The sequence below is a fragment of the Manacus candei genome, unplaced genomic scaffold, assembly GCF_025592945.1.
Source record: "Manacus candei isolate 608988 ecotype Guabito, Panama unplaced genomic scaffold, ASM2559294v1 h1tg000150l, whole genome shotgun sequence".
In the NCBI taxonomy this organism is placed as follows: domain Eukaryota; kingdom Metazoa; phylum Chordata; class Aves; order Passeriformes; family Pipridae; genus Manacus; species Manacus candei.
In genome coordinates, this window is record NW_026138198.1 from 1,198,034 (window position 1) to 1,249,629 (window position 51,596).

The 51,596-nt window shown below is 59.6% G+C and overlaps 3 protein-coding genes and 1 long non-coding RNA gene across 4 annotated transcripts; all 4 read left to right on the forward strand.

Annotated features, from left to right (window-relative positions):
- The first annotated feature begins 2,829 nt into the window (after positions 1 to 2,829).
- On the forward strand, positions 2,830 to 35,802 carry LOC127463147 (uncharacterized). The gene is made up of 24 exons (XM_051772221.1): positions 2,830 to 3,074; positions 3,315 to 3,379; positions 3,494 to 3,880; positions 4,064 to 4,212; positions 4,476 to 4,623; positions 4,835 to 5,022; positions 5,111 to 5,248; positions 5,423 to 5,537; positions 5,709 to 5,846; positions 6,101 to 6,280; positions 6,391 to 6,546; positions 6,704 to 6,805; positions 6,926 to 7,028; positions 7,228 to 7,284; positions 7,585 to 7,737; positions 11,625 to 11,735; positions 12,552 to 12,616; positions 12,731 to 13,612; positions 13,867 to 14,046; positions 14,157 to 14,312; positions 14,470 to 14,571; positions 14,699 to 14,801; positions 22,534 to 22,590; positions 35,480 to 35,802. The coding sequence occupies exons 1-24, from the start codon at positions 2,948 to 2,950 to the stop codon at positions 35,674 to 35,676; spliced, it is 4,059 nt and encodes a 1,352-aa protein (XP_051628181.1). The 5' UTR covers positions 2,830 to 2,947; the 3' UTR covers positions 35,677 to 35,802.
- Positions 26,172 to 28,195, forward strand: LOC127463128 (uncharacterized). Its single transcript, XR_007900660.1, has 4 exons — positions 26,172 to 26,274; positions 26,352 to 26,395; positions 26,491 to 26,570; positions 27,189 to 28,195. It is a non-coding gene; the product is annotated as an uncharacterized LOC127463128 (long non-coding RNA).
- A 4,106-nt stretch (positions 35,803 to 39,908) lies between the features above and the next one.
- Positions 39,909 to 43,579, forward strand: LOC127463149 (uncharacterized). Its single transcript, XM_051772222.1, has 9 exons — positions 39,909 to 40,235; positions 40,476 to 40,540; positions 40,655 to 41,470; positions 41,725 to 41,904; positions 42,015 to 42,170; positions 42,328 to 42,429; positions 42,557 to 42,659; positions 42,859 to 42,915; positions 43,215 to 43,579. Exons 1-9 carry the CDS (start codon positions 40,109 to 40,111, stop codon positions 43,409 to 43,411), a joined length of 1,803 nt encoding a protein of 600 aa, XP_051628182.1. The 5' UTR covers positions 39,909 to 40,108; the 3' UTR covers positions 43,412 to 43,579.
- A 3,238-nt stretch (positions 43,580 to 46,817) lies between these two features.
- LOC127463150 (uncharacterized) lies at positions 46,818 to 51,117 on the forward strand. Its single transcript, XM_051772223.1, has 9 exons — positions 46,818 to 47,940; positions 48,181 to 48,245; positions 48,360 to 49,175; positions 49,430 to 49,609; positions 49,720 to 49,875; positions 50,033 to 50,134; positions 50,262 to 50,364; positions 50,564 to 50,620; positions 50,921 to 51,117. Exons 1-9 carry the CDS (start codon positions 47,814 to 47,816, stop codon positions 51,115 to 51,117), a joined length of 1,803 nt encoding a protein of 600 aa, XP_051628183.1. The 5' UTR covers positions 46,818 to 47,813.
- Positions 51,118 to 51,596: the final 479 nt, after the last annotated feature.

Here is a 51,596-nt window from a genome sequence, read left to right on the forward strand (position 1 = left end):
GGCAGCAGCCCGGCTGTGCCATCCAGGCTTTTGAACTCCACGCTGGAGACAATGGCAAACAGACTCCACCTGGCAATCAGACTCCACCTTCTAATCAGTCCACTCCATGGGTGTGGAGGGGAAGGGATGGGTGGAACCTCCCGGAGGGGGGGTGGCCTCGTGTCCCTCAGGGCAGCCCCAGGAGCTCACCTGGGCAAGCCCCGCAGTAGCTGTCAGTCCCAAGCAGCCTGGGAAAACTGGAACAGCCACAGCTCCGGCAGCCCCACACCCAGCTCCCACTGGCAGGGACAGGGAGAACCCGACCCCTCAGCCCGGCAGGGAAGCCCCAGAGTGGCTGCTGGGTCACAGACCCCACCTGGGGGTTGGCCAGAGGGACCGGAGCAAAGAAAACCAGGGGCACGTGTTGGCCTGGTGTGCTGGCCCTGCCACGGGACTGGGGAGAGCTGATCCTCTCCAGGGCTGCGGTGGTAGCTCCAGCATCTGTCTCTCCCTCTTTCTCCTTCTCTCTTCTTGCTGCCTCTGCTTCTCTTTCTCTGCTCCTTTCCTGATGCTTGGGGTGGTTTGGAGCTGGAGGGATCAGATCTTGATTGAAGTGTGGGGGAATTGGTTGGATGTTGCCTTAAGTGTTGTTGGTTTAGTGGATCTTGATTCAGTGTTGTTGGTTTACTGGACTTTGACTGAGGTGTTGTGAGTTCCTAGGATCTGCTGAGTGAGGATTGTGGTGGAACATCTTTGTCCCACTTTGTGGTGTCCTTTTGAACTTTGGCCAAGTGCCCTTATTTGCTCCCCTAAAGTAAAAAAGAAATTCCTCGGGAACAAGCCCATGGCTTATTCTCTTGGCACTATCTCGAGGTGTTAAAGAACCCTGCATCAATATATTAAAGTAAAATTCCCAGCAAACTCCCATGAGCTGGCAGCTCCAAGGGCTTGGAGTCTTACATGACTCCGCCACTGCCCTGCCCAGCCTGTGCCAGGGCTGGACAACCCTTTCCATGAACAATTTTCCCTAATTTTAGCCAACCTGAACCTCCCCTGGTGTAACTTGAGGCTGTTTCCTCTCTTTCTGCCCCTTGATCCCTGGGAGCAGAGCCCAACCCTGCTTTGGCTCTATCCTCCTGTCAGGGAGCTGCAGAGCCAGAAGGTCTCCCCTGAGCCTCCTTTTCTCCAGGCTGAGCCCCCACAGCTCCCTCACAAAAGCCACTCCTCAGAAAAGCTTCCTGAAAACATCTCTCTTCCAGCCTTCTGCTCTGCAGATCCATGGGGATCCCTCCAGCCACACCTCACCATCCACCCAGCCTTTCCCAAGTGCATCCAGCTTGCTCCCAGCCAGCTGGTCAGGAGAAGGAAGCTGTCCCAACACCTCTACTGCCCACAAACCTCTGTTCTCCTGAAGAAATGAGAAATGGGCTCTCTGGGGACAAAGCCAGCATCCTTGGCATCCCACTGAAGCACACCTGGAGGGCACCGACCCTGCGGTGACAACCCCCTGGTGACACTGTCCCCCTGCAGCCACTTGGCTGCCTGGGAGGGACAGGTTTGTCCGGAAAGTTCTCAACTCATTGCAAGCCCAACCAGCCCCAAGTGCATCCCTGACAATTCCTCCCGGGTACTGCTGACAGCTGCTGCAATATTGCTCCTGTCAAGCAGCATTTAAGTCCCCTTTTCTCCCCAGCTCAGGTTCTCTGTTAGTTCTGGGCAATCCTGTCACTGCCAAGCAAAGCCCTCCCTTCCTCTACTCCTAGAGATTGGATGAAATTCCTGACTGGGAAGGTGCTGAGGGGGGTGTGTGGGGTGTGGGTGTTGATGTTCCTTCTGAAATGCATTTTAGCTTCAGCTGTGATCATTCTGAGTAGTTTTATTTTTCCCTGCTTTTAAGAGTCCTGTTATTATCCCCTCCTAGAAAAGCGTTTGCAAACCAATCAATGCCCAGATTTTTTGCCTCTGTTCGTGTTTGGAAGTTGACACTCAACAGACCACATGAAGGCAAATGAGCTGCAGGTTTGAGATGGGAAGCAAACTTCCAAATAGTTTTTGGGTCCTCCCAATTCAGTGACATTGGGAAATTTGCGACTCCTTTCAGCTCCTTGTGTTGAGGAATGGGAAGTCAGGCTTTCCTGAATGTTGCATTACTCAATGCCAGATTGTTCTGGGCCTTGCCAGCCCAGGTGTTTTTGTGCTGCAGGTCATGACTTCCATGAAGAAATGATGGCAGGAAGGAGCCACAGCTTCTGCCTTGGCACAGATGCCAAGCCTTGCCCCCAGTGGCTGCAGCTGCTTTTGGGAATGGATTCCTTCCGAGCTGGGTCAGGTTGGCCGGGCTGGGGGAGGCCCCAGGGCCCATGGCAGTGTGTCACAGGGCCCTTTGTGACACGGTGTCCGTCGCCCAGGGGATGGGCCGGTGTCCTTTGTGACCCGTGGGGATAAAGGTGTCGGCGGCAACGCGGCCACGCCACCGTGCTCGGAGCGGGCGACTGGGCAGGACGGGACAGAGCGGTGCTGTGAGGAGCCTCCTCGCAGCCAACTCCTTTCTCGTCGACCAGGAGCGTTTCTGAGAGTTCTTTTGTGATCAACTTCCCTCGAGGCCACAGCACAGGAGTTGGGGACCCGGAGCGTTTCTGAGGTGACCCCACTCCCTGTGGGAGTGGCCCTCGAGGCCAGGCCACGGGCCTTGGTGTCCCGGAGCTTTTCCGAGGAGTCACCAGTGGCTGTGGCAGCGGCCCTTGAGGCCATTTTGTGAGAGCTTGCCACCAGGGGCTGTTCCAAGCCATCAGCAGCCCCTGTGGCAGTGGCCCTCGAGGCCATTTTGTGAGACTTTGCCGCCAGGGGCTGTTCCAAGCCATCCCCAGTCCCTGTGGCAGGAGCCCCGCAGGCCATTGAGTCACACTTGGCCGCCAGGGGTTTTTCCCAGGTTTCTCCCCCGCAGGTGCCCTCCAGACCAGACTGTGCCATGGCGGGGGGATGCTTCGGCCTGTGCCGGCTGCTCCGGAGGAAGAGGAAGAACAGGAGAGGCCCTGGAGCTGGCCCAGCACAGGAAGAGGAGGAGGAGGTGCAGCACTTCCAGCCACTGCAGCAGGGTGAGTGCTGGAGCTGGGCCCCAGGGATGGTGGCTGCAGCCAGCTGGGCCCCTTGCCGTCCCCTCTGGACATGGCCAGGGAAAGGGAGGGGAAAGGGGGTCCAAGGCTGATCCCCCCGGCATCCGTGCTCCATTCCCTGGGCATCCCAGGGCCGGCCCTGCCTGTGGAGCACAGGGCTGGGCTGTGTTCTCTGGCCTCTCCCATGGCCCCTCAGCTCTGACTGCGCTCGCTCTTTGCCAGATCCAGGCCGGGACCGCCCAGAAGAGCAGGACCGCGCCCGTGGCCGCTTGCGCAGGGCAGTTCAGGTACCTGCAGCCATCCCGCCCTGGGCTGGGCCTGCTGCCCCTGCTCCGCCTGGCACCGCTGTCAGAGCACTCCATGCCAATTCCCTCTCTTCCCTGCCCTTTCTTCTCCTGCAGAGGTTGCTGAAATTCATGAGAGTTCGGCGCAGAACAGCCACGACCGCACCGCCCGAGCTCCCGGCACAGCCTGACACCAGCGCAGCCGAGCTCGAGGCGGAGCCGGATGTCAGCACTGCACCGAGGGACTGTGCAGCCAGCGGTGACAGGGCACCAACTCACGTCAAAGCAACCTTGGACACGGCACTGACAGATGGCACAGCCACTTTTGACACGGCACTGACCGACGCCGAGACAAGCTCTGACGCGGCACCAACTGATGTCGGGGCCAAGGCTGACGCCACAACTGAGAGCATCGCAGACACCGACTGCCTGCCCATGGACAGTGTCACTGATGCTCCCAGTCTGGACATTTGGGAGGAGAAAACTGTCTCCAATGTGAATGAAGTAAGCAGCCTGTGGCCAGGGCTCGAGCTCCCCAGGGGTCTTGTGGACCCTCAAGCCGGCTCTGCTGGGCCCCCAGAGCCTTTGAGGCCAGCACAGTGTGGTGGGAAGGGAAGCCCTTCCTGCGGCAAGCTGGGCAACCTACTGGCTCTGGCAGCTCTCCAAGTGTCTCCCACTCCCCTCCAGGTGCCGGCCATTGTCAGATCCATCCACCAGTGGCTCACGTGCCGGGTGTCTCCAGAGGTCAGGCCGCCCATTGCCATCCGCAGGCTGGCCCACGCACACCCTGGGCACGTGGTGACGACTCTCCTGCACTGTGCCCCAGCGTGTGACAGGTACAGGGCCCAACTGCTTTGCTGCCTCAGGGCTCACCAGCCTTTACAACCCAGCACCCCATCCAGCCTGTCCCTCCTGCTCTGACAGACAGGTGGACAGTTTCAGCACCCTCTGGCCCCTCCACTTCCCAGCCCTGGCATGTCAGCCCCTGATCCTGCTGCCGTGTGCCCTCCCTACCCCTCAATGCACCATGGCTCTGTCACCTGGGCCCCCACAGCTCCCAAGGCCCAGACCCCCCTGACCCAGAGCTCTGGCTCCACAGAGCTGCTGCAATCCTGTGGAGGACCATCGCCTCCTCGGCCACCACAGCGCACGAGGTGCTGCCAACGCTGCTCGGGGTGATGGAGGACTGGCCACTGCACAGCGTGTGCACCTCCAACGGGGACCACGTGGACGTCTTTGCCCTGGCTGTGAGTTTCTAGAAGTGGCCTTTGCTCCTCCCCACGTCGCCTCTCCAGCGACTCTCCATCTTCCCCCACCCTTGCATCTCCCTCAGGCCTTGGGCTGCAAATGGGGCTGAGGGGCAGGTTCAGGGGCAGCAGGCCGGCTGCTCCCCCTGGCTCTCCCTGGCCTCTCCCTCCCTCTGGGCACTGAGGGTGTCTCCGTGTGGCTTTCTTGCAGGCAACCCTGGCCCTGTGGCTGATGGTCCAGGAGCTCCAGTGCCAAGATGCACTGTTTGTTTATGCCCCTCGTCTCCTCCTGGCTCTGCTCTGCCAAGTTTCTATGAGCACTGAGCAGATGCCACAGGAGGTCAGCACCTTCTGGAGGGGATGCCAGGAGCTACACGGCCTTCCCACCCACCCCAACAGGTGCTCCATGCCTGTCCCCTCTCCCTGCCGTGCCCTCGGGGCTGGGGCCAGGGCTCCCAGCCTGACATGGCCTTTGCTCTGCACACAGCTTTGTGGTGCAGACCATCCGGGCCCTGCTCTGCCGGCTGCAGTGGGACCAGGAGCTGGTGTCAGTGGAGCGCAAGCGTGGCTGGGACGCGCTCCTCTCTGCTGACACCCACCACTACGCGGTGGGGCTGCTGGCCAGGTGAGACAGCCTTGTCCCCGCTGCCCCCAGCACCTCTGCCCTGGGCACGGGGCAGCCCACACAGCCCCCATGGGCGTGGGACAGAGGGCCTTGGCCCCAAGGGATGGCCCAGCCAGTGCTGGCAGAGCTTTGCCCACCCGACTCAGGGCCGAGGGTTCCTTTTTGCCCTGACAGGGAGATGCGCCACGTGTTGGTCCCCTCCTATGGCCCGCTGGCAAGGCACCTGCTGGGGCTGCTCAGCACGGAGGGGCCCCGCTGGGAGCTGCCTGCCCTGGCCTTCCTTGTCGAGGTGAGCCCGATGGCCAGCGCTGCCTGGCCCCGCTGCCTCCCCCTCTCTGCCCTCTGGCAGCCGCAGCTGCCCGGGACGGTGCCTGCGCCCTGTGCTGCTGCCTGGGCCCAGCCCTGGCCGGCTCCGCGCTCCTGCCGCCCGCCCACCCCGGCACTGCTCTCTGCCTTCCAGGTCCTCAACTATTTGGACGTGAGCGAAGGTGATGACAATGTCCTGCAGATCCTGGCAAGGCACCTGCAGAGCCAGTGCCCAGAGAGGCGGTGCCTGGCTCTGCGACGGCTCCTGGTGCTCAGCGGGGATCCCTCCATGGTGAGAAGGGGGCAGGGGATGAAGCCACACGGGCAGCCTGGGGCTGGGGAGGGCAGTGGCTTGGCCTTGGCTGGGCTTGGGGAGCTGTGGCAGCTGCTGCCAGCTCTCCTGCCTCCCTCTCCAGCTGCCCAGGCCCCGTGGGACAGGCCTTTGGCCTCTGGGCCCCAGGGCAGCAGCGTGGGTTTGCAGTGGCAGAGTGGGGTTGGTGGGGCAGCTGTTCAGGGCTTCCCAGCACAGCCTTGTGTTCCATCCAGGCCAAAAGCATCTGCAGCCTGTCTGAGCCCCTCCTGGAGCTGCTGCGGGATGGAGATGGAGAGCTGGTCAGGATGACCCTCTCCGTGTTCCGGAATGTGCTCCAGGATGAGGAAGACAGGAAGGGACTCAGCTCCACTGCCCCGAGGCTGACTGAGGCGCTGCGGCCAGTCTTTGACAACGTAAGGCTCTGTGCCCCCAGCCACAGGCACTGGGTGCTGCCAGGAAACTTGTGGAGTTTCAGGGCCTGGAGCAGGCAGTGCTGAGGTCTTTGTGTGTTCTTTGGCCCCAGGACAACAGCCACGTGCAGCTGCTGTCCATTCGCCTCTTCCGAGAGGTGATGGAGGTGCTGGCGGAAGAGGGAACAGAGCCCTGGGAGATGCAGGTGCGCCAGAGCCTGGTCCCACTGTTCTTCCGCTGGCACGACGAGAACCAGCGCGTGGCAGAGGTGAGCACTGCTGGGCTCTGGTGTCCCCGGGGCAGGGGCTGGGCTGCCTCCTGCCCTGGGGCCTCAAGGGCTCAGGCCTCCTGCTGCCCTTGGAGCAGGGACACAGGGGCTGTGCCCTGGGCTGCGCTGCCATGTCCCGCTCTCTGCTGCTCTGCAGGCCGCTCGGGAAGCACTGCTCTGGGCTGCAAGCTTCCTCAAGAGGAAGGACCTGGAGCAGCTGCTGGAGACAGAGCAGCCCTTCAGATTCTGTGACTACCTGGTAAGGATGAGTGCAAAGGCCCAGCCCCAGGCTGGAGAAGCCCCCAGTGCCCAGTATGCCGGGTTGGCCCTGTGCCCCTGCCCACTGCTGCAACCACAGACACCCCCCTACTCTCTGCAGATGGAAAAGGACAGGAGCCGAAGGGGCGAGCACCTGCAGCAGGCCCTGCCCTACCTGCAGAGCCCACAGGAGCCCCTGCGAGAGGCGGCCGTCAGGTTCATGGGTGAGCCCCAAGGCCGCGGTCCCTCCCCGCCCCGCTGCAGCTCGGCCCCAGCCCCGGCTGCTGCAGCGGCAGCAGGATGGGCCCAGGGATGTGCTGGGGAGCCCCGAGTGCCCTGGCGGCTGCTGCCGCCCTCTGCCAGCCCAGCCCCGGGGCCTCCCCATGCGGAGCCCCTGGGCCCTGACAGCCTCTGTGTTCCCAGGGGTCGCCGGCTGGCACATGAGGGAGTGGCAGCAAGACCTGTGGCCCATCCTCAAGGGTGAGTGAGGGCAGAGGGGCCTCCCTGGGGGCTGCCGGGGACCAGCACAGACCCTGGGCAGGGAGCTGCAATCCCTGCCCTGCCTGCACAGGGCTCTGCTCCCTGCACACCGTGGCCAGAGCACACACACATGGCAGGGGCAGGGTGCCCATTGGTGCCCAGCACCTTCCCGCTCATCCCCTTGGCCCCTGCTCCCTCCTGGCTGTGCCAAGAGCTGCCTGGCATGGCCCCGGCAGGAGGGGCTCCTGGGGTCCCTGCACAGCCACGCTCTGACCCCAGCTCCCTTCCTCTCTCTTCCAGGCCTTACAGCCATGAGTGAGGACGACTGCCCCTCTGTCTCCAACATCAGAACTGCACTCATGGACACTTACAGCCGTGCCATGAGACGACCAATGTCCCTGCAACAGCCCCGCAACAGCCCAGGGACCACTTCTCGGCGCGGCTGCACCATCAGCTGATGCTGGATCCAACTGAGCCAGCCTGCAAGGCCAGGCAGCTCCTGGCCTCTTCAGCCCCAGGGACGGCTCCCTCCCTTGCATTCCCTTCTCCTGACCCCACTTCATCCCTCTCCTTGCCCTCACAATAATAAACATTTGTTTTCTCCCCCTTATCTGCATCTTGGTGCAACTGAAAGGGCACAAACCCTCAGCTCTGCAGCTCACGGGCCCGCTCCTGCCTCTCTTTCGTCCCCTGCACCGTGGGCACACACCCCCAGGGACACGGGCATTTCAGGCTGCAAAGGGGCCTGTCCTGAAGGGCCACTTGCACAGCTTTGTGCACTTGAAGATCTTGCTGATCTTCAGTGCTGGTTGTGCTGAGCTTCCCCAAGAAAGCTGCAGACTTGGCTCATCCCTGGGGAGGCAAGGGGCTTGCTTCCCAAGGAAAGTGCTTCCCAAAGAAGCACTGTCTCCATTGGCAGTGGGTCTGATTTCTTGGACCCAACAGAGACTTTCAGGACCTCCTAGAGGGTCTGCCAAAGGCTTAAAAGTCCTGGGGCCTCCTTGTCTTTTTTAAGAGCTTTGTCCCGAAGACAGGCTCTGACTTTGTCCCATCGTTCCACCTCACAAACAGTGTATGGATTTATGTTAGGACAATTGTCACAAGCCCATGCTAACAGCCACTTTAAGTCCATAGCTGATAGCTCTCGCTGTTGCTTCCACAAATTATGTTAAATACTTGGATTACATTCTTATACTCTCTGGGTAGAGAGTTCCCCATCACGTCCTCGGCTGCTTCCCTGCTGTCCAGCAGGAAGGTAACTGCAGTGCACCTGGGCTTCCTTTCAGCCCATCGTCCAGCCCAGCTACGCCGCGGGTAAGATGTCCTCCCTCCGGCGTTTTATTAAGGTCCCTGTTCGGGTGCCATTTGTGGCGTGTTAAATCATGGACTGAGCTCTTTGGGGATACTGAGACCTTTCTTTGTTACAGTTGCTGCCTTTTATACCATGTTAATGTTACTATTTCTCTCATGCTTCTGCCCCCTAGTTCCCTAAGGCAGCTTTCCACAGTCTCTGCTACTTCCCACAACCAGTCAAGGCCAAAACACTCCTGGTTGATCCTAATTCACTGAATGCAGCTGCTGCTGGCTTAACTTGTTCCCACAGAAGCCCAACTGGCAGGGGAACAGAGAGGCAGCAGCTCCCTCAGCAGTGCTCCAACAGCCCCCACAGTCCCTGGGCATGGCCCGAAATCCCCTCGCCGTGGGACCCCCAGATGCTCCATGGCCAGGTCACCAGGATCCCAGCCGAGGTCTCCTGGCACCAAGATGGGCCCTGAGTGTCCCCGGGCTGCTTCCCCAGTCTCCAAGCAAGATCTGCCTGGCACCCCTGATTTGGGAGAGCAAGTCCGTGCTGTGCTTTTGGGTTGGAAGAACTGTTTCTCTTCTTTGCTGCTCTGCCTGCCTCTGCTGGCTTGCTGGGTGCCTCCTGCAGCTTTGGCAAGGAGCTCAGCTCCGGCAGCAGCCCGGCTGTGCCATCCAGGCTTTTGAACTCCACGCTGGAGACAATGGCAAACAGACTCCACCTGGCAATCAGACTCCACCTTCTAATCAGTCCACTCCATGGGTGGGGAGGGGGAAGGGATGGGTGGAACCTCCCGGGGGGGGGGTGGCCTCGTGTCCCTCAGGGCAGCCCCAGGAGCTCACCTGGGCAAGCCCCGCAGTAGCTGTCAGTCCCAAGCAGCCTGGGAAAACTGGAACAGCCACAGCTCCGGCAGCCCCACACCCAGCTCCCACTGGCAGGGACAGGGAGAACCCGGCCCCTCAGCCCGGCAGGGAAGCCCCAGAGTGGCTGCTGGGTCACAGACCCCACCTGGGGGTTGGCCAGAGGGACCAGAGCAAAGAAAACCAGGGGCACTTGTTGGCCTGGTGTGCTGGCCCTGCCACGGGACTGGGGAGAGCTGATCCTCTCCAGGGCTACGGTGGTAGCTCCAGCATCTGTCTCTCCCTCTTTCTCCTTCTCTCTTCTTGCTGCCTCTGCTTCTCTTTCTCTGCTCCTTTCCTGATGCTTGGGGTGGTTTGGAGCTGGAGGGATCAGATCTTGATCGAAGTGTGGGGGAATTGGTTGGATGTTGCCTTAAGTGTTGTTGGTTTAGTGGATCTTGATTCAGTGTTGTTGGTTTACTGGACTTTGACTGAGGTGTTGTGATTCCTAGGATGTGTTGAGTGAGGATTGTGGTGGAACATCTTTGTCCCACTTTGTGGTGTCCTTTTGAACTTTGGCCAAGTGCCCTTATTTGCTCCCCTAAAGTAAAAAAGAAATTCCTCGGGAACAAGCCCATGGCTTATTCTCTTGGCACTATCTCGAGGTGTTAAAGAACCCTGCATCAATATACGAAAGTAAAATTCCCAGCAAACTCCCATGAGCTGGCAGCTCCAAGGGCTTGGAGTCTTACAGGACTCCACCACTGCCCTGCCCAGCCTGTGCCAGGGCTGGACAACCCTTTCCATGAACAATTTTCCCTAATTTTAGCCAACCTGAACCTCCCCTGGTGTAACTTGAGGCTGTTTCCTCTCTTTCTGCCCCCTTGATCCCTGCGAGCAGAGCCCAACCCTGCTTTGGCTCTATCCTCCTGTCAGGGAGCTGCAGAGCCAGAAGGTCCCCCCTGAGCCTCCTTTTCTCCAGGCTGAACCCCCACAGCTCTCTCAGAAAAGCCACTCCTCAGAAAAGCTTCCTGAAAACATCTCTCTTCCAGCCTTCTGCTCTGCAGATCCATGGGGATCCCTCCAGCCACACCTCACCATCCACCCAGCCTTTCCCAAGTGCATCCAGCTTGCTCCCAGCCAGCTGGTTGGGAAAAGGAAGCTGTCCCAACACCTCTACTGCCCACAAACCTCTGTTCTCCTGAAGAAATGAGAAATGGGCTCTCTGGGGACAAAGCCAGCATCCTTGGCATCCCACTGAAGCACACCTGGAGGGCACCGACCCTGCGGTGACAACCCCCTGGTGACACTGTCCCCCTGCAGCCACTTGGCTGCCTGGGAGGGACAGGTTTGTCCGGAAAGTTCTCAACTCATTGCAAGCCCAACCAGCCCCAAGTGCATCCCTGACAATTCCTCCCGGGTACTGCTGACAGCTGCTGCAATATTGCTCCTGTCAAGCAGCATTTAAGTCCCCTTTTCTCCCCAGCTCAGGTTCTCTGTTAGTTCTGGGCAATCCTATCACTGCCAAACAAAGCCCTCCCTTCCTCTACTCCTAGAGATTGGATGAAATTCCTGACTGGGAAGGTGCTGAGGGGGGTGTGTGGGGTGTGGGTGTTGATGTTCCTTCTGAAATGCATTTTAGCTTCAGCCGTGATCATTCTGAGTAGTTTTATTTTTCCCTGCTTTTAAGAGTCCTGTTATTATCCCCTCCTACAAAAGCATTTGCAAACCAATCAATGCCCAGATTTTTTGCTTCTGTTCGTGTTTGGAAGTTGACACTCAACAGACCACATGAAGGCAAATGAGCTGCAGGTTTGAGATGGGAAGCAAACTTCCAAATAGTTTTTGGGTCCTCCCAATTCAGTGACATTGGGAAATTTGCGACTCCTTTCAGCTCCTTGTGTTGAGGAATGGGAAGTCAGGCTTTCCTGAATGTTGCATTACTCAATGCCAGATTGTTCTGGGCCTTGCCAGCCCAGGTGTTTTTGTGCTGCAGGTCATGACTTCCATGAAGAAATTCTTCCAGGAAGGAGCCACAGCTTCTGCTTTGGCACAGATGCCAAGCCTTGCCCCCAGTGGCTGCAGTTGCTTTTGGGAATGGATTCCTTGGGAGCTGGGTCAGGTTGGCCGGGCTGGGGGAGGCCCCAGGGCCCATGGCAGTGTGTCACAGGGCCCTTTGTGACACGGTGTCCGTCGCCCAGGGGATGGGCCGGTGTCCTTTGTGACCCGTGGGGATAAAGGTGTCGGCGGCAACGCGGCCACGCCACCGTGCTCGGAGCGGGCGACTGGGCAGGACGGGACAGAGCGGTGCTGTGAGGAGCCTCCTCGCAGCCAACTCCTTTCTCGTCGACCAGGAGCGTTTCTGAGAGTTCTTTTGTGATCAACTTCCCTCGAGGCCACAGCACAGGAGTTGGGGACCCGGAGCGTTTCTGAGGTGACCCCACTCCCTGTGGGAGTGGCCCTCGAGGCCAGGCCACGGGCCTTGGTGTCCCGGAGCTTTTCCGAGGAGTCACCAGTGGCTGTGGCAGCGGCCCTTGAGGCCATTTTGTGAGAGCTTGCCACCAGGGGCTGTTCCAAGCCATCAGCAGCCCCTGTGGCAGTGGCCCTCGAGGCCATTTTGTGAGACTTTGCCGCCAGGGGCTGTTCCAAGCCATCCCCAGTCCCTGTGGCAGGAGCCCCGCAGGCCATTGAGTCACACTTGGCCGCCAGGGGTTTTTCCCAGGTTTCTCCCCCGCAGGTGCCCTCCAGACCAGACTGTGCCATGGCGGGGGGATGCTTCGGCCTGTGCCGGCTGCTCCGGAGGAAGAGGAAGAACAGGAGAGGCCCTGGAGCTGGCCCAGCACAGGAAGAGGAGGAGGAGGTGCAGCACTTCCAGCCACTGCAGCAGGGTGAGTGCTGGAGCTGGGCCCCAGGGATGGTGGCTGCAGCCAGCTGGGCCCCTTGCCGTCCCCTCTGGACATGGCCAGGGAAAGGGAGGGGAAAAGGGGTCCAAGGCTGATCCCCCCGGAATCCGTGCTCCCTCCCCTGGGCATCCCAGGGCTGGCCCTGCCTGTGGAGCACAGGGCTGGGCTGTGTTCTCTGGCCTCTCCCATGGCCCCTCAGCTCTGACTGCGCTCGCTCTTTGCCAGATCCAGGCCGGGACCGCCCAGAAGAGCAGGACCGCGCCCGTGGCCGCTTGCGCAGGGCAGTTCAGGTACCTGCAGCCATCCCCCCCTGGGCTGGGCCTGCTGTCCCTGCTCCGCCTGGCACCGCTGTCAGAGCACTCCATGCCACTTCCCTCTCTTCCCTGCCCTTTCTTCTCCTGCAGAGGTTGCTGAAATTCGTGGGAGTTCGGCGCAGAACAGCCACGACCGCACCGCCCGAGCCCCCGGCACAGCCTGACACCAGCGCAGCCGAGCTCGAGGCGGAGCCGGATGTCAGCACTGCACCGAGGGACTGTGCAGCCAGCGGTGACATGGCACTGACTCATGTCACAGCAACCTTGGACACGGCAGCAATTGATGGCACAGAAACCACCGACATGGCAGCCATTGATTGCGCAGCCACCGGTGACACGGCACCGGTTATTGGCACAGACAGCGCCGAGATGGCACAGCTCGAGGGCACAGCAACCACTGACACGGCAGCGCAGCCCGCGGTGGAGCCTGATGGCAGCACTGCACCCAGTGACTGTGCAGCCAGCGGTGACGTGGCACCCCTGGATTGTGCTGCCAGCGGTGACATGGCTCTGACTGATGGCACAGCAACCTTGGACATGGCAGCCAGTGATTGCACAGCCACCTGTGCCATGGCACCAACTGATGGCACAGACACCGCTGAGATGGCACAGCTTGAAGACAGAGCAACCACTGACACGGCACCGGTTAATGGCATGGGCATCTCTGACATGGCACCGATGGATGGCACAGTCACCTGTGACACCGCGCTGGCCGACACCGACACAACCTCTGATACGGCACCAGCTGATGTCGGGGCCAAATCTGAGGACACGACTGAGGGCATTGCAAGCACTGGCTGCACATCCACGCCGGCACTGCTCTCTGCCTTCCAGGTCCTCGACTATCTGGACGTGAACACCTCTCCCGACAGTGTCCTGCAGATCCTGGCAAGGCACCTGCAGAGCCAGTGCCCAGAGAGGCGGCGCCTGGCTCTGCGACGGCTCCTGGTGCTGAGCGTGGATCCCTCCATGGTGAGAAGGGGGCAGGGGATGAAGCCACACGGGCAGCCTGGGGCTGGGGAGGGCAGTGGCTTGGCCTTGGCTGGGCTTGGGGAGCTGTGGCAGCTGCTGCCAGCTCTCCTGCCTCCCTCTCCAACTACCCAGGCCCTGTGGGACAGGCCTTTGGCCTCTGGGCCCCGGGGCAGCAGTGTGGGCTTGCAGTGGCAGAGTGGGGTTGGTGGGGCAGCTCTTCAGGGCTTCCCAGCACAGCCTTGTGTTCCACCCAGGCCAAAGACATCTGCAGCCTGTCTGAGCCCCTCCTGGAGCTGCTGCGGGATGGAGATGGAGAGCTGGTGGCCATGACCCTCTCCGTGTTCCGGAATGTGCTCCGGGATGGAGACAACAGCGATGAGTTCAGCTCCACTGCCCCGAGGCTGACTGAGGCGCTCCGGCCAGTCTTTGACCATGTAAGGCTCTGTGCCCCCAGCCACAGGCACTGGGTGCTGCCAGGAAACTTGTGGAGTTTCAGGGCCTGGAGCAGGCAGTGCTGAGGTCTTTGTGTGTTCTTTGGCCCCAGGACAACAGCCACGTGCAGCTGCTGTCCATTCGCCTCTTCCGAGAGGTGATGGAGGTGCTGGCGGAAGAGGGAACAGAGCCCTGGGAGATGCAGGTGCGCCAGAGCCTGGTCCCACTGTTCTTCCGCTGGCACGACGAGAACCAGCGCGTGGCAGAGGTGAGCACTGCTGGGCTCTGGTGTCCCCGGGGCAGGGGCTGGGCTGCCTCCTGCCCTGGGGCCTCAAGGGCTCAGGCCTCCTGCTGCCCTTGGAGCAGGGACACAGGGGCTGTGCCCTGGGCTGCGCTGCCATGTCCCGCTCTCTGCTGCTCTGCAGGCCGCTCGGGAAGCGCTGCTCTGGGCTGCAAGCTTCCTCCACAGGAAGGACCTGGAGCAGCTGCTGGAGACAGAGCAGCCCTTCAGGTTCTGTGACTGCCTGGTAAGGACGAGCATGGAGGCCCAGCCCCAGGCTGGAGAAGCCCCCAGCCCCCAATGCCCAGTGTGTGGGGTTGGCCCTGTGCCCCTGCCCACTGCTGCAACCACAGACACCCCCCTGCTCTCTGCAGATGGAAAAGGACATCAGCCACAGGGGCGAGCACCTGCAGCAGGCCCTGCCCTACCTGCAGAGCCCACAGGAGCCCCTGCGAGAGGCGGCCGTCAGGTTCATGGGTGAGCCCCAAGGCCGCGGTCCCTCCCCGCCCCGCTGCAGCTCGGCCCCAGCCCCGGCTGCTGCAGCGGCAGCAGGATGGGCCCAGGGATGTACTGGGGAGCCCCGAGTGCCCTGGCGGCTGCTGCCGCCCTCTGCCAGCCCAGCCCCGGGGCCTCCCCATGCGGAGCCCCTGGGCCCTGACAGCCTCTGTGTTCCCAGGGGTCGCCGGCTGGCACATGAGGGAGTGGCAGCAAGACCTGTGGCCCATCCTCAAGGGTGAGTGAGGGCAGAGGGGCCTCCCTGGGGGCTGCCGGGGACCAGCACAGACCCTGGGCAGGGAGCTGCAATCCCTACCCTGCCTGCACAGGGCTCTGCTCCCTGCACACAGTGGCCAGAGCACACACACATGGCAGGGGCAGGGTGCCCATTGGTGCCCAGCACCTTCCCGCTCATCCCCTTGGCCCCTGCTCCCTCCTGGCCGTGTCAAGAGCTGCCTGGCATGGCCCTGGCAGGAGGGGCTCCTGGGTCCCTGCACAGCCACGCTCTGACCCCAGCTCCCTTCCTCTCTCTCCCAGGCCTTACAGCCATGAGCGAGGATGACTGCCCCTCCGTCTCCAACATGAGAGCTGCACTCGTGGCCACTTACAGCCGTGCCATGAGAACTCCACCTGCTCCGCTGAGACGACCAATGTCCCTGCAACAGCCCCCCACCACAGCCCAGGGACCACTTCTCAGCGCGGCTGCAGCTCCAGCTGATGCTGGGCCCAACTGAGCCAGCCCGCAAGGCCAGGCAGCTCCTGGCCTCTGCAGCCCCAGGGACGGCTCCCTCCTTCCATTCCCTTCTCCTGACCCCACTTCATCCTTCCCCTTGCCCTGATGTTAATAAACCCTGGCTTTCTCCCCTTATCTGCGTCTTTATCTGTGTCTTAGTGCAACTGAAAGGGCACAAACCCTCAGCCCTGCAGCTCACGGGCCCGCTCCTGCCTCTCTTTTGCCCCCTGCACTGTGGGCAAACACCCTGGGACACGGGCACTTCAGGCTGCAAAGGGGCCTGTCCTGAAGGGCCACTTGCACAGCTTTGTGCACTTCAAGATCTTGCTGATCTGCAGTGCTGGGTGTGCTGGGCTTCCCCAAGAAAGCTGCAGACTTGGGTCATCCCTGGGGAGGCAAGGGGCTTGCTTCCCAAGGAAAGTGCTTCCAAAAGAAGCACTCAACAGAGACTTTCAGGGCCTCCTAGAGGGTCTGCCAAAGACTTACAAGTCCTGCGGCCTCCTTGTCTTTTTTAAGAGCTTTGTCCCAAAGACAGGCTCCGACTTTGTCCCATCGTTCCACCTCACAAACAGTGTATGGATTTATGTTAGGACAATTGTCACAAGCCCATGCTAACAGCCACTTTAAGTCCATAGCTGATAGCTCTCGCTGTTGCTTCCACAAATTATGTTAAATACTTGGATTACATTCTTATACTCTCTGGGTAGAGAGTTCCCCATCACGTCCTCGGCTGCTTCCCTGCTGTCCAGCAGGAAGGTAACTGCAGTGCACCTGGGCTTCCTTTCAGCCCATCGTCCAGCCCAGCTACGCCGCGGGTAAGACGTCCTCCCTCTGGGATTTTATTAAGGTCCCTGTTCGGGCGCCATTTGTGGCGTGTTAAATCATGGACTGAGCTCTTTGGGGATACTGAGACCTTTCTTTGTTACAGTTGCTACCTTTTATACCATGTTAATGTTACTATTTCTCTCATGCTTCTGCCCCCTAGTTCCCTAAGGCAGCTTTCCACAGTCTCTGCTACTTCCCACAACCAGTCAAGGCCAAAACACTCCTGGTTGATCCTAATTCACTGAATGCAGCTGCTGCTGGCTTAACTTGTTCCCACAGAAGCCCAACTGGCAGGGGAACAGAGAGGCAGCAGCTCCCTCAGCAGTGCTCCAACAGCCCCCACAGTCCCTGGGCACGGCCCGAAATCCCCTCGCCGTGGGACCCCCAGATGCTCCATGGCCAGGTCACCAGGATCCCAGCTGAGGTCTCCTGGCACCAAGATGGGCCCTGAGTGTCCCTGGGCTGCTTCCCCAGTCTCCAAGCAAGATCTGCCTGGCACCCCTGATTTGGGAGAGCAAGTCCTTGCTGTGCTTTTGGGTTGGAAGAACTGTTTCTCTTCTTTGCTGCTCTGCCTGCCTCTGCTGGCTTGCTGGGTGCCTCCTGCAGCTTTGGCAAGGAGCTCGGCTCCGGCAGCAGCCCGGCTGTGCCATCCAGGCTTTTGAACTCCACGCTGGAGACAATGGCAAACAGACTCCACCTGGCAATCAGACTCCACCTTCTAATCAGTCCACTCCATGGGTGTGGAGGGGAAGGGATGGGTGGAACCTCCCGGAGGGGGGGTGGCCTCGTGTCCCTCAGGGCAGCCCCAGGAGCTCACCTGGGCAAGCCCCGCAGTAGCTGGCAGTCCCAAGCAGCCCGGGAAAACTGGAACAGCCACAGCTCCGGCAGCCCCACACCCAGCTCCCACTGGCAGGGACAGGGAGAACCCGACCCCTCAGCCCGGCAGGGAAGCCCCAGAGTGGCTGCTGGGTCACAGACCCCACCTGGGGGTTGGCCAGAGGGACCGGAGCAAAGAAAACCAGGGGCACGTGTTGGCCTGGTGTGCTGGCCCTGCCACGGGACTGGGGAGAGCTGTTCCTCTCCAGGGCTGCGGTGGTAGCTCCAGCATCTGTCTCTCCCTCTTTCTCCTCCTCTCTTCTTGCTGCCTCTGCTTCTCTTTCTCTGCTCCTTTCCTGATGCTTGGGGTGGTTTGGAGCTGGAGGGATCAGATCTTGATTGAAGTGTGGGGAGGTTGGTGGGATGTTGCCTTAAGTGTTGTTGGTTTAGTGGATCTTGATTCAGTGTTGTTGGTTTACTGGACTTTGACTGAGGTGTTGTGATTCCTAGGATGTGTTGAGTGAGGATTGTGGTGGAACATCTTTGTCCCACTTTGTGGTGTCCTTTTGAACTTTGGCCAAGTGCCCTTATTTGCTCCCCTAAAGTAAAAAAGAAATTCCTCGGGAACAAGCCCATGGCTTATCCTCTTGGCACTATCTCGAACTATTAAAGAACCCTGCATCAATATATGAAAGTAAAATTCCCAGCAAACTCCCATGAGCTGGCAGCTCCAAGGGCTTGGAGTCTTACAGGACTCCACCACTGCCCTGCCCAGCCTGTGCCAGGGCTGGACAACCCTTTCCATGAACAATTTTCCCTAATTTTAGCCAACCTGAACCTCCCCTGGTGTAACTTGAGGCTGTTTCCTCTCTTTCTGCCCCTTGATCCCTGTGAGCAGAGCCCAACCCTGCTTTGGCTCCATCCTTCTGTCACGGAGTGGCAGAGCCAGAAGGTCCCCCCTGAGCCTCCTTTTCTCCAGGCTGAGCCCCCACAGCTCTCTCAGAAAAGCCACTCCTCAGAAAAGCTCCCTGAAAACATCTCTCTTCCAGCCTTCTGCTCTGCAGATCCATGGGGATCCCTCCAGCCACACCTCACCATCCACCCAGCCTTTCCCAAGTGCATCCAGCTTGCTCCCAGCCAGCTGGTCGGAAGAAGGAAGCTGTCCCAACACCTCTACTGCCCACAAACCTCTGTTCTCCTGAAGAAATGAGAAATGGGCTCTCTGGGGACAAAGCCAGCATCCTTGGCATCCCACTGAAGCACACCTGGAGGGCACCGACCCTGCGGTGACAACCCCCTGGTGACACTGTCCCCCTGCAGCCACTTGGCTGCCTGGGAGGGACAGGTTTGTCCGGAAAGTTCTCAACTCATTGCAAGCCCAAGCAGCCCCAAGTGCATCCCTGACAATTCCTCCCGTGTACTGCTGACAGCTGCTGCAATATTGCTCCTGTCAAGCAGCATTTAAGTCCCCTTTTCTCCCCAGCTCAGGTTCTCTGTTAGTTCTGGGCAATCCTATCACTGCCAAGCAAAGCCCTCCCTTCCTCTACTCCTAGAGATTGGATGAAATTCCTGACTGGGAAGGTGCTGAGAGGGGTGTGTGGGGTGTGGGTGTTGATGTTCCTTCTGAAATGCATTTTAGCTTCAGCCGTGATCATTCTGAGTAGTTTTATTTTCCCCTGCTTTTAAGAGTCCTGTTATTATCCCCTCCTGCAAAAGCGTTTGCAAACCAATCAATGCCCAGATTTTTTGTCTCTGTTCATGTTTGGAAGTTGACTCTCAATGGACCACATGAAGGCAAGTGAGCTGCAGGTTTGAGATGGGAAGCAAACTTCCAAATAGTTTTTGGGTCCTCCCAGTTCAGTGACATTGGGAAATTTGCAACTTCTTTCATCTCCTTGTGTTGAGGAATGGGAAGTCAGGCTTTCCTGAATGTAGCATTACTCAATGCCAGATTGTTCTGGGCCTTGCCAGCCCAGGTGTTTTTGTGCTGCAGGTCAAGCCTTCCATGAAGAAATGATGGCAGGAAGGAGCCACAGCTTCTGCTTTGGCACAGATGCCAAGCCTTGCCCCCAGTGGCTGCAGCCGCTTTTGGGAATGGATTCCTTGGGAGCTGGGTCAGGTTGGCCGGGCTGGGGGAGGCCCCAGGGCCCATGGCAGTGTGTCACAGGGCCCTTTGTGACACGGTGTCCGTCGCCCAGGGGATGGGCCGGTGTCCTTTGTGACCCGTGGGGATAAAGGTGTCGGCGGCAACGCGGCCACGCCACCGTGCTCGGAGCGGGCGACTGGGCAGGACGGGACAGAGCGGTGCTGTGAGGAGCCTCCTCGCAGCCAACTCCTTTCTCGTCGACCAGGAGCGTTTCTGAGAGTTCTTTTGTGATCAACTTCCCTCGAGGCCACAGCACAGGAGTTGGGGACCCGGAGCGTTTCTGAGGTGACCCCACTCCCTGTGGGAGTGGCCCTCGAGGCCAGGCCACGGGCCTTGGAGTCCCGGAGCTTTTCCGAGGAGTCACCAGTGGCTGTGGCAGCGGCCCTTGAGGCCATTTTGTGAGATTTTGCCACCAGGGGCTGTTCCAAGCCATCAGCAGCCCCTCTGGCAGTGGCCCTCGAGGCCATTTGTTGAGACTTTGCCACCAGGGGCTGTTCCAAGCCATCCCCAGTCCCTGTGGCAGGAGCCCCGCAGGCCATTGAGTCACACTTGGCCGCCAGGGGTTTTTCCCAGGTTTCTCCCCCGCAGGTGCCCTCCAGACCAGACTGTGCCATGGCGGGGGGATGCTTCGGCCTGTGCCGGCTGCTCCGGAGGAAGAGGAAGAACAGGAGAGGCCCTGGAGCTGGCCCAGCACAGGAAGCAGAGGAGGAGGTGCAGCACTTCCAGCCACTGCAGCAGGGTGAGTGCTGGAGCTGGGCCCCAGGGATGGTGGCTGCAGCCAGCTGGACCCCTTGCCGTCCCCTCTGGACATGGCCAGGGAAAGGGAGGGGAAAAGGGGTCCAAGGCTGATCCCCCCGGCATCCGTGCTCCATCCCCTGGGCATCCCAGGGCTGGCCCTGCCTGTGGAGCACAGGGCTGGGCTGTGTTCTCTGGCCTCTCCCATGGCCCCTCAGCTCTGACTGCGCTCGCTCTTTGCCAGATCCAGGCCGGGACCGCCCAGAAGAGCAGGACCGCGCCCGTGGCCGCTTGCGCAGGGCAGTTCAGGTACCTGCAGCCATCCCCCCCTGGGCTGGGCCTGCTGTCCCTGCTCCGCCTGGCACCGCTGTCAGAGCACTCCATGCCAATTCCCTCTCTTCCCTGCCCTTTCTTCTCCTGCAGAGGTTGCTGAAATTCGTGGGAATTCGGCGCAGAACAGCCACGACCGCACCGCCCGAGCTCCCGGCACAGCCTGACACCAGCGCAGCCGAGCTCGAGGTGGAGCCGGATGTCAGCACTGCACCGAGGGACTGTGCAGCCAGCGGTGACGTGGCACCCATGGATTGTGCTGCCAGCGGTGACATGGCTCTGACTGATGGCACAGCAACCTCGGACATGGCAGCCAGTGATTGCACAGCCACCTGTGTCATGGCACCAACTGATGGCACAGACACCGCTGAGATGGCACAGCTTGAAGACAGAGCAACCACTGACACGGCACCGGTTAATGGCATGGGCATCTCTGACATGGCACCGATGGATGGCACAGTCACCTGTGACACCGCGCTGGCTGACACCGACACAACCTCTGATACGGCACCAGCTGATGTCGGGGCCAAATCTGAGGACACGACTGAGGGCATTGCAAGCGCTGACTGCACATCCACCCCGGCACTGCTCTCTGCCTTCCAGGTCCTCGACTATCTGGACGTGAACACCTGTCCCGACAGTGTCCTGCAGATCCTGGCAAGGCACCTGCAGAGCCAGTGCCCAGAGAGGCGGCGCCTGGCTCTGCGAAGGCTCCTGGTGCTGAGCGTGGATCCCTCCATGGTGAGAAGGGGGCAGGGGCTGAAGCCACACGGGCAGCCTGGGGCTGGGGAGGGCAGTGGCTTGGCCTTGGCTGGGCTTGGGGAGCTGTGGCAGCTGCTGCCAGCTCTCCTGCCTCCCTCTCCAGCTGCCCAGGCCCTGTGGGACAGGCCTTTGGCCTCTGGGCCCCGGGGCAGCAGCGTGGGCTTGCAGTGGCAGAGTGGGGTTGGTGGGGCAGCTCTTCAGGGCTTCCCAGCACAGCCTTGTGTTCCACCCAGGCCAAAGACATCTGCAGCCTGTCTGAGCCCCTCCTGGAGCTGCTGTGGGATGGAGATGGAGAGCTGGTCACCATGACCCTCTCCGTGTTCCGGAATGTGCTCCGGGATGGAGACAACAGTGATGAGTTCAGCTCCACTGCCCCGAGGCTGACTGAGGCGCTGCGGCCAGTCTTTGACCACGTAAGGCTCTGTGCCCCCAGCCACAGGCACTGGGTGCTGCCAGGAAACTTGTGGAGTTTCAGGGCCTGGAGCAGGCAGTGCTGAGGTCTTTGTGTGTTCTTTGGCCCCAGGACAACAGCCACGTGCAGCTGCTGTCCATTCGCCTCTTCCGAGAGGTGATGGAGGTGCTGGCGGAAGAGGGAACAGAGCCCTGGGAGATGCAGGTGCGCCAGAGCCTGGTCCCACTGTTCTTCCGCTGGCACGACGAGAACCAGCGCGTGGCAGAGGTGAGCACTGCTGGGCTCTGGTGTCCCCGGGGCAGGGGCTGGGCTGCCTCCTGCCCTGGGGCCTCAAGGGCTCAGGCCTCCTGCTGCCCTTGGAGCAGGGACACAGGGGCTGTGCCCTGGGCTGCGCTGCCATGTCCCGCTCTCTGCTGCTCTGCAGGCCGCTCGGGAAGCACTGCTCTGGGCTGCAAGCTTCCTCCACAGGAAGGACCTGGAGCAGCTGCTGGAGACAGAGCAGCCCTTCAGGTTCTGTGATTGCCTGGTAAGGACGAGCATGGAGGCCCAGCCCCAGGCTGGAGAAGCCCCCAGCCCCCAATGCCCAGTGTGTGGGGCTGGCCCTGTGCCCCTGCCCACTGCTGCAACCACAGACACCCCCCTGCTCTCTGCAGATGGAGAAGGACATCAGCCACAGGGGCGAGCACCTGCAGCAGGCCCTGCCCTACCTGCAGAGCCCACAGGAGCCCCTGCGAGAGGCGGCTGTCAGGTTCATGGGTGAGCCCCAAGGCCGCGGTCCCTCCCCGCCCCGCTGCAGCTCGGCCCCAGCCCCGGCTGCTGCAGCGGCAGCAGGATGGGCCCAGGGATGTGCTGGGGAGCCCCGAGTGCCCTGGCGGCTGCTGCCGCCCTCTGCCAGCCCAGCCCCGGGGCCTCCCCATGCGGAGCCCCTGGGCCCTGACAGCCTCTGTGTTCCCAGGGGTCGCCGGCTGGCACATGAGGGAGTGGCAGCAAGACCTGTGGCCCATCCTCAAGGGTGAGTGAGGGCAGAGGGGCCTCCCTGGGGGCTGCCGGGGACCAGCACAGACCCTGGGCAGGGAGCTGCAATCCCTGCCCTGCCTGCACAGGGCTCTGCTCCCTGCACACAGTGGCCAGAGCACACACACATGGCAGGGGCAGGGTGCCCATTGGTGCCCAGCACCTTCCCGCTCATCCCCTTGGCCCCTGCTCCCTCCTGGCCGTGCCAAGAGCTACCTGGCATGGCCCTGGCAGGAGGGGCTCCTGGGTCCCTGCACAGCCACGCTCTGACCCCGGCTCCCTTCCTCTCTCTTCCAGGCCTTACAGCCATGAGCGAGGACGACTGCCCCTCCGTCTCCAACATGAGAGCTGCACTCGTGGCCACTTACAGCCGTGCCATGAGAACTCCACCTGCTCCGCTGAGACGACCAATGTCCCTGCAACAGCCCCCCACCACAGCCCAGGGACCACTTCTCAGCGCGGCTGCAGCTCCAGCTGATGCTGGGCCCAACTGAGCCAGCCCGCAAGGCCAGGCAGCTCCTGGCCTCTGCAGCCCCAGGGACGGCTCCCTCCTTCCATTCCCTTCTCCTGACCCCACTTCATCCCTCCCCTTGCCCTGATGTTAATAAACCCTGGCTTTCTCCCCTTATCTGCGTCTTTATCTGTGTCTTGGTGCAACTGAAAGGGCACAAACCCTCAGCCCTGCAGCTCACGGGCCCGCTCCTGCCTCTCTTTTGCCCCCTGCACTGTGGGCACACACCCCCAGGGGCACGGGCACTTCAGGCTGCAAAGGGGCCTGTCCTGAAGGGCCACTTGCACAGCTTTGTGCACTGGAAGATCTTGCTGAAGGGTGTGCTGGGCTTCCCCAAGAAAGCTGCAGACTTGGCTCATCCCTGGGGAGGCAAGGGGCTTGCTTCTCATGGAAAGTGTTTCCCAAGCAGTTCTCGGGGAAGGGAGGCACAAATGTCTCCCTCTGGCTCTTGGTGGTCCTTTCACTCCTTGTGTCCCGTTGCACTTTGGAGAGGGACAGGGCAAGGGGCACTCATCAGCCTGTGGGGCAAAGCCACGCTGGGGCAGCTCTGGAGAATTCAAGCACAGCTGGCACTGCGTGTGCCCTGAGAACAGAGCTCCTCTGCCAGCCTCTGACCCACTGACTTCCAGTGCAGATCCAAGAGACATGCTGGAATCAGGGATCAGGGTGCCTACAGGGGTGGCTGTGGGAACATCTTGCAGCACAAGGATCCTTCTCTGAGGAACATCCAAGCACATCCCAGCCTGTTGCCTGCTGTGCTTTGCCTCGCTGGGTTTTGCAGTGATGCTCTCCCGCTGCCCCTTCTCCTGCCACTTCCCAGAGTTTTCCTTTCATTTTCACTTCCAGGTCCCACTTCCCAGCACCCAGGAGCCCCACTGGCTCTTTTCAGCCAAGGCTGCAGGAGGAACACGCTGCAGCCTTTCCCTCTGCCCAGGAGTGCTCCCATTCCCGCCAACAGCAGACAGCCCACAGCATGGAATCATGGAATCATTAACACTGGGAAAGGCCTTGGATACCATCGAGTTCAACCATTCCCCCAGCACTGCCAAGCCCATCACTCAGCTCTGGCCCCATATGCCACATCCACACGTTTCTTGAACACTTCCAGGGATGATGAGTCCACCACTTCCCTGACACAATCACCACCTGCTGGAATCACCATCTGCTGCATTTCCACCCCTTCCCCGGTGGAATCAGCATCACCCACTGCTGCTGCCCCACTGCCCCATTTACTCTGTCCTTGGGGACCAGCCCCTCCAAGTCCCTGGAAGGCAGCTGGCACTGGACACACATCACGGAGCCACCCCTGAGACAGCTCAAGGGATGTCACCTACCTGGTGTCCTGAGCATCCAGGTGACACGCTCATCCCTCCACCACGGCTGCCAGGAAAGCGCCCCGGGTCGAGCTCTCCCTGTGGTCGGTGGCTTGGCTGCAGGGCTGGAAAACCTGGGGATGCCAAACCCATCGCTGGTGGGTCTGTGCCAGCCCAGTGCTGGGATCCCTGAGCCGGGGATACCTCCTGGTATCCAGGGTGTCCGTCCTGAGCCGGGACCTCTGAGCAGCGGGGTCCCTGCTGGGATCCCGGAGCTCTCCCTGCACCCGCAGGGATGGAACAGGGATGGACACCCCCACAGTACCTGCCTTTCCCATTCACCAAAGCTGGGATTTTCAAGAACTGGAAAGCTGAAAGTGCTACAACCCAGTTGCCCATAGTTGGTGTGTCCATGGCTGAGCTGCTCCACATGTGTTGATGCTCCATTCCCATCTGCCCACAGATTCCTGCAGAAAAGCCTCCCCAGAGAGGAGTGCTCTCCTGGTACTGTGAGGGAGCTGAGCTGCTCCTTGTGGGTTTTGGGAACTCTGGAGAGCTCTGTGCCAAATGGCACAGCTCAGGGAGCCCATTGGTTTCCCAAAGCCCTGCAGCAATCCCTGTGCACGTCCTGTTCCCTGCACAGCCACAACTGGGGCTCGGAGGAGTCCCAGGATCCAGGGCAGTCAACACTCCCACTCAGCTGAGCTGTACCTGAGCTCCCAGCTCTGCTGGGGGGAGTTGGTATCTCTGGGCTCATCTCTCCCTCCCAGCCTGGCGTGTGCCAGGCAAACCGGAGGGTGGGAAGAAACACTCCACCCCCCACCCACATCAAAATGGTCTTACCTTTGCTTTGCAAGGAGTCCAGCTCTGCTGGCAGGGAGAATGTGGCTTTCTGGGCACTGCTGATAAAGCATTGATTGTCCCCGGGGGCAAGGGAGGGAGGAGCAGCTGTGTGCTCCCTCCAGCTCTGACTGTCCTTTGTTTGTGTGCAGGAGGAGCAGGACCAGGATCAGCCAGGAGTGGAGGTAAATGTTTGTGTGCAGCTCCATAAGTGTGGAGGCCAGGGCTGTATTCCCATGGGAGCCCTCCAGGAGCCCCCCTGGGCTGTTTGAACCCAGCTTAATTGTATTTTTTAAAAGTAACCTCCTTTTCTTCCTGCCCTGCTCATCTTCACAGCCTCCATTAAACCAGAGCTGGCTCCATGGCTGTTTGTCCCTTGTTTTTGCCTCTGGAGGTGCTGGCACTCCCAGGAGAGGTGGCTCTGGGCTGGAGGATGACACAGTGTGCAGGGCAGGTTGTTCTTTAGTTTAGAAGTTTCTTTACCTATAAAATTGCTTCCAGCTTTTTTGTAATTACAGGCTGTGGGTGTTGCCCAAGGCTGGGAATAAGTGAATTCCTTTAAATTCTTTCATGAAGGAGGATAACAGTGTCTGTCAGGGGGGGAGCTGATGGTGACCCTGTGAAGATGTAACAACATCTGGGAGTCCCAAACTAAGATCCATCCATTGATGTGATTTCAGTAATCAAAGAGGGTCAGTCATGAATCGTGGCTTGGTGGTTTGATGCAAGTGAAGTGAGTGATCCTGTGATCACTCAGTCATGGAATCACAGAATGGTTTGGTTTGGGAGGGACCTCAAAGACCACCTGGTTCCAATGCCTGCCATGGCAGGGACCCTTCAGTCCCCAGTAAGCCCAGCAGGGAGGGGCTGGAGGGCACAGCCTGGTCCCAGTGAAGCTCTTTGCCCCTCAGGACGGTGAGGCCCTGCTGGACTCCCTGACTGGGCAGCCACATCCTGAGGACATCCTGCTCTTTGCTGTCCCCATCTGTGCTCCCTACACAGCCATGACCAACTACAAGTGAGTGGCAGCACTTTTTTGGGGTAGGGTTTGGTGACAGCCTGTGTTTTACTCAGAGAAACCTTTTCTTTGGGCAGGTATAAAGTCAAGCTCACTCCGGGCACCCAAAAGAAGGGCAAAGGTAAGGTCTGAAAGCCCTGAATCCTTTTCCCTGCTCTGCCTGGTGAAGCCAGTGTGGTTTTCCAAGCTGTTTCACTCTTCCCTGTGTTTTTACAGCTGCCAAGATCGCCTTGCACAATTTTATGCAGTCCAAAGAAGCCAGTGCAAGAGAGAAAGACCTGTTCCGCAGCGTGAAGGTGACTCCTTCTTCTGCAGAATTTCTCTTGTGCAAATGTAACAGCAGCAGCAAAATGTCCACTTTGGGGGGAAATGCTGCAAAACTGAGTGTGCTGTTGGTTGTTTTGGGGTTTTTTTACCACTGTTGGGGAAGGTCAGAGAGTCCTGGGATGGTTTGGGTTGGAAGGAATGTTAAAGCCCATCCAGTTCCACCCCCTGCCATGGGCAGGGACACCTTCCACTAGACCAGGTTGCTCCAAGCCTCATCCAGTCTGGCCTTGGACACCTCCAGGGGTGGAAATCCACAGCTTCTCTGGGCACCCTGTGCTGCTTAGGCTGGGAAGAGCCTTTAGAAATTGAGCCTCAGTGGTATCACTGGGCCTTGGGTTTCTGTTTTGTGTCACTCCTGATCTAAAATAACTTATCTGGCAAAAGCAGCATCTTCCAAGAAATCCTCTAGTTTTGGGAGGGGGGGAATTCCTGTGGCAGGGGCAGGTGCTTGCCCTGGGAGTTCAGGTTGGAGGTGTGTCCTGTGCCCCTCACTGTGGGAAACGTGTCATCCCTGTGCTCAGGGCTCAGGAAGGTGCCTGTAAATGCTTTTCTGCCATGTCCCATTTCTCCTCTTCACTGTTTTCTAGGACACCGATTTGTCAAGGAATATTCCTGGTAAGGTGAAAGTGTCTGCACCTCATCTCCTGAACAGGAAGAAGAAGTGATTCCATGCTGGGGGTTCTCACCCCCAAACTGGTGCAGTCAGGACCAGCACCTGGAGCTGGGACAGACGGACACAGACCCACAACTGGTGTTACTGGGACTGAATTGCTTCCACAGGGCAGGGCAGCAAGGGCCAGGTCCTGCAGCGTGGTTTAGATGGACTCTGATACCAATAGCATACAAACATGGAAGTAAATTGCTGGCATTTGGTCAGGAATGTCCTCCCAAGCCGTTGGTTCTCTCGTTCCTCACCCCTGGGCAAAGGTGCCGGGATCTGGGGCAGCAGAACTCCGTGGTGTTCAGCTCCTTCCTGCCCCAGGCCTCTGGCAGGGGCTGGAGTTTCCAGGAGGGCAGTTTCAGTGCAAAATGCTTCCTTTGGGAAGGCAGAATTTTATTTCCCCCCAGACATTCCCTTGGCTCTGGAGAGAGGGAAGGTGCAGGCCCAGATCCCACCGTCTGCTCCCAGCCCCGCTGTGCAGAACTTACCCTGGGGAGGGGAGGAGGAGCAGGGGCTGGGAGTCAGGATAAACCCCATGGGATCCATCAGGAATTACAGCACAGGGATTGTTCTAGAAGTCCAAGTTTTTAATTGTTTTATTTGAAGGCAGCTTAAAACATGATTCCCCCCTTCCCCATGGCAGCATGCCCCGTTCTTGTCCCCCGTGTCCCCTCGGAGCTGGGGCAGCCAAGACAGCCCTGATTCCAGAAAGAACCCTCTAACACTCCTTTCTGAGTACTAGAAAGAAAAGCATTCTTTATTTCCAGCACTCTGGGTGTGTAGGAATCCTTTCCACAGTAGCACACCAAGTTACAGAGGTGCTGTAGTTTTATACTATAACATCTAACGTGACTTCACCTGTTACACCCACTTCCCAAACCATCCCTCCCACAGCACCGTCCTCACCATGCCTCTGACACCCCTCCTGGGTCCAAAAAACACCTCTATCTTCCTCATCCTCCTCTTGTCCCTTTCCTGGCCTTGGGCCTTTGGGACAACACCAGCCTTCTGGAATGGCTTCAGGCTCCTTTGACTGGCTTTGCAGGTTGTTGTATCTCTTTCTCAGGGCATTTTTACAGGGAGAGGAGCCTTCTTATCTCATTAGAAATTCCTGTCTGTTGAAACTCTTCACAAAGCATCTTAGAAAACTGCTACAAAGCATCATTTCTGTATTAGTAAGCTATATAATAGAGGTTTCAGGCTACATTTCCCCCCTTCAGAGACTGAAAAGGATTCCATCCTGTTAAGTCTGTGCTGCTTACATGTAATGTCGAACCCTAAGGACTAACAATAACTACAACATTGAATCATACAGCAGGTTAACCTGCAGACACAACTGATGAGTACAGTTATTATGAACAGCTGTTTTATCCTGGTCCAGTTTGGTAGCCACAAAGTAAGTTTGGGGCAGGTATTTTCAAAACCCTAAAGAGGACTGTATGACTTTTATGATATGAAGTGACTGAGTGCTAGTTACAAACTTACAGGTACATGCTCACTGATGTAGCAGTGGCTGCTACACCCAGGCCACTCTTGACTAACACTGCCCCATCACTTTGAGGAGTCAGTTTGCTGTGACTCTGACAATTCCCACATCATCTCCTGGCTTAGACATTGTAACCCAACCCTCCAGAGTCAAAACTCGATTGCAATTGCTGACTTAATCCTTATTAGCCACTGCCCCCACGCACCCCATGAGTCTCAAGGATGGGGTATGGAAAAGTTCTTCCATTCTGTTCACTCATCAATATCTCAGAAACTCCAAAACATTCATACAAAATCCAAACACTGAGCCCCAGCAGGAAAACTTCCCCATTTCAACACAGAAAGCATGGAATATCCCTGACATGTCCCTTACAACTTTCCTTCTGTGTATCTCCAAAGGCTGCACATTCTTTGGCATCTTAAACTGAGGTGAACAGTCCCAAAAATATATTTACTCATAAGATGAAACTTACAGCACATGCATAAACAAACATATCCTGGTCTGGGATCCCTGCAAACCCTCTGTGATCCCACCTGCTTTTCGTGACACTTTTCCTCACACAGACCCTGTCTGCCAGTATTTATTACTGAGGAAGCTGAGGGTGATGTGGGGTGGGTTTTGAGCCTCCCATGGCCAGGAAGAACCACTGTTCTGCTGGAATCACAGATTGCAAGGCCAGCTGGGTACCGTCTCCATCATCCATGGGCTTCCCTGAACTCTGGAGAAACACCATCAGCCTGGATTTTACTGCCAGGAATGTAAAATCTGCACTTTATATCTTGTCAAAATATCAGCATAGAACCACAGAACAGATTGGGTTGGAACGGACCTTAAAGACCATCTCATTCAACCCTCTACCATGGGCAGGGACACCTTCCACCACTATCCCAGGTTGCTCCAAGCCCTGTCCAACCTGGCCTGGAACACTTCCAGGGATGGGGCAGCCACAGCTTCTCTGGGCAACCTGTGCTAGGGCCTCACCATAAATATGTTACACTGCTGCTTCCCCTTTGTTTTATCCCGTGGCATCAGCATCTCCCAGCCTGCTGAGCCCTCAGCTGGCAAGTTTATTTCCCTAGGAAGATGCTCCTAAACCAGGAGCATTTAGGATGCTCCTGAATGGAGTCACTTCAAGCTCCCCTGTGAGGATCGACCCAGACCAGGCCTCTCGCTGCAGCAGCACATTCCCCCCACTCCCAGCTGGCACAGGTTTTTGGCAGGATTCTTGCCTGCCTTCCATGCCCTTCTGGCAGAGCTTAACCAGTGTGCTGCCTTCCCAGGTCTCCTGGCAGGGAACACACAGAACAGACCCCAAATCCACGTGGAGCTGACTCAATCCCTTCTCTACAGCAGGCTGGACAGGCTGAAGCCCTCTCTCCAGCATGGCTGCACATCCCAGCTCCAATATCCCTCCTGCAGCTGCTGCTGCACAAGTCAAGGGAGAGCAGAACACCAATGGGGCACACAGGTTTCCTTCAGATGATCCAGAACAATTCTGGAATCATTAAGGTTATAAAAGCCCTCCAAGATCATGGAATCCAACTGTTCCCCAGCACTGCCAAGGCCACCACTGACCCATGGCCACAAGTGCCACATCCACATGGCTTTGAAATCCCTCCAGGATCTGGACTCCACCACTGCCCTGGGCAGCTGTGCCAGTGCTGGACAGTCCTTTCTGTGAAAAATTCTCCCAAATAGCCAACCTAAACCTCCCTGGCACAACTTAAGGCTGTTTCCTCTCATCCTGCCCCATGATCCCTGCGAGCAGAGTACCATCCCTCCTGGATCCCCCCTCCTGTCAGGGAGTTGCAGAGCCAGAAGGTCTCCCCGAGCCTCCTTTTCTCCAGGCTGAGCCCCCACAGCTCCCTCAGAAAAGCCACTCCTCAGAAAAGCTCCCTGAAAACAACTCTCTTCCAGCCTTCTGCTCTGCAGATCCATGGGGATCCCTCCAGCCACACCTCACCATCCACCCAGCCTTTCCCAAGTGCATCCAGCTTGCTCCCAGCCAGCTGGTCAGGAGAAGGAAGCTGTCCCAACACCTCTACTGCCCACAAACCTCTGTTCTCCTGAAGAAATGAGAAATGGGCTCTCTGGGGACAAAGCCAGCATCCTTGGCATCCCACTGAAGCACACCTGGAGGGCACTGACCCTGCGGTGACAACCCCCTGGTGACACTGTCCCCCTGCAGCCACTTGGCTGCCTGGGAGGGACAGGTTTGTCCGGAAAGTTCTCAACTCATTGCAAGCCCAAGCAGCCCCAAGTGCATCCCTGACAATTCCTCCCGGGTACTGCTGACAGCTGCTGCAATATTGCTCCTGTCAAGCAGCATTTAAGTGCCCTTTTCTCCCCAGCTCAGGTTCTCTGTTAGTTCTGGGCAATCCTATCACTGCCAAGCAAAGCCCTCCCTTCCTCTACTCCTGGAGATTGGATGAAATTCCTGACTGGGAAGGTGCTGAGGGGGGTGTGTGGGGTGTGGGTGTTGATGTTCCTTCTGAAATGCATTTTAGCTTCAGCTGTGATCATTCTGAGTAGTTTTATTTTTCCCTGCTTTTAAGAGTCCTGTTATTATCCCCTCCTAGAAAAGCGTTTGCAAACCAATCAATGCCCAGATTTTTTGTCTCTGTTCGTGTTTGGAAGTTGACACTCAACAGACCACATGAAGGCAAATGAGCTGCAGGTTTGAGATGGGAAGCAAACTTCCAAATAGTTTTTGGGTCCTCCCAATTCAGTGACATTGGGAAATTTGCGACTCCTTTCAGCTCCTTGTGTTGAGGAATGGGAAGTCAGGCTTTCCTGAATGTAGCATTACTCAATGCCAGATTGTTCTGGGCCTTGCCAGCCCAGGTGTTTTTGTGCTGCAGGTCATGACTTCCATGAAGAAATTCTTCCAGGAAGGAGCCACAGCTTCTGCTTTGGCACAGATGCCAAGCCTTGCCCCCAATGGCTGCAGCTGCTTTTGGGAATGGATTCCTTGGGAGCTGGGTCAGGTTGGCCGGGCTGGGGGAGCCCCAGGGCCCATGGCAGTGTGTCACAGGGCCCTTTGTGACACGGTGTCCGTCGCCCAGGGGATGGGCCGGTGTCCTTTGTGACCCGTGGGGATAAAGGTGTTGGCGGCAACGCGGCCACGCCACTGTGCTCGGAGCGGGCGACTGGGCAGGACGGGACAGAGCGGTGCTGTGAGGAGCCTCCTCGCAGCCAACTCCTTTCTCGTCGACCAGGAGCGTTTTCGAGAGTTCTTTTTCGAACAACTTCCCTCGAGGCCACAGCACAGGAGTTGGGGACCCGGAGCGTTTCTGAGGTGACCCCACTCCCTGTGGGAGTGGCCCTCGAGGCCAGGCCACGGGCCTTGGTGTCCCGGAGCTTTTCCGAGGAGTCACCAGTGGCTGTGGCAGAGGCCCTTGAGGCCATTTTGTGAGAGCTTGCCACCAGGGGCTGTTCCAAGTCATCAGCAGCCCCTGTGGCAGTGGCCCTCGAGGCCATTTGTTGAGACTTTGCCACCAGGGGCTGTTCCAAGCCATCAGCAGCCCCTGTGGCAGGAGCCCCGCAGGCCATTGTGTCACACTTGGCCGCCAGGGGTTTTTTCCAGGTTTCTCCCCCGCAGGTGCCCTCCAGACCAGATTGTGCCATGGCGGGGGGATGCTTCGGCCTGTGCCGGCTGCTCCGGAGGAAGAGGAAGAACAGGAGAGGCCCTGGAGCTGGCCCAGCACAGGAAGCAGAGGAGGAGGTGCAGCACTTCCAGCCACTGCAGCAGGGTGAGTGCTGGAGCTGGGCCCCAGGGATGGTGGCTGCAGCCAGCTGGACCCCTTGCCGTCCCCTCTGGACATGGCCAGGGAAAGGGAGGGGAAAAGGGGTCCAAGGCTGATCCCCCTGGCATCCGTGCTCCATCCCCTGGGCATCCCAGGGCTGGCCCTGCCTGTGGAGCACAGGGCTGGGCTGTGTTCTCTGGCCTCTCCCATGGCCCCTCAGCTCTGACTGCGCTCGCTCTTTGCCAGATCCAGGCCGGGACCGCCCAGAAGAGCAGGACCGCGCCCGTGGCCGCTTGCGCAGGGCAGTTCAGGTACCTGCAGCCATCCCCCCCTGGGCTGGGCCTGCTGTCCCTGCTCCGCCTGGCACCGCTGTCAGAGCACTCCATGCCACTTCCCTCTCTTCCCTGCCCTTTCTTCTCCTGCAGAGGTTGCTGAAATTCATGGGAATTCGGCGCAGAACAGCCACGACCGCACCGCCCGAGCTCCCGGCACAGCCTGACACCAGCGCAGCCGAGCTCGAGGCGGAGCCGGATGTCAGCACTGCACCGAGGGACTGTGCAGCCAGTGGTGACATGGCACCAACTCATGTCACAGCAACCTGGGACACGACACCGGTTATTGGCACAGACAGCGCTGAGATGGCACAGCTCGAGGGCACAGCAACCACTGACACGGCAGCGCAGCCCGCGGTGGAGCCTGATGGCAGCACTGCACCCAGTGACTGTGCAGCCAGCGGTGACGTGGCACCCATGGATTGTGCTGCCAGCGGTGACATGGCTCTGAATGATGGCACAGCAACCTCGGACATGGCAGCCAGTGATTGCACAGCCACCTGTGTCATGGCACCAACTGATGGCACAGACACCGCTGAGATGGCACAGCTTGAAGACAGAGCAACCAGTGACACGGCACCGGTTAATGGCATGGGCATCTCTGACATGGCACCGATGGATGGCACAGTCACCTGTGACACCGAGCTGGCTGACACGGACACAAGCTCTGACACGGCACCAACTGATGTCGGGGCCAAATCTGAGGACACGACTGAGGGCATTGCAAGTGCTGACTGCACATCCACGCCGGCACTGCTCTCTGCCTTCCAGGTCCTCGACTCTCTGGACGTGAACACCTCTCCCGACAGTGTCCTGCAGATCCTGGCGAGGCACCTGCAGAGCCAGTGCCCAGAGAGGCGGCGCCTGGCTCTGCGAGGGCTCCTGGTGCTGAGCGTGGATCCCTCCATGGTGAGAAGGGGGCAGGGGCTGAAGCCACACGGGCAGCCTGGGGCTGGGGAGGGCAGTGGCTTGGCCTTGGCTGGGCTTGGGGAGCTGTGGCAGCTGCTCCCAGCTCTCCTGCCTCCCTCTCCAGCTGCCCAGGCCCTGTGGGACAGGCCTTTGGCCTCCGGGCCCCGGGGCAGCAGCGTGGGCTTGCAGTGCCAGAGTGGGGTTGGTGGGGCAGCTGTTCAGGGCTTCCCAGCACAGCCTTGTGTTCCACCCAGGCCAAAAGCATCTGCAGCCTGTCTGAGCCCCTCCTGGAGCTGCTGCGTGATGGAGATGGAGAGCTGGTCACCATGACCCTCTCTGTGTTCCGGAATGTGCTCCGGGATGGAGACAACAGCGATGAGTTCAGCTCCACTGCCCCGAGGCTGGCTGAGGCGCTGCGGCCAGTCTTTGACCACGTAAGGCTCTGTGCCCCCAGCCACAGGCACTGGGTGCTGCCAGGAAACTTGTGGAGTTTCAGGGCCTGGAGCAGGCAGTGCTGAGGTCTTTGTGTGTTCTTTGGCCCCAGGACAACAGCCACGTGCAGCTGCTGTCCATTCGCCTCTTCCGAGAGGTGATGGAGGTGCTGGCGGAAGAGGGAACAGAGCCCTGGGAGATGCAGGTGCGCCAGAGCCTGGTCCCACTGTTCTTCCGCTGGCACGACGAGAACCAGTGCGTGGCAGAGGTGAGCACTGCTGGGCTCTGGTGTCCCCGGGGCAGGGGCTGGGCTGCCTCCTGCCCTGGGGCCTCAGGGGCTCCAGCCTCCTGCTGGCCTTGGAGCAGGGACACAGGGGCTGTGCCCTGGGCTGCCCTGCCATGTCCTGCTCTCTGCTGCTCTGCAGGCCGCTCGGGAAGCGCTGCTCTGGGCTGCAAGCTTCCTCCACAGGAAGGACCTGGAGCAGCTGCTGGAGACAGAGCAGCCCTTCAGGTTCTGTGACTGCCTGGTAAGGACGAGCATGGAGGCCCAGCCCCAGGCTGGAGAAGTCCCCAGCCCCTGATGCCCAGTGCGTGGGGCTGGCCCTGTGCCCCTGCCCACTGCTGCAACCACAGACACCCCCCTACTCTCTGCAGATGGAAAAGGACATCAGCCACAGGGGCGAGCACCTGCAGCAGGCCCTGCCCTACCTGCAGAGCCCACAGGAGCCCCTGCGAGAGGCGGCCGTCAGGTTCATGGGTGAGCCCCAAGGCCGCGGTCCCTCCCCGCCCCGCTGCAGCTCGGCCCCAGCCCCGGCTGCTGCAGCGGCAGCAGGATGGGCCCAGGGATGTGCTGGGGAGCCCCGAGTGCCCTGGCGGCTGCTGCCGCCCTCTGCCAGCCCAGCCCCGGGGCCTCCCCATGCGGAGCCCCTGGGCCCTGACAGCCTCTGTGTTCCCAGGGGTTGCCGGCTGGCACATGAGGGAGTGGCAGCAAGACCTGTGGCCCATCCTCAAGGGTGAGTGAGGGCAGAGGGGCCTCCCTGGGGGCTGCCGGGGACCAGCACAGACCCTGGGCAGGGAGCTGCAATCCCTGCCCTGCCTGCACAGGGCTCTGCTCCCTGCACACCGTGGCCAGAGCACACACACATGGCAGGGGCAGGGTGCCCATTGGTGCCCAGCACCTTCCCGCTCATCCCCTTGGCCCCTGCTCCCTCCTGGCCGTGCCAAGAGCTGCCTGGCATGGCCCTGGCAGGAGGGGCTCCTGGGTCCCTGCACAGCCACGCTCTGACCCCAGCTCCCTTCCTCTCTCTTCCAGGCCTTACAGCCATGAGCGAGGACGACTGCCCCTCCGTCTCCAACATGAGAGCTGCACTCGTGGCCACTTACAGCCGTGCCATGAGAGCTCCACCTGCTCCGCTGAGACGACCAATGTCCCTGCAACAGCCCCCCACCACAGCCCAGGGACCACTTCTCAGCGCGGCTGCAGCTCCAGCTGATGCTGGGCCCAACTGAGCCAGCCCGCAAGGCCAGGCAGCTCCTGGCCTCTGCAGCCCCAGGGACGGCTCCCTCCTTCCATTCCCTTCTCCTGACCCCACTTCATCCTTCCCCTTGCCCTGATGTTAATAAACCCTGGCTTTCTCCCCTTATCTGCGTCTTTATCTGTGTCTTAGTGTAACTGAAAGGGCACAAACCCTCAGCCCTGCAGCTCACGGGCCCGCTCCTGCCTCTCTTTTGCCCCCCGCACTGTGGGCAAACACCCTGGGACACGGGCACTTCAGGCTGCAAAGGGGCCTGTCCTGAAGGGCCACTTGCACAGCTTTGTGCACTGGAAGATCTTGCTGATCTGCAGTGCTGGGTGTACTGAGCTTCCCCAAGAAAGCTGCAGACTTGGCTCATCCCTGGGGAGGCAAGGGGCTTGCTTCCCAAGGAAAGTGCTTCCCAAAGAAGCACTGTCTCCATTAGCAGTGGGTCTGATTTCTTGGACCCAACAGAGACTTTCAGGGCCTCCTAGAGGGTCTGCCAAAGGCTTACAAGTCCTGCGGCCTCCTTGTCTTTTTTAAGAGCTTTGTCCCGAAGACAGGCTCCGACTTTGTCCCATCGTTCCACATCACAAACAGTGTATGGATTTATGTTAGGACAATTGTCACAAGCCCATGCTAACAGCCACTTTAAGTCCATAGCTGATAGCTCTCGCTGTTGCTTCCACAAATTATGTTAAATACTTGGATTACATTCTTATACTCTCTGGGGATAGAGTTCCCCATCACGTCCTCGGCTGCTTCCCTGCTGTCCAGCAGGAAGGTAACTGCAGTGCACCTGGGCTTCCTTTCAGCCCATCGTCCAGCCCAGCTACGCCGCGGGTAAGACGTCCTCCCTCCGGCGTTTTATTAAGGTCCCTGTTCAGGTGCCATTTGTGGCGTGTTAAATCATGGACTCAGCTCTTTGGGGATACTGAGACCTTTCTTTGTTACAGTTGCTGCCTTTTATACCATGTTAATGTTACTATTTCTCTCATGCTTCTGCCCCCCAGTTCCCTAAGGCAGCTTTCCACAGCCTCTGCTACTTCCCACAACCAGTCAAGGCCAAAACACTCCTGGTTGATCCTAATTCACTGAATGCAGCTGCTGCTGGCTTAACTTGTTCCCACAGAAGCCCAACCGGCAGGGGAACAGAGAGGCAGCAGATCCCTCAGCAGTGCTCCAACAGCCCCCACAGTCCCTGGGCACGGCCCGAAATCCCCTCGCCGTGGTACCCCCAGATGCTCCATGGCCAGGTCACCAGGATCCCAGCCGAGGTCTCCTGGCACCAAGATGGGCCCTGAGTGTCCCCGGGCTGCTTCCCCAGTCTCCAAGCAAGATCTGCCTGGCACCCCTGATTTGGGAGAGCAAGTCCTTGCTGTGCTTTTGGGTTGGAAGAACTGTTTCTCTTCTTTGCTGCTCTGCCTGCCTCTGCTGGCTTGCTGGGTGCCTCCTGCAGCTTTGGCAAGGAGCTCAGCTCCGGCAGCAGCCCGGCTGTGCCATCCAGGCTTTTGAACTCCACGCTGGAGACAATGGCAAACAGACTCCACCTGGCAATCAGACTCCACCTTCTAATCAGTCCACTCCATGGGTGTGGAGGGGAAGGGATGGGTGGAACCTTCCGGAGGGGGGGTGGCCTCGTGTCCCTCAGGGCAGCCCCGGGAGCTCACCTGGGCAAGCCCCGCAGTAGCTGTCAGTCCAAACTAGCCCGGGAAAACTGGAACAGCCACAGCTCCTGCAGCCCCACACCCAGCTCCCACTGGCAGGGACAGGGAGAACCCGACCCCTCAGCCCGGCAGGGAAGCCCCAGAGTGGCTGCTGGGTCACAGACCCCACCTGGGGGTTGGCCAGAGGGACCAGAGCAAAGAAAACCAGGGGCACGTGTTGGCCTGGTGTGCTGGCCCTGCCACGGGACTGGGGAGAGCTGATCCTCTCCAGGGCTGCGGTGGTAGCTCCGGCATCTGTCTCTCCCTCTTTCTCCTCCTCTCTTCTTGCTGCCTCTGCTTCTCTTTCTCTGCTCCTTTCCTGATGCTTGGGGTGGTTTGGAGCTGGAGGGATCAGATCTTGATTGAAGTGTGGGGGAATTGGTTGGATGTTGCCTTAAATGTTGTTGGTTTAGTGGATCTTGATTCAGTCTTGTTGGTTTACTGGACTTTGACTGAGGTGTTGTGAGTTCCTAGGATCTGCTGAGTGAGGATTGTGGTGGAACATCTTTGTCCCACTTTGTGGTGTCCTTTTGAACTTTGGCCAAGTGCCCTTATTTGCTCCCCTAAAGTAAAAAAGAAATTCCTCGGGAACAAGCCCATGGCTTATTCTCTTGGCGCTATCTCGAGCTATTAAAGAACCCTGCATCAATATATTAAAGTAAAATTCCCAGCAAACTCCCATGAGCTGGCAGCTCCAAGGGCTTGGAGTCTTACATGACTCTGCCACTGCCCTGCCCAGCCTGTGCCAGGGCTGGACAACCCTTTCCATGAACAATTTTCCCTAATTTTAGCCAACCTGAACCTCCCCTGGTGTAACTTGAGGCTGTTTCCTCTCCTTCTGCCCCTTGATCCCTGGGAGCAGAGCCCAACCCTGCTTTGGCTCTATCCTCCTGTCAGGGGGCTGCAGAGCCAGAAGGTCCCCCCTGAGCCTCCTTTTCTCCAGGCTGAGCCCCCACAGCTCCCTCACAAAAGCCACTCCTCAGAAAAGCTTCCTGAAAACATCTCTCTTCCAGCCTTCTGCTCTGCAGATCCATGGGGATCCCTCCAGCCACACCTCACCATCCATCCAGCCTTTCCCAAGTGCATCCAGCTTGCTCCCAGCCAGCTGGTCAGGAGAAGGAAGCTGTCCCAACACCTCTACTGCCCACAAACCTCTGTTCTCCTGAAGAAATGAGAAATGGGCTCTCTGGGGACAAAGCCAGCATCCTTGGCATCCCACTGAAGCACACCTGGAGGGCACTGACCCTGCGGTGACAACCCCCTGGTGACACTGTCCCCCTGCAGCCACTTGGCTGCCTGGGAGGGACAGGTTTGTCCGGAAAGTTCTCAACTCATTGCAAGCCCAAGCAGCCCCAAGTGCATCCCTGACAATTCCTCCCGGGTACTGCTGACAGCTGCTGCAATATTGCTCCTGTCAAGCAGCATTTAAGTGCCCTTTTCTCCCCAGCTCAGGTTCTCTGTTAGTTCTGGGCAATCCTATCACTGCCAAGCAAAGCCCTCCCTTCCTCTACTCCTGGAGATTGGATGAAATTCCTGACTGGGAAGGTGCTGAGGGGGGTGTGTGGGGTGTGGGTGTTGATGTTCCTTCTGAAATGCATTTTAGCTTCAGCTGTGATCATTCTGAGTAGTTTTATTTTTCCCTGCTTTTAAGAGTCCTGTTATTATCCCCTCCTAGAAAAGCGTTTGCAAACCAATCAATGCCCAGATTTTTTGTCTCTGTTCGTGTTTGGAAGTTGACACTCAACAGACCACATGAAGGCAAATGAGCTGCAGGTTTGAGATGGGAAGCAAACTTCCAAATAGTTTTTGGGTCCTCCCAATTCAGTGACATTGGGAAATTTGCGACTCCTTTCAGCTCCTTGTGTTGAGGAATGGGAAGTCAGGCTTTCCTGAATGTAGCATTACTCAATGCCAGATTGTTCTGGGCCTTGCCAGCCCAGGTGTTTTTGTGCTGCAGGTCATGACTTCCATGAAGAAATTCTTCCAGGAAGGAGCCACAGCTTCTGCTTTGGCACAGATGCCAAGCCTTGCCCCCAATGGCTGCAGCTGCTTTTGGGAATGGATTCCTTGGGAGCTGGGTCAGGTTGGCCGGGCTGGGGGAGCCCCAGGGCCCATGGCAGTGTGTCACAGGGCCCTTTGTGACACGGTGTCCGTCGCCCAGGGGATGGGCCGGTGTCCTTTGTGACCCGTGGGGATAAAGGTGTTGGCGGCAACGCGGCCACGCCACTGTGCTCGGAGCGGGCGACTGGGCAGGACGGGACAGAGCGGTGCTGTGAGGAGCCTCCTCGCAGCCAACTCCTTTCTCGTCGACCAGGAGCGTTTTCGAGAGTTCTTTTTCGAACAACTTCCCTCGAGGCCACAGCACAGGAGTTGGGGACCCGGAGCGTTTCTGAGGTGACCCCACTCCCTGTGGGAGTGGCCCTCGAGGCCAGGCCACGGGCCTTGGTGTCCCGGAGCTTTTCCGAGGAGTCACCAGTGGCTGTGGCAGAGGCCCTTGAGGCCATTTTGTGAGAGCTTGCCACCAGGGGCTGTTCCAAGTCATCAGCAGCCCCTGTGGCAGTGGCCCTCGAGGCCATTTGTTGAGACTTTGCCACCAGGGGCTGTTCCAAGCCATCAGCAGCCCCTGTGGCAGGAGCCCCGCAGGCCATTGTGTCACACTTGGCCGCCAGGGGTTTTTTCCAGGTTTCTCCCCCGCAGGTGCCCTCCAGACCAGATTGTGCCATGGCGGGGGGATGCTTCGGCCTGTGCCGGCTGCTCCGGAGGAAGAGGAAGAACAGGAGAGGCCCTGGAGCTGGCCCAGCACAGGAAGCAGAGGAGGAGGTGCAGCACTTCCAGCCACTGCAGCAGGGTGAGTGCTGGAGCTGGGCCCCAGGGATGGTGGCTGCAGCCAGCTGGACCCCTTGCCGTCCCCTCTGGACATGGCCAGGGAAAGGGAGGGGAAAAGGGGTCCAAGGCTGATCCCCCTGGCATCCGTGCTCCATCCCCTGGGCATCCCAGGGCTGGCCCTGCCTGTGGAGCACAGGGCTGGGCTGTGTTCTCTGGCCTCTCCCATGGCCCCTCAGCTCTGACTGCGCTCGCTCTTTGCCAGATCCAGGCCGGGACCGCCCAGAAGAGCAGGACCGCGCCCGTGGCCGCTTGCGCAGGGCAGTTCAGGTACCTGCAGCCATCCCCCCCTGGGCTGGGCCTGCTGTCCCTGCTCCGCCTGGCACCGCTGTCAGAGCACTCCATGCCACTTCCCTCTCTTCCCTGCCCTTTCTTCTCCTGCAGAGGTTGCTGAAATTCATGGGAATTCGGCGCAGAACAGCCACGACCGCACCGCCCGAGCTCCCGGCACAGCCTGACACCAGCGCAGCCGAGCTCGAGGCGGAGCCGGATGTCAGCACTGCACCGAGGGACTGTGCAGCCAGTGGTGACATGGCACCAACTCATGTCACAGCAACCTGGGACACGACACCGGTTATTGGCACAGACAGCGCTGAGATGGCACAGCTCGAGGGCACAGCAACCACTGACACGGCAGCGCAGCCCGCGGTGGAGCCTGATGGCAGCACTGCACCCAGTGACTGTGCAGCCAGCGGTGACGTGGCACCCATGGATTGTGCTGCCAGCGGTGACATGGCTCTGAATGATGGCACAGCAACCTCGGACATGGCAGCCAGTGATTGCACAGCCACCTGTGTCATGGCACCAACTGATGGCACAGACACCGCTGAGATGGCACAGCTTGAAGACAGAGCAACCAGTGACACGGCACCGGTTAATGGCATGGGCATCTCTGACATGGCACCGATGGATGGCACAGTCACCTGTGACACCGAGCTGGCTGACACGGACACAAGCTCTGACACGGCACCAACTGATGTCGGGGCCAAATCTGAGGACACGACTGAGGGCATTGCAAGTGCTGACTGCACATCCACGCCGGCACTGCTCTCTGCCTTCCAGGTCCTCGACTCTCTGGACGTGAACACCTCTCCCGACAGTGTCCTGCAGATCCTGGCGAGGCACCTGCAGAGCCAGTGCCCAGAGAGGCGGCGCCTGGCTCTGCGAGGGCTCCTGGTGCTGAGCGTGGATCCCTCCATGGTGAGAAGGGGGCAGGGGCTGAAGCCACACGGGCAGCCTGGGGCTGGGGAGGGCAGTGGCTTGGCCTTGGCTGGGCTTGGGGAGCTGTGGCAGCTGCTCCCAGCTCTCCTGCCTCCCTCTCCAGCTGCCCAGGCCCTGTGGGACAGGCCTTTGGCCTCCGGGCCCCGGGGCAGCAGCGTGGGCTTGCAGTGCCAGAGTGGGGTTGGTGGGGCAGCTGTTCAGGGCTTCCCAGCACAGCCTTGTGTTCCACCCAGGCCAAAAGCATCTGCAGCCTGTCTGAGCCCCTCCTGGAGCTGCTGCGTGATGGAGATGGAGAGCTGGTCACCATGACCCTCTCTGTGTTCCGGAATGTGCTCCGGGATGGAGACAACAGCGATGAGTTCAGCTCCACTGCCCCGAGGCTGGCTGAGGCGCTGCGGCCAGTCTTTGACCACGTAAGGCTCTGTGCCCCCAGCCACAGGCACTGGGTGCTGCCAGGAAACTTGTGGAGTTTCAGGGCCTGGAGCAGGCAGTGCTGAGGTCTTTGTGTGTTCTTTGGCCCCAGGACAACAGCCACGTGCAGCTGCTGTCCATTCGCCTCTTCCGAGAGGTGATGGAGGTGCTGGCGGAAGAGGGAACAGAGCCCTGGGAGATGCAGGTGCGCCAGAGCCTGGTCCCACTGTTCTTCCGCTGGCACGACGAGAACCAGCGCGTGGCAGAGGTGAGCACTGCTGGGCTCTGGTGTCCCCGGGGCAGGGGCTGGGCTGCCTCCTGCCCTGGGGCCTCAAGGGCTCAGGCCTCCTGCTGCCCTTGGAGCAGGGACACAGGGGCTGTGCCCTGGGCTGCGCTGCCATGTCCCGCTCTCTGCTGCTCTGCAGGCCGCTCGGGAAGCGCTGCTCTGGGCTGCAAGCTTCCTCCACAGGAAGGACCTGGAGCAGCTGCTGGAGACAGAGCAGCCCTTCAGGTTCTGTGACTGCCTGGTAAGGACGAGCATGGAGGCCCAGCCCCAGGCTGGAGAAGTCCCCAGCCCCTGATGCCCAGTGCGTGGGGCTGGCCCTGTGCCCCTGCCCACTGCTGCAACCACAGACACCCCCCTGCTCTCTGCAGATGGAAAAGGACATCAGCCACAGGGGCGAGCACCTGCAGCAGGCCCTGCCCTACCTGCAGAGCCCACAGGAGCCCCTGCGAGAGGCGGCCGTCAGGTTCATGGGTGAGCCCCAAGGCCGCGGTCCCTCCCCGCCCCGCTGCAGCTCGGCCCCAGCCCCGGCTGCTGCAGCGGCAGCAGGATGGGCCCAGGGATGTGCTGGGGAGCCCCGAGTGCCCTGGCGGCTGCTGCCGCCCTCTGCCAGCCCAGCCCCGGGGCCTCCCCATGCGGAGCCCCTGGGCCCTGACAGCCTCTGTGTTCCCAGGGGTCGCCGGCTGGCACATGAGGGAGTGGCAGCAAGACCTGTGGCCCATCCTCAAGGGTGAGTGAGGGCAGAGGGGCCTCCCTGGGGGCTGCCGGGGACCAGCACAGACCCTGGGCAGGGAGCTGCAATCCCTGCCCTGCCTGCACAGGGCTCTGCTCCCTGCACACCGTGGCCAGAGCACACACACATGGCAGGGGCAGGGTGCCCATTGGTGCCCAGCACCTTCCCGCTCATCCCCTTGGCCCCTGCTCCCTCCTGGCCGTGCCAAGAGCTGCCTGGCATGGCCCTGGCAGGAGGGGCTCCTGGGTCCCTGCACAGCCACGCTCTGACCCCAGCTCCCTTCCTCTCTCTTCCAGGCCTTACAGCCATGAGCGAGGACGACTGCCCCTCCGTCTCCAACATGAGAGCTGCACTCGTGGCCACTTACAGCCGTGCCATGAGAGCTCCACCTGCTCCGCTGAGACGACCAATGTCCCTGCAACAGCCCCCCACCACAGCCCAGGGACCACTTCTCAGCGCGGCTGCAGCTCCAGCTGATGCTGGGCCCAACTGAGCCAGCCCGCAAGGCCAGGCAGCTCCTGGCCTCTGCAGCCCCAGGGACGGCTCCCTCCTTCCATTCCCTTCTCCTGACCCCACTTCATCCTTCCCCTTGCCCTGATGTTAATAAACCCTGGCTTTCTCCCCTTATCTGCGTCTTTATCTGTGTCTTAGTGCAACTGAAAGGGCACAAACCCTCAGCCCTGCAGCTCACGGGCCCGCTCCTGCCTCTCTTTTGCCCCCTGCACTGTGGGCAAACACCCTGGGACACGGGCACTTCAGGCTGCAAAGGGGCCTGTCCTGAAGGGCCACTTGCACAGCTTTGTGCACTTCAAGATCTTGCTGATCTGCAGTGCTGGGTGTGCTGAGCTTCCCCAAGAAAGCTGCAGACTTGGCTCATCCCTGGGGAGGCAAGGGGCTTGCTTCCCAAGGAAAGTGCTTCCAAAAGAAGCACTCAACAGAGACTTTCAGGGCCTCCTAGAGGGTCTGCCAAAGACTTACAAGTCCTGCGGCCTCCTTGTCTTTTTTAAGAGCTTTGTCCCGAAGACAGGCTCCGACTTTGTCCCATCGTTCCACCTCACAAACAGTGTATGGATTTATGTTAGGACAATTGTCACAAGCCCATGCTAACAGCCACTTTAAGTCCATAGCTGATAGCTCTCGCTGTTGCTTCCACAAATTATGTTAAATACTTGGATTACATTCTTATACTCTCTGGGGATAGAGTTCCCCATCACGTCCCCGGCTGCTTCCCTGCTGTCCAGCAGGAAGGTAACTGCAGTGCACCTGGGCTTCCTTTCAGCCCATCGTCCAGCCCAGCTACGCCGCGGGTAAGACGTCCTCCCTCCGGCGTTTTATTAAGGTCCCTGTTCAGGTGCCATTTGTGGCGTGTTAAATCATGGACTCAGCTCTTTGGGGATACTGAGACCTTTCTTTGTTACAGTTGCTACCTTTTATACCATGTTAATGTTACTATTTCTCTCATGCTTCTGCCCCCTAGTTCCCTAAGGCAGCTTTCCACAGTCTCTGCTACTTCCCACAACCAGTCAAGGCCAAAACACTCCTGGTTGATCCTAATTCACTGAATGCAGCTGCTGCTGGCTTAACTTGTTCCCACAGAAGCCCAACTGGCAGGGGAACAGAGAGGCAGCAGCTCCCTCAGCAGTGCTCCAACAGCCCCCACAGTCCCTGGGCACGGCCCGAAATCCCCTCGTCGTGGGACCCCCAGATGCTCCATGGCCAGGTCACCAGGATCCCAGCCGAGGTCTCCTGGCACCAAGATGGGCCCTGAGTGTCCCCGGGCTGCTTCCCCAGTCTCCAAGCAAGATCTGCCTGGCACCCCTGATTTGGGAGAGCAAGTCCTTGCTGTGCTTTTGGGTTGGAAGAACTGTTTCTCTTCTTTGCTGCTCTGCCTGCCTCTGCTGGCTTGCTGGGTGCCTCCTGCAGCTTTGGCAAGGAGCTCAGCTCCGGCAGCAGCCCGGCTGTGCCATCCAGGCTTTTGAACTCCACGCTGGAGACAATGGCAAACAGACTCCACCTGGCAATCAGACTCCACCTTCTAATCAGTCCACTCCATGGGTGTGGAGGGGAAGGGATGGGTGGAACCTCCCGGGGGGGGGGGTGGCCTCGTGTCCCTCAGGGCAGCCCCAGGAGCTCACCTGGGCAAGCCCCGCAGTAGCTGTCAGTCCAAACCAGCCCAGGGAAAACTGGAACAGCCACAGCTCCTGCAGCCCCACACCCAGCTCCCACTGGCAGGGACAGGGAGAACCCGGCCCCTCAGCCCGGCAGGGAAGCCCCAGAGTGGCTGCTGGGTCACAGACCCCACCTGGGGGGTTGGCCAGAGGGACCAGAGCAAAGAAAACCAGGGGCACGTGTTGGCCTGGTGTGCTGGCCCTGCCACGGGACTGGGGAGAGCTGATCCTCTCCAGGGCTACGGTGGTAGCTCCAGCATCTGTCTCTCCCTCTTTCTCCTTCTCTCTTCTTGCTGCCTCTGCTTCTCTTTCTCTGCTCCTTTCCTGATGCTTGGGGTGGTTTGGAGCTGGAGGGATCAGATCTTGATCGAAGTGTGGGGGAATTGGTTGGATGTTGCCTTAAGTGTTGTTGGTTTAGTGGATCTTGATTCAGTCTTGTTGGTTTACTGGACTTTGACTGAGGTGTTGTGATTCCTAGGATCTGCTGAGTGAGGATTGTGGTGGAACATCTTTGTCCCACTTTGTGGTGTCCTTTTGAACTTTGGCCAAGTGCCCTTATTTGCTCCCCTAAAGTAAAAAAGAAATTCCTCGGGAACAAGCCCGTGGCTTATTCTCTTGGTGCTATCTCGAGCTATTAAAGAACCCTGCATCAATATATGAAAGTAAAATTCCCAGCAAACTCCCATGAGCTGGCAGCTCCAAGGGCTTGGAGTCTTACAGGACTCCACCACTGCCCTGCCCAGCCTGTGCCAGGGCTGGACAACCCTTTCCATGAACAATTTTCCCTAATTTTAGCCAACCTGAACCTCCCCTGGTGTAACTTGAGGCTGTTTCCTCTCTTTCTGCCCCCTTGATCCCTGCGAGCAGAGCCCAACCCTGCTTTGGCTCTATCCTCCTGTCAGGGAGCTGCAGAGCCAGAAGGTCCCCCCTGAGCCTCCTTTTCTCCAGGCTGAGCCCCCACAGCTCTCTCAGAAAAGCCACTCCTCAGAAAAGCTCCCTGAAAACATCTCTCTTCCAGCCTTCTGCTCTGCAGATCCATGGGGATCCCTCCAGCCACACCTCACCATCCACCCAGCCTTTCCCAAGTGCATCCAGCTTGCTCCCAGCCAGCTGGTTCGGAGAAGGAAGCTGTCCCAACCCCTCTACTGCCCACAAACCTCTGTTCTCCTGAAGAAATGAGAAATGGGCTCTCTGGGGACAAAGCCAGCATCCTTGGCATCCCACTGAAGCACACCTGGAGGGCACCGACCCTGCGGTGACAACCCCCTGGTGACACTGTCCCCCTGCAGCCACTTGGCTGCCTGGGAGGGACAGGTTTGTCCGGAAAGTTCTCAACTCATTGCAAGCCCAACCAGCCCCAAGTGCATCCCTGACAATTCCTCCCGTGTACTGCTGACAGCTGCTGCAATATTGCTCCTGTCAAGCAGCATTTAAGTCCCCTTTTCTCCCCTGCTCAGGTTCTCTGTTAGTTCTGGGCAATCCTATCACTGCCAAGCAAAGCCCTCCCTTCCTCTACTCCTAGAGATTGGATGAAATTCCTGACTGGGAAGGTGCTGAGAGGGGTGTGTGGGGTGTGGGTGTTGATGTTCCTTCTGAAATGCATTTTAGCTTCAGCCGTGATCATTCTGAGTAGTTTTATTTTTCCCTGCTTTTAAGAGTCCTGTTATTATCCCCTCCTAGAAAAGCGTTTGCAAACCAATCAATGCCCAGATTTTTTGCTTCTGTTCGTGTTTGGAAGTTGACTCTCAATGGACCACATGAAGGCAAATGAGCTGCAGGTTTGAGATGGGAAGCAAACTTCCAAATAGTTTTTGGGTCCTCCCAATTCAGTGACATTGGGAAATTTGCGACTCCTTTCAGCTCCTTGTGTTGAGGAATGGGAAGTCAGGCTTTCCTGAATGTTGCATTACTCAATGCCAGATTGTTCTGGGCCTTGCCAGCCCAGGTGTTTTTGTGCTGCAGGTCAAGCCTTCCATGAAGAAATTCTTCCAGGAAGGAGCCACAGCTTCTGCTTTGGCACAGATGCCAAGCCTTGCCCCCAATGGCTGTAGCTGCTTTTGGGAATGGATTCCTTGGGAGCTGGGTCAGGTTGGCCGGGCTGGGGGAGGCCCCAGGGCCCATGGCAGTGTGTCACAGGGCCCTTTGTGACACGGTGTCCGTCGCCCAGGGGATGGGCCGGTGTCCTTTGTGACCCGTGGGGATAAAGGTGTCGGCGGCAACGCGGCCACGCCACCGTGCTCGGAGCGGGCGACTGGGCAGGACGGGACAGAGCGGTGCTGTGAGGAGCCTCCTCGCAGCCAACTCCTTTCTCGTCGACCAGGAGCGTTTCTGAGAGTTCTTTTGTGATCAACTTCCCTCGAGGCCACAGCACAGGAGTTGGGGACCCGGAGCGTTTCTGAGGTGACCCCACTCCCTGTGGGAGTGGCCCTCGAGGCCAGGCCACGGGCCTTGGTGTCCCGGAGCTTTTCCGAGGAGTCACCAGTGGCTGTGGCAGCGGCCCTTGAGGCCATTTTGTGAGAGCTTGCCACCAGGGGCTGTTCCAAGCCATCAGCAGCCCCTGTGGCAGTGGCCCTCGAGGCCATTTGTTGAGACTTTGCCACCAGGGGCTGTTCCAAGCCATCCCCAGTCCCTGTGGCAGGAGCCCCGCAGGCCATTGAGTCACACTTGGCCGCCAGGGGTTTTTCCCAGGTTTCTCCCCCGCAGGTGCCCTCAAGACCAGACTGTGCCATGGCGGCGGGATGCTTTGGCCTGTGCCGGCTGCTCCGGAGGAAGAGGAAGAACAGGAGAGGCCCTGGAGCTGGCCCAGCACAGGAAGAGGAGGAGGAGGTGCAGCACTTCCAGCCACTGCAGCAGGGTGAGTGCTGGAGCTGGGCCCCAGGGATGGTGGCTGCAGCCAGCTGGGCCCCTTGCCGTCCCCTCTGGACATGGCCAGGGAAAGGGAGGGGAAAAGGGGTCCAAGGCTGATCCCCCCGGAATCCGTGCTCCCTCCCCTGGGCATCCCAGGGCTGGCCCTGCCTGTGGAGCACAGGGCTGGGCTGTGTTCTCTGGCCTCTCCCGCGGCCCCTCAGCTCTGACTGCGCTCGCTCTTTGCCAGATCCAGGCCGGGACCGCCCAGAAGAGCAGGACCGCGCCCGTGGCCGCTTGCGCAGGGCAGTTCAGGTACCTGCAGCCATCCCCCCCTGGGCTGGGCCTGCTGTCCCTGCTCCGCCTGGCACCGCTGTCAGAGCACTCCATGCCACTTCCCTCTCTTCCCTGCCCTTTCTTCTCCTGCAGAGGTTGCTGAAATTCATGGGAGTTCGGCGCAGAACAGCCACGACCGCACCGCCCGAGCCCCCGGCACAGCCTGACACCAGCGCAGCCGAGCTCGAGGCGGAGCCGGATGTCAGCACTGCACCGAGGGACTGTGCAGCCAGCGGTGACATGGCACCAACTCATGTCACAGCAACCTGGGACACGACACCGGTTATTGGCACAGACAGCGTTGAGATGGCACAGCTCGAGGGCACAGCAACCACTGACACGGCAGCGCAGCCCGCGGTGGAGCCTGATGGCAGCACTGCACCCAGTGACTGTGCAGCCAGCGGTGACGTGGCACCTCTGGATTGTGCTGCCAGCGGTGACATGGCTCTGACTGATGGCACAGCAACCTTGGACATGGCAGCCAGTGATTGCACAGCCACCTGTGCCATGGCACCAACTGATGGCACAGACACCGCTGAGATGGCACAGCTCAAGGGCACAGCAACCAGTGACACGGCACCGGTTAATGACATGGACATCTCTGACATGGCACCGATGGATGGCACAGTCACCTGTGACACCGCGCTGGCCGACACCGACACAACCTCTGATACGGCACCAGCTGATGTCGGGGCCAAATCTGAGGACACGACTGAGGGCATTGCAAGCACTGGCTGCACATCCACGCCGGCACTGCTCTCTGCCTTCCAGGTCCTCGACTATCTGGACGTGAACACCTCTCCCGACAGTGTCCTGCAGATCCTGGCAAGGCACCTGCAGAGCCAGTGCCCAGAGAGGCGGCGCCTGGCTCTGCGAGGGCTCCTGGTGCTGAGCGTGGATCCCTCCATGGTGAGAAGGGGGTAGGGGCTGAAGCCACACGGACAGCCTGGGGCTGGGGAGGGCAGTGGCTTGGCCTTGGCTGGGCTTGGGGAGCTGTGGCAGCTGCTCCCAGCTCTCCTGCCTCCCTCTCCAGCTGCCCAGGCCCCGTGGGACAGGCCTTTGGCCTCCGGGCCCCGGGGCAGCAGCGTGGGCTTGCAGTGGCAGAGTGGGGTTGGTGGGGCAGCTCTTCAGGGCTTCCCAGCACAGCCTTGTGTTCCACCCAGGCCAAAGACATCTGCAGCCTGTCTGAGCCCCTCCTGGAGCTGCTGCGGGATGGAGATGGAGAGCTGGTCACCATGACCCTCTCCGTGTTCCGGAATGTGCTCCGGGATGGAGACAACAGTGATGAGTTCAGCTCCACTGCCCCGAGGCTGACTGAGGCGCTGCGGCCAGTCTTTGACCACGTAAGGCTCTGTGCCCCCAGCCACAGGCACTGGGTGCTGCCAGGAAACTTGTGGAGTTTCAGGGCCTGGAGCAGGCAGTGCTGAGGTCTTTGTGTGTTCTTTGGCCCCAGGACAACAGCCACGTGCAGCTGCTGTCCATTCGCCTCTTCCGAGAGGTGATGGAGGTGCTGGCGGAAGAGGGAACAGAGCCCTGGGAGATGCAGGTGCGCCAGAGCCTGGTCCCACTGTTCTTCCGCTGGCACGACGAGAACCAGCGCGTGGCAGAGGTGAGCACTGCTGGGCTCTGGTGTCCCCGGGGCAGGGGCTGGGCTGCCTCCTGCCCTGGGGCCTCAAGGGCTCAGGCCTCCTGCTGCCCTTGGAGCAGGGACACAGGGGCTGTGCCCTGGGCTGCGCTGCCATGTCCCGCTCTCTGCTGCTCTGCAGGCCGCTCGGGAAGCGCTGCTCTGGGCTGCAAGCTTCCTCCACAGGAAGGACCTGGAGCAGCTGCTGGAGACAGAGCAGCCCTTCAGGTTCTGTGATTGCCTGGTAAGGACGAGCATGGAGGCCCAGCCCCAGGCTGGAGAAGCCCCCAGCCCCTGATGCCCAGTGCGTGGGGCTGGCCCTGTGCCCCTGCCCACTGCTGCAACCACAGACACCCCCCTGCTCTCTGCAGATGGAAAAGGACATCAGCCACAGGGGCGAGCACCTGCAGCAGGCCCTGCCCTACCTGCAGAGCCCACAGGAGCCCCTGCGAGAGGCGGCCGTCAGGTTCATGGGTGAGCCCCAAGGCCGCGGTCCCTCCCCGCCCCGCTGCAGCTCGGCCCCAGCCCCGGCTGCTGCAGCGGCAGCAGGATGGGCCCAGGGATGTGCTGGGGAGCCCCGAGTGCCCTGGCGGCTGCTGCCGCCCTCTGCCAGCCCAGCCCCGGGGCCTCCCCATGCGGAGCCCCTGGGCCCTGACAGCCTCTGTGTTCCCAGGGGTCGCCGGCTGGCACATGAGGGAGTGGCAGCAAGACCTGTGGCCCATCCTCAAGGGTGAGTGAGGGCAGAGGGGCCTCCCTGGGGGCTGCCGGGGACCAGCACAGACCCTGGGCAGGGAGCTGCAATCCCTGCCCTGCCTGCACAGGGCTCTGCTCCCTGCACACCGTGGCCAGAGCACACACACATGGCAGGGGCAGGGTGCCCATTGGTGCCCAGCACCTTCCCGCTCATCCCCTTGGCCCCTGCTCCCTCCTGGCCGTGCCAAGAGCTGCCTGGCATGGCCCTGGCAGGAGGGGCTCCTGGGGTCCCTGCACAGCCACGCTCTGACCCCAGCTCCCTTCCTCTCTCTTCCAGGCCTTACAGCCATGAGCGAGGACGACTGCCCCTCCGTCTCCAACATGAGAGCTGCACTCGTGGCCACTTACAGCCGTGCCATGAGAACTCCACCTGCTCCGCTGAGACGACCAATGTCCCTGCAACAGCCCCCCACCACAGCCCAGGGACCACTTCTCAGCGCGGCTGCAGCTCCAGCTGATGCTGGGCCCAACTGAGCCAGCCCGCAAGGCCAGGCAGCTCCTGGCCTCTGCAGCCCCAGGGACGGCTCCCTCCTTCCATTCCCTTCTCCTGACCCCACTTCATCCCTCCCCTTGCCCTGATGTTAATAAACCCTGGCTTTCTCCCCTTATCTGCGTCTTTATCTGTGTCTTGGTGCAACTGAAAGGGCACAAACCCTCAGCCCTGCAGCTCACAGGCCCGCTCCTGCCTCTCTTTTGCCCCTTGAGCCTTGGGCACACACCCCCAGGGGCACGGGCACTTCAGGCTGCAAAGGGGCCTGTCCTGAAGGGCCACTTGCACAGCTTTGTGCACTGGAAGATCTTGCTGAAGGGTGTACTGGGCTTCCCCAAGAAAGCTGCAGACTTGGCTCATCCCTGGGGAGGCAAGGGGCTTGCTTCTCATGGAAAGTGTTTCCCAAGCAGTTCTCGGGGAAGGGAGGCACAAATGTCTCCCTCTGGCTCTTGGTGGTCCTTTG

Excerpts from the sequence above, each read along its gene's own strand:
- LOC127463147 (XM_051772221.1), top strand. The coding sequence starts at position 2,948 with ATGGCGGGGGGATGCTTCGGCCTGTGCCGGCTGCTCCGGAGGAAGAGG. Across the intron at positions 3,075-3,314 it reads CTTCCAGCCACTGCAGCAGG|ATCCAGGCCGGGACCGCCCA; the intron begins GTGAGTGCTGGA and ends GCTCTTTGCCAG. Across the intron at positions 14,313-14,469 it reads AGAACCAGCGCGTGGCAGAG|GCCGCTCGGGAAGCGCTGCT; the intron begins GTGAGCACTGCT and ends GCTGCTCTGCAG.
- LOC127463149 (XM_051772222.1), top strand. The coding sequence starts at position 40,109 with ATGGCGGGGGGATGCTTCGGCCTGTGCCGGCTGCTCCGGAGGAAGAGG. Across the intron at positions 42,430-42,556 it reads TCAGGTTCTGTGACTGCCTG|ATGGAAAAGGACATCAGCCA; the intron begins GTAAGGACGAGC and ends TGCTCTCTGCAG. Across the intron at positions 42,916-43,214 it reads CCTGTGGCCCATCCTCAAGG|GCCTTACAGCCATGAGCGAG; the intron begins GTGAGTGAGGGC and ends TCTCTCTTCCAG.
- LOC127463150 (XM_051772223.1), top strand. The coding sequence starts at position 47,814 with ATGGCGGCGGGATGCTTTGGCCTGTGCCGGCTGCTCCGGAGGAAGAGG. Across the intron at positions 48,246-48,359 it reads GCTTGCGCAGGGCAGTTCAG|AGGTTGCTGAAATTCATGGG; the intron begins GTACCTGCAGCC and ends CTTCTCCTGCAG. Across the intron at positions 49,610-49,719 it reads TGCGGCCAGTCTTTGACCAC|GACAACAGCCACGTGCAGCT; the intron begins GTAAGGCTCTGT and ends CTTTGGCCCCAG.